The 72,089-nt window shown below is 41.0% G+C and overlaps 2 long non-coding RNA genes across 2 annotated transcripts; one reads left to right on the forward strand and one right to left on the reverse strand.

The window, feature by feature from the left end:
- The first annotated feature begins 17,225 nt into the window (after positions 1-17,225).
- LOC146767649 (uncharacterized) lies at positions 17,226-32,181 on the forward strand. The gene is made up of 4 exons (XR_014954897.1): positions 17,226-19,580; positions 21,056-21,146; positions 28,176-28,451; positions 28,845-32,181. It is a non-coding gene; the product is annotated as an uncharacterized LOC146767649 (long non-coding RNA).
- On the reverse strand, positions 23,769-44,411 carry LOC110480909 (uncharacterized). Its single transcript, XR_002467169.3, has 3 exons — positions 37,536-44,411; positions 34,711-35,114; positions 23,769-24,409 (listed from the first exon to the last, which is right to left on the reverse strand). It is a non-coding gene; the product is annotated as an uncharacterized LOC110480909 (long non-coding RNA).
- Between the last annotated feature and the right edge of the window lie 27,678 nt (positions 44,412-72,089).

Here is a 72,089-nt window from a genome sequence, read left to right on the forward strand (position 1 = left end):
GGGAAACAAGAATAGCAAAATTGTATAAATTGCATTGGCAACTAATGTTGAAAGAAGCAGAGGGCATTTTTTGCTGTCCTCATCAGGGCAACCTAGATCTTCACCAGAACACAGGTCTGGAAGAGGTCACCTGCTTTCTGAATCCAGTCACCTAGTCACTTTTTCCAGGGAAGATTTCAGACTTGACTTTTCATCTCTCTAATGACTCACACTTAGCTTTGTGTTCCCTACATTACGAACAGTCACTTAACAAGCTCTTAGTGGTCAGATCATAGATCTCAATAGTTCAAAAACACAATGGAAATATTGTTGGAAAATGTGTGTGTTGGTAACAATTTTTAATGCAAAAGTCAAAGCAGTGTCTCACAGAAAAATGTAAAGGCACCTCTTCTTCAATGAAAAACTATCTGAAGTCCTGAAAAGGTGAAGGCCTTTGTTTTAACCAACATTTTGTAATTCTAACGGTAGACCTAGATACCACTGCAAATTGGGCATATGCAAATGATTGATGTTTACATTTGCTAAAAGGAATTTTAGTCAAAGCTTTGAAACACATTAGTAGAAAATCTGTGACCTTAATTCACATTGAGTATGGTCTCTAAACCAGTTCCAATTAAAGAGGTTAAAATGTCACAGCCCCCACAGGCTAAAAATCCTTTTATCAACATTTGAAATCTCTAGGTTACTACAAACAGTAGAAAACTTCCTTCTGGCCTTTACTCTTCCCTCACTGCATCATTCCAGGCTTTGCTTGCACCTACAAGGATACCACATTTCTTGCAGACAATGGATGCAGGGAATGCAGAATTAACTGAATGCTTTCTTTGCATGTGCTTCCACTGGCTGGACCATCCCTCCAGAACCTCTGATACAGGAGACCAGGATGAAGCATGTTGGAAGGAAGTCTTTGGCAAGATCAAGGGAAGTGTTCCTGCCCCTCTACTGAGATGGAGTGAGGCCTCACCCAGAGTGCTGTGTCCAAATCTTGGCTCCTCAGGAAAAGAAAGACATTGAGCTCCTGGAGTGAGTCCTGTGGAGGGTAAGAAAGATGAGGGGCCTGGAGCATCTCTTTCTGAGGAAACACTGAGGGAGCTGGGCCTGTTCAGCCTTGAGCAGAGATGACTGAGAGGGGCTTCTTCAATGTCTGTGAGTATCTGAAGGGAGGTGTCAAGAGGATGGAGCTCGGCTCTTCTGGATGGCCAAGCAATAGGATGAGAGGCAATGGGCATAAAATGGAACACAAGAAGTTCCACCTGAACATGAGGGCACAATCCTGTGCCATGTGCTCTAGTGTGACCCTGCCTGAGCAGGGAGGCTGGATTAGCAACCCGCTGTGGCCCCTTCCAACCTCATGCATTCTGTGATTTTGTAAGCAGCCTGAGTTGGGACTCTTATGTAATTAGTGATGAGGCTCTTCAAGGAAAACATCCCGCATGTTGAAGCCTTGACAATGTTACCATTGCCCAGGCTGTGTTCACAGCCTGGCGTTCGCCTGCTAAATCTGTTCCCTTGGCTGAAAGGTAAGAAAAGGGGCACTCAGCAACTTTGCAAAACCTTGACACCATCTGTTAGACACCTCCACAGATGACAGCAGTCTTCATTTCTCAATATCTCAGGTCTATTGTTTGAGAAAATAATTATCACCTAGTGTGGGAAGGTGAGTGAACATGAGATACAATTAATTAGGAACTATTCAGTACTTGAAAAGTCTTATGAGTCCAATACTTAAAGGACAAAACATCGTTTTTAATTATAATTGCTACATCCTTTATCTCACTGACTAATTATTTCCAGGACTTCCTATTCTTGTCAAATTGTCAGCCAGACAATCCAGAAATGGCATTTTTAGAGTCATAAATCCCATGAAATCTGACATTCTGTACACATGGCCTTCCAAAGAATCAAGCCATTGGTCATTACACAGAAAAAGCAGAAGCATTTTCTTCCATGGAACAAATTACTGTTGTCAGTAACCCATTAGAAGAAGGGAGGTGGACTGGATAATTTCTGACACCAGCACTTCTTCTTTCCTTCTTTTCCTTCCTTTCCTTCCTTTCCTTCCTTTCCTTCTTTTCCTTCTTTTCCTTCTTTTCCTTCTTTTCCTTCTTTTCCTTCCTTCCTTCTTTTCCTTCCTTCCTTCTTTTCCTTCCTTCCTTCCTTCCTTCCTTCCTTCCTTCCTTCCTTCCTTCCTTCCTTCCTTCCTTCCTTCCTTCCTTCCTTCCTTCCTCCCTCTCCCTCCCTTCCTCCCTCTCCCTCCCTCCCTTCCCAGTTCCCCCTATCTTTGAATCCACAAATGAATCCCTGTCATTTCCTCATATCTTACCCTTCTGCTGCTGAAATACTGGACTGGGTGAAGCACACCATAGGATTCACAGCTCAACTACACACTGCATGGCTCAGCATCCCTGCAAAGACCTGGAACTGCATTCCCTGAGGCTGGTGATGGCTGCTGTTTTAGAAAGCAAGACTCCAGAAATTTCCCAGGCTCATCTGGAAAGGTGACTGTGCTGGGAGGAAAGCAAAAAGATGAGGTTCTGCCTTGATTTGAACAGACCTAAGCCTTGGAAAAAGGCACCACTGATCTGCAGCTGTCACGAGGGTGATGTTGCCAGGGAGCAGGAAGAAATCATTTTGCTACAGTGAGAAATGTTCATCACTTGCTGTCTGAAGAAAATGCTGAAAGATTTTGTCACAGCTACATTGCTATTTGCATAAGCAGTTCAAGCAGGTGCTGACAGGGTTGAAGGCATGGGCATGGTCATTAAGACCCTTTAACCAATTCTGTATCTTCTTGGAGGACTTTACTGTCCAGATTTTATTACAGGAAGGATGTCCAACAACCTGTTTCTTGTTTGTACTGAGACTTCCCTATGCATCTTAATCAGGTAAACATCTGTTTCCACAGGTTGTCCTTTCATGTCTCGAACGAAGCATCTGGTGAGTTTAAATCAGCCTCACACTGTATCAGAACAGAGATGGCCTCTGCTCTAGCTTTTGAGATATGCTGATGGGCAATAATTTTCCAGGTGTGGATATCAGAAACATTCAAAAAACTGAAATGGAATTTCCTACCCAGAGAGATGGAAGGCAGGGGTGGAGAGGATACCCCAGCAAACTCATTTCCTTTGACATGAATAGTGCTAGTTTAGACTGTCATTTCAGTAGATTGTCATCTACTCAGCTACATAACTACACACACCCTAGAGTGGAAACAGTCACAGAATCACAGAATCAATTAGGTTGGAAAAGACCTTTGAAATCATTGAGTCCATCCTATCACCTAGCACCACCTCGTCAGCTGGACCATGGCACTGAGTGCTACACCCAGTCTTTCCTTAAACACCTCCAGAGATGGGGACTCCACCACCTCCCCGAGCAGCCTATTCCAATGTCCAATCACCCTTTCTGTGAGGAATTTCTTCCTAATGACAAGCCTAAACATCTTTTGATTCTAAGTTTATTCAAGCAAGAAATCTCTTGACCCACAGGGTGTTGAAATAATTATTTGTCACCTAAGTTGCCTTACTTCAAATTGGAGATAGATTGGTCCTCTACCAAGCAAAATCTCCTCTCTCTACCCTGCTCTGCCCCTACTTTATTTTTTTCTTTTGTTCATTTCTCTAAGTAATTTCATGGTTTAGCGGGAAAAGAAAACCAGAGACTGAACATATTTGTGCTTTGAGAAGGGAGAGGATACTTTAAAATATGCCAGGGAAGAAGATTGGCTCTCAGCTTGCTGTGCAACTAAACACAAAATACAAAAGCTTCTACTTCAGCAACACAGCAATCTTCTTGGCAAAACAAGACAAGCAACTTGGACTCCAGAAAAGACCATATTTTGTAAAGCAAATGCAAAACACCTTCCTAATCTGATGTTTTCAGGCTGACTGTCTCCTTGCAGAGGTGCACAGCCAACATTGCTGTCTCTTTCCACTCCCTCTGCAGAAAACACCCCTACAACCTCAAGGCTGTTTCATAAAGCTCACACAGGATTTTAGAGTACAAATCCCAGTGAAAGCTGGTGGTGCTGTTGCTTCCCCAGGTGTGTAGTCATGTCCACCTTTTTCTCTGCTCACATCCTGCGTCTATACCCTGTAGACAACCTCCTGAGGGCATCAGGCCAGAGGGATTTATTGCTAGATGCCTTTCAGAAACTGCAAGCAGCCAGAAAAGCATGGAGACGCTCTTGGTCACAAGAAGCAGTGTTTTACAAGGGGTGATAGGGAATAAAAAGACTGATACAACAGAAATTAATCAAGCATGTTATTCTTTGTAGCTGCTTTTCTTGTGATAAAATAATGCAGCAAGGTTTGATATTTGTTTTGATGCACAACCCAACTTGCACTCTCATCTGTGCAGCTTTTTGCTTCATTTCTCAGGTTCAGGAGATGTATACAAGTTTTTTATCTGACTTTGAGGGTTTTGGTTAACATTTCTTAGAGGAAGAGCTTCTCCCTAGAGATGAGGTAGCACATGGCCACGGTACCTGTGGTAGCAGTGGAACATCAGTGATACGACTCTCTGAAACCACTGGCTTTAGTTTAGAGCACACTGGGCTGGGCAAACCTTCTACTGCCATCAGCCTGATCATGGTCAGATAAAGAAACTTTAAAGTCTTCCTGAGAATTAACATAACCTCAATTTCCCCCAGGCTAATTTTGGAATCATCCAGGTAGTCAAGAATGTTTTGCTCACTGTTCCTTAGGATTTAACAACCAAAAAATAATATAGCTGCTTCTCATCCTCCCCTGGGTTGCCTGGATACAAACTACCTCTATCCAGGGATTATTAAATGTTTCTATGAAATGCTGGGCAGTTGTAGTCCACATGAGTTCCACTTGGAAATTTGCTGCTTCTCTAGGAATTTATCAAAAGGCCATGTATGTCTGCTTTATTTCCATGTCTCAGGCAATTGAATAAAAGATATTACCTCTCCCTATAAAGCCTGCCTCATATGATTTGATTTTTATCGCCTTTTTTTTTTCCTTCTATCACTTATTGTCTTTTGAGGTTCGGATCAGTGAAGGCCCAGTGCCACAGAATAAACCATTATTTCTGCTCCTGTGACTCTTGCTTACACTTTTGTACTCTATAATCAACCTCAATCCTATCTTTGCTTTACTGTACCTATCCCACATCTGGTGCATCTGCAGCATTCCATGCAATGTCCTTTAAATGAACTGAAGATCAGACAAAAAGTTTAAAATTAAAATATCATTTATTGACAGACCATCAACATTCACAGAAAGCATTTGCTTGGCCTGAAGTTTATTTTTTTTAATCAGAAGTGGAAAAACAAAACAAAACACCAACACCACCCCCAAAACTCTAAACAAACAAAAAAAACCCTCAACAATCCACAAGAAATGCAACCTATTTAATTAATGAACTAGATTTTTTTCAAGTGTAACTCAAGAAAAAGCAAGAGATACTGATGTTTCCTATAGTAGAAGGAGTTCTGGCATGGTCTTTCTTCAGACAGAAATAACCTACAAAGATAAGTCTTTTGTTTCATTTTGTCACAGGATTCAATCAATACTGTTGCAAAGCAGACCGGTATGATCATATTGAGATGGCATTTGAGGCTTTTATGTCTCATCTGTGCTTGGCTTCCTTTTATTATGACCTGTCAATTTTCCTCATGTGATTAACTTACCAGCTCTTCTATTTATAGATTTTCTTAAACTTCTGAAATTAAAAGAGTTATATGAACACTAAAACAAATATCTTTCCTGTGTTCACAGGGTAGGAGGTGAGCAATTTGTTAAAAAAAAAAATATATAATGATTAATTTTCTGTAGCCACAGAGAAATTTTTTCATCTCTTCCAGCAGAAGGCCCTCCCTGGGAATTGAAAAATGTTATGCCTGCTTCATGTGACAGCAGTAGCCCTGTATTTGGCAGCAAAAAGAGAAGCATATGGCAGAAGTGATGCTGTAGCTGAGTGCACCATTCTCCGGTCACTGCTTATAGGCATTTTGAGGAGAAATGCAGTGCTAGAGGAGGAATTCAGCAATGGGTATCTACTCAGTTGTGCTTTTAAAAGTTTGTGGAAATCCATTTTTCATAGTAGAGAAAAGAGCCAGAGCTGCTCCACAATCCAGCCAGAAGCCAAGATCTCATGTTAATGGAGAAAGCTGGAAGAAAAGAGGGGAAAAGTAAGGGAGGGAAGGGAATTACATTTAAGAAAGAGAAAGAATATGCTCTTAAAGTTTCTAACTCAGAGAATGGAGAGCTTGCTAGGGAAGCAGTCCAGATGCTGAGCAGGGAATTAGAAGCTTTCCCACTCTGCACTGTGAGTGTATACTTCAAACTCAGCACCCAATGAGGAGGTGCACAAGAAATTGGGAGGGATATGGGTAAGGCAAGGGAGTTACACCCCTGAAGTTTAGGAAAGCAGACTTCCAGCTTTTTAGGGAGATAATGAGTGGGATCCCTGAAGAGACTGCCCTCAGGGACAAGGCAGTGGAACAGAGCTGTCAGATTTTTAAGGAAGTTTTCCAAAGAATGCAGGAGCTGATGATCACCAAGAACAAGAAATGAAGAGGGCAGGAGACTGGCATGGCTGAGTAGGGAAATGCTGGTCAAACTAAAGGGCAAGAAGCAACAGGTATTGAAACAAGGACAGGTAACCTGGGAAGTGTAGAGATGAAGATCAGCTGTGTGGGATGGGATGAATAAAGCCAAGGTGAAGTTGGAACTGTGTCTGGAAAGGGACACAAAGAATAAAAGGAAAGGCTTCTACAGGTATGTAATCCAGAAAAGGGAGGCCAAGGAAGGTCTGGTCTCATGAAAGGTGTCCCTGACCATAGCAAAGAGGTTGGAACTGGATAATCTTTAAGGTCCCTTCCAAAAATCTGATTTTACTAGACTGGCTTCCAAGTGATTGGTTTTTTTCATGACCTATGCTGAAAAAGCAATTTTGAACTGAAAATGACACTGCTCTTCTAGATAAATTGCCACAAACAGGAAACAGGGAGGCCCCAACTATCGTTTCATAACTACATACAGTTCATAAGTGAATTTAGCTGAGTTCTTTTAGGGAACCCCAGTTAAATTTCTTCACTCTTGGTGTCTGGTCTATTTGAAATGTCTTTGTCTCCCCCAGGAGTCTCCACCTTCCCCAGCCATCAGCCAGTGCAGATGAGGCTGTGTCATGGCAGGCATGGCAGGCAGTGGTGTGTGGCAGCTTCACATTCCTCAGGTCACCTCGAGTGACACGGAGCAGCTGATTTGAGTCCACTGGGTGCTTTACTGTAAATGTGACCAGAGTTGTCAGAAAGAGAAACTGCTGCCACCTGACCCCTTCAGAGGTTTTACATTTACAGACAGCTGGTGCCTCTTATTTAGATTCTTCATTTGCAGCTCAGCTGAACTGAGATTTGACTGTAAAACCACTGCTGAGTCAGGAAATATTTGATTTTCATCTAAGACAAATAGGTTTTTCCATTTTTTTTTTTCCCTCTGGTGAAGTTCCAATACTTTGGCATTCATTTTCTCACCATGAATTGTGGCCAACATTGCAGGGATCATCACATAGATGATTCTTACCTGCATTTTCTCTTTTATATATCAAAACATTTCACCTCAGTTCAGTTCCACAGCAAGTTTTTTCTCCTCATTTGCTGCCATGACATCTGTGATTTGTGGTTTCTTTGCATTATGCCCCAATTCTTCCCCTCTTCCCACTGTGACACTGCAGATCCCATATGGATGCCACATGGTCACAAACCTCCAACAAACTTGGTGAGCCAGCTAAGGGGTAGCAGTGGTACATCACAGGATCTATTTTTTAGCACAGGAGTCCTTCCAAAAGAAAGTGTAAGGTACAGCACTATGACACAAATGAAAGTAGAACTCATTAGACTGCAAGTTTACAGAAATCAAGATTTAACATTCTCCCTTGCTAAAATCCAAGCAGTTTACCCTCTTTCTCTTAATGCAGCCTGACAGAATCTAGAAACTTCTCTGTAAAATATTACTTTTATTTTATCTTCTAATTCTTAATATATTTTTACTGTTTTAGTTAATAAATATATTAAGGGATTACTCTTAATGGAACTTAATGAGTCTATGTCAGTGATAGTTAGCATCTTACATTACTGTTATAGCCTCATCCTCCACTCACTGTCAGCACCCCAAAGCAGAAAACAACAGCATCAGCACTTTGAGCAAGAAATAACTACTTTTATTTTCTTTTATTAAATGTTAAGAAGAACATAGAATTCAAGAGCTTTTCCTCATAGGGTATCTTCTGCATCTTCTATGTAGGTAATGTGTTTATCTCTAGCAATCTCTCAGGTATTTATTGTAATTCTGCAGTGCTAAAATATTTCTATAGGGTCAGAAATGGTAAAAAATGTAAGTGCTAGCAGGGAACTTGAGAAGGACTCACATTCATGCACATCATCTTAAAACAAAGTACATTTTCTAATAAAGCCTGTGAGGGCAGATCTCATAGCTATGGAAGATGGATGTCAAAAATAAACAGATAGTTTGTGTTGGTTTAAGGAATCTGGGCAGCACTCTCTCTGTGTAAAGTACTACTCAACAGAAAAACAGGTACACCTAGAACAATGTTATTTTTCTACCAGTGATGTGAAAGCACAGTTTTTTAGTGTGGGTTTTTTTTTAAATAAAACAATAATTTGGAGCCTATCTAGCAGCTTCAAGCTCAGACCACTCTCCATATAAAGCAGACTCTTGGCAGTTTGGGAAACAGGGAATTGCTTTCATCTTCCAGAGAACAAAAATACCTCAAGAAAAAAGGGCAAAGGTCTCAAACAGGTGCTTGGATCATTTAAAAAGCCTAGGAGAGCTGTCTGCAGAACAGTGGAAGGTAGTCTTACAAAGTACTCCTGGAGAAGAGGATAGGTAGAATACATAATGCCATTATGTTTATGTCTTGTCTGTGTTCTGTGTGTGAAATCCAACAGCAAGGAATGTGAACTAAAATGAGCAATCCCTCAGGCTGGCATCCTCTGTCAGGGAATAAACTGTTGTGCCTTTCTTTGGTGTACAGGGGAAAAGGACTAAACCTTGACAAGAAATATGGGACTCAGCCATCAGATCAGGGACTGGAAGGGTTTTCTAACACCCTTCATCTTCAACAAAGTGCTGACAGGTGTTACTCTGATGGTACAGGTGCCCCAAAGCCAGAGTTATTTGCTGTAACTGTGATTATTTTAAAAAGCTTCTTGGAGCATTTGGCAAAGACTACTGCATTTATTCACACAGTATCTCCACAAGAGGGATGTGCATTTTATTGCCTTGGAGACTGATCCTAAGCACTTCTATGCACTCATTCTCTTCACCAAAATCCTGTGCATGAGCAAACACATTTTGAGTCAGAAACCTTGCACAATGAGCATATCAACATGTAGTCCTTGATGTCTGCTTTCAGCAGCTTCAAAAGCAGTATAAAAAGAGATATGGCTGATCTCCCCTGTGTCTGTTTGGGCACAATAACTTGCAGTTTAAGATCTGATCCAACAGAATGAGATGTCCTTCATGCCTTGGGGCTGACATTTAGTTAGATGAAGAGAAGATCTGTTTGGAGGAAAAATTCCTGTAGAAAGGTAATGTGCCATTTCATTAAAAAAAAAAAAATATAGGCTAATGATCAAATTCATAATTTATATATGCAATAAGACTATTTTGGGTTTTTCTTCTTTTCCTAACCTTCTCTGTTTTGCTACATTCTCATCTGTTATTCTCAGGGAAGTTTATTTTATTTTTGTTTTTACTTAGCTGATAATAAATCTGATGGATTATTATTCATGTAGTATTAATTCAGATTACATTGTGAGTTATTTTTTCTTTCTCTGTTCCAAACACTAAGAGAAAAAAAATTTATTGGCATTTCAATTTAGCATAAGTGTTCCCTATTCTCTTGCTCTATCGTGTAAACCGAACAGCTTCCTATGGCTTGCACAGAAAAATGTGACTGTTCTGTTTTCTAGTACTATTTCTAATTATGTTTTGGATATCCATATCTGTGAAACTGAAACTGACTTTTTTTCTTCAGTCAAGTGGGGACAGCCAACCACTGCTTTTTTCTGAGTGTGAGAGAAGTTTATGCTATCAGAAGCAAATGCAAGATGTATAAACATCATGGAAAATCTACCAAGTATTTCTAGAAAATCTTCACATTTGTCCAAGCAGCTCAATAATCATGTGCATTTTAACAGAAGCTTTAATCTGGAAGAATCTCAAAGGCTTAATCTAATTGGACTTTATGTCAAGACACTACCTAAACTGGTTTTCTGTAGAAAAGTAGATATTGTCTCCCTCTGTACATGTTAGATGGCAAACATGGTTTCTTATCTCAGACCTAGGAAAACAGGAATCAGCCTTTTACATAAACATTACTTTGCATAAACGTTCAGAGATGCCTCTCTAGACAGGACCCATCTACATGACCAGCTTTTACCTCTTACATATGCTAAAATAGAAAGGCTTCCTTTCTTTCGTGAATTTTATCAAATAGTGCCAGAAGATCACGGTAGTGAACTAATTCCAACCACTTCCTTACTTCAGGAATGGCAAAAGAACCAGTCTAAATACTACCAGTCCTTTGCTTTAAGTAAACATACCTAAATACCCTGCTGTCTTGAAATTAAATCCACATTAATATTGAAATTACAGGCTTAATGTTTACTTATTTTGATGTGCTTAATTAGTATTCTGATCAAAATACAAGCTTAGATCTGAATTTAAAATGCTGACAGGATGCTGTTACTCTAGCTCAAGTTATGAAACCTTTTCTATATAGAAGAGGCACCTATGAAAGCTTTGATCCTCAGTATTCAAGGCATAGGTTCTGTATCTGACACAAAAACAATTTTTACCACCAACACAGCATATTGCATATTGCAGGAAAAAAAAAAAAAACTCTGGTAAAAATGTTAAAGGCAAGAAATGTCCAATCAGATTAACTTCTCAATGAAGAAGGGAAATTGTGCTGATAGACTGTAATGTTAAATTAAAGCTTAAAGAAATCTAGACTCCCCAACCTTGACTATCTGCATAACAGCACCTGAACTTCAGCAAGAAGAGAGGGAAAAAAGCTCCAGGTGTGAAAAATATTAAATTAAGGGTGATCAGGAACAAGTCTGAGGTGTGATCCAGCCTGTCCTTCTGGAAACTGGAGGGTGCCATAATACAGCAAATGCTTTTCACTGAATATGAATTTCAAAGAAGACCATTATATATGGGGATTCTGCTCACAGTAAAGGCTGTGTGAATCACACCAGTGTTGGGTTTAGGAGAGAGATGCCTTCTCTTCGAGTGATTTATTTTTGGGTTGGATCTATTAAGATACAACTAGATTTATTGGCATTTCCTTGGAGGTTATATATCTAGATCTCAGTGTCAATAATGCAAATAGCAAAGGACAATCTATTTTTAGCTCTTGTTGATTCATCTGCATCCTAAGATTAATTTCTCAACTCCACCAGTTACATTTGCTTTTTTCAGGGACAGAAAGAAATAGTCCTATTCTCGTTTCATTCAAGCTTCTCTGCTTATCTTTTTCTCTTCTGGAAAGTCAATAAATGACCCAAAAACCAAAGCTGTTGATAACTTCAGTGAGTAAGAAGGGAAAGAAAAGGACATCTCACAGATAAAGAAAGCAACATAGACTAAATAAATATGCTGGAGAGATGATAATTTTGTGTAGCTGTTCACTGCTCAGTTGGTGTTGTCATCCACTACATTTGTTCTATCACAGCAACCAAGCCTGTGACAGTATTTCACCAGATACTGTGAAAACACAGACTAAAAGGCAATTTCTACCCAGAGATTTGCCAAGCTGCAAAGCTTCCAGGATCTTTTCCCCCAGTGAACTCAATTTCCAACAGATGACTTGCAGAACTAAACCCTCTTGCACAGAGACCTCAGAACAGGCAATGAGTGTGGGTTTTTGCTTGTGTAGCTGTCACTGAAGGTGTCAGAAGGGAAAAATGCTCTCCACAGGAGGACATGGCCATCTAGAAATGTCATATGTTTTCATCTGCCTGGGAATTCTCCAGTCCCACTAGAGGAAGGATGGCTGGATCGACTGACTTTGTGGCAAGAAAGCAGCCTTCTCCCAGTCAACATTATGGGATGTTTTAAGGTGCTCTAGTAGGCACCAGGACCCAGGGATTTGTCTTGCCCTGCTGCTGGACACCAGCTTTGCATGGCTGGAGAGCCAGTGCTCCTTCTGTCCGAGGCTGATGGATACGGCTGTTGTTTTTCAGTTTGCAAGTTCAACCAATAGCAAGGCTGAGCATGTATTCCAGAGATCCACACAGAGACAGAGGGAACACTTACACACCCTCTTTCAAATATAAAATATCCTCAAGCCCATCCCATTATCCTCTTCTTGGCAGCTGCCAGTTTGTGACCTGAGAGTTTGGGTCTTTGTCATTGTCCCTGTTATAACCTACCACAAATGTGTGTGCCTCTGGGTGGGGCTTTTTGTCACTTCCCTGTTACTTACTGCTCCCTTTGAACAGCAAAGTTTTTTGTGTGATAATCTCAATGAATGGGACGCTGTTACAATTTAAACACCCTTACTGGTCTGAATCCAGTGGGAAGAGCCAAGAGAAGAAAGGCAAGATGCTTGCCTGCATCCAGGCACAGGCCAGCATTTATCTCTGCAAGGTCTGCTGTCCTTCCACATCACTGAGACATACACTCCAGTAAAATGCTGAAATGCCTCTCGTAGGCATCTTGCAGAATCTCTAATGTTTGGTTGTCAGAACTGTTCTGTGATTTAAGAACAGATGCAGCCAAGGCAACTTTCAGATTGTCAGGTGTGACAGAGATAAGAGCTTTCTCCATACATTTACAGCTATTTGAGGTTTGCAGTGGAATGTCAATGCCTGCATTGACAGGATGTGGGGGCTGCATCCTCATCAATCCTATTAGGCAAGAGCCAGAAGTCCCTATGGGTCTAAGGAGACAGGCTGGACATAAAGTAGGGGGTAGGGAGCTTGACATGACAGTAATTTTTTTCAATAATTCTGCTTATAAATCATCAATCAGTGGTGAAGCTTGTCCTCATTCCCTATCTTCAAGGGCAAAATCCTTGTCTCTTAAAGGATCATCTTTTGCTGCTTATTTCTCTAGGCCAAACCAATTTGCAAAATAGCAGTTTGTTGTGGTAGAAATCACAGAACCACAGAAGGGGTCAGGTTGGAAGGAACCACTGTGGGTCATCTGCTTCAGCCTTCCTGCTCAAGCAGGGTCACCCTGAAGCACATGGCACAGGATTATATCCAGAGAATTCTTGGATACCTCCAGCTATAACTCATAAAAACTAAATCTCTAAGAATTTTACAGTACCTGGTATAGGTAAGTAGCCCTTGCATGTTATTAAGCCCAACTTTGATAGTCTTATAAGCATTAGCAGTGCCATATTTTAGCAATTAACTATGCCATTATTTATATAACGAGCTATTGGTGCAGTATTACAGCTTGGTAAGAGCATTGAAATATACATCTCTATGCAGTACTGGCTATCCACATTTCACATGGATCGTGGTCTAAAAGATGCATTTCTGTTTCAAATTTTTCCACAGTGCCTGCAATGACTTCATAGCACTGTCTGTTACTTAAAACTGACTCTCACGTCTCTAACTAAACATTGAAACAACAATCAATTTTCAACTCATAACCACCAAATCACAGAATGGGTAAGGTTGGAAGGGACCACTGGAGGTCATCCAGTGCAGCCTTCCTTTTCAAGCAGGGTCCCCTAGAGCACCTTACTCAGGATTGTGCTCAAACAGCTTTTGAATATTTCCAGTGAGGGAAACTCTGCCACCTTTCTGAGCAACCTGTTCCAGTGCTCAGTCACCTGCATGATAAAGATGTTCTTCCTCATGTTCAAGTGGAACTTCCTGTGTTCCATTTTCTGCCCATTGCCCCTCATCCTATTGCTTGGGACTACTGAGCAGAGCCTGGCCCCATACTCCTGACACCTTCCTTCAGCTCTTTATAGACATTGATGAGGTCCCCTCTCAGTTACCCCTTCTCAAAGCTGAACAGGCTCAGTTCCTGCAGTTGTTCCTCATAGGAGAGGTGCTCCAGGCCTCTCACCATTTTTGATACCCTCTGTAGGGAGCGCTGGACTCCAGGATGGTTTAGGTGAATGGAGACAAGGGTCTCCAAGGCTGCTCTTGGGATATAAGGTTTATTGGGGATGGAGAAAGGTCCTGCTTCAAGCTGCCAGAAGCAGCACGTGGCAAGGCTTGAGAGGATGGGGGAGGGGAGAGGCAAAAGGATGCTCTAGGAGAGGGTGGAGGTCCTAAGAGGGGGAAGATCTAAGAGAGGAGAAGTTCCAAGAGGAGGGGAAGAAGTTCCAAGAGGAGGGGAAGTTCCAAGAGGGCATCTGGCCCCTCGGAGATCCCTTATCAGGGGGCTTCAAGGTGGGCTGGAACAAGGCTTAGGCCAATGGGGTTACAGACACTTGATGCTTCAGGGGAGGGTTACAGGTGCAGGGTGAACCATACATTTTGGGGGGTGAGATGGAACAGTCCACTTGACCCCTGGACCCATCCGTAGGCAAGGGCATTGTCTGGCTAGCAGAGAGGACTGTTCTCATCCTGGCTGTATTATTTATGAATAATTATATTTATCCATCCTTCCCAACAACCCTCTGCTGGACCTGCAGCAGGAGATTCATGGAAGAAAAGCAAAAAAAAATGGGCTTCTTTTGTATTCAGCTGCTGCATCACCCAGTGGGACTCACTAACAGCAGGTCACAAAGAAATCCTCAATGCTGCTGTCCAAGGGAAAGATCCTGGTGACAGCAATAAATGATAACTGTAACTGATAATTCAAGGAGAGAAAAACTAAATAATTATACTAATAAAGGAGATATGATCTTCTTTGATTTTTGGAATGGCCTTTAATGAGTGATATAAAATTTCCAGGTGAAACCTTGGTTCTTTTGAGTTAATATCTTTGGCACCCTGAATAGCTCTCCTCTCCTCTGTAATATAGGGAATGATAGCACTTCTCTGCCTGAGTTATCTGTTTAGTTTGCGGGCTTTTCAGAAAGGAATTCTCAACCAAAGTAATTCAACACAGCATTTGCCTGGGGCCATCAATGCTTTTGCAGTACATTTAACAGTAATAGATGCAATAAATAATGAGGTCCTAGAGGAAAATGATAGTCCAGCTAAACATCCTTAGTATTCAAGGCATCTCCAAGGGCTTCTTGAGCCCATTTGACAACAGAGGCAGGATTGGTTTCTAATCAAAGTGTTTCTCCATATGTTCCAGAAGGGTACTAGGTGAGCTTAGTGTAGCCCTAGCAACACATTCCCTTGTTTTTCCAAAACCTCACTTTTTTAACACTTAATATTAACTTCCTTTTGTCATCTATTGTGCTGTCTCTTGCCAATGTCATCCAAAAATATTTTCAATACCTCCTGTTGCTCTCCTGACTGATCTACAGTGTTTGCCCACTCTAAAGGTAAATGTAGATTAAAGGAACAGCTGGAAGTCAAACTTTTCCTTCTTTAATATTTCAGGTAGATCCATTATCTTCCAAGCTAGTAATTTGTCACTTTAATAAGTACCTGAAAAGTTAATTCATTTAATAGGAGCAACTTCTTCATTTATTAGCCAAGCAGCAATTGCAATTCAGGTGGCAAGGAGAAATTGATGAAGAATGAGCAATGCCTGAATGGTACAGTAAATGTTATTGAACTCATTTCATCTATTAGTTTGAAGATAATTAATCTGACATTGTCAGTATCTGGAGATGAACTGATCAAGCCTTGAGCTCTTTGGCCATTTTAACCTGAGGCTGGTTATGTTTGTCAATGTGGAAGGGCAATTCAAAGTTAAAATAAGAAAAGTTTGCCCATAGATTAAAACTAATTTAGGATGTTCAATATGTTGAAAAATAATCCATTAATTTGTTTCTTTCTGACACTTTTCCGTTTGAAGCAAAAAATGTAGTTTTGGTGGAAAGAAGAATCTCCCTGCATTCTCTGTTCTTTACTTAGAAAATAGAAGGTCACAGAAGAAGCCAAAATTTTAACTGGGTTTTGTACTTAAAGGAAGCTAAAAATGTTGAATTGCTCTGTGCTTAGAGGTGGAGGCAGGAGAGAGAGGAGAAAAAGAAATTGTGCATATGCAAAACTTCTGTGAGTTCAGAAAAAAACAGGGACATATTTCCTGGCATCTTCCCCTCTCCTCTGCTGAAGTTTTGGGCTGAGATCTCCCTTTCCCTAAGTCTTTAGCATTTGCAATCCAGAGGTGGCTTTTCAGAGCTCCTCTGAGGACCCTTTCCCAGGGCACACTGGCTGCACAAACACTCCTGGCTCTGTTTGGTGCCCAAAGTATTCTCTGCTCCCACCCACTGCCCCCATCCTACTCCAGCTGTGTGTTTAGCCCCTGGAGATCTCCTCCTCACAAGCAATGAGCAAAACTCAAGGCTTCACAGTCCAGGGGAACTTTTGACTTCCACAAAGGCCTTATTTGGCTCTGCTTTGATGTATGCATTTCCTGTGCTTGGCAATTTTATGCCTCTGTCTGAAATGGCAGCGAATTTTGTGTCTGGAGGTAACTAAGCTCTGTCTCCTTCAGCTTCCTCACCCACAAATATGCAAGAGCAGTTCAACTTCAGCTTGACCAACATGATGATATTCCTCAGCTTTCAGACTGGAGATTGCATACTTGTAGGACAAATACTGCAGTTGTTCAAGCACCTAAACACATTTCTTTGTGCAAATTGGTGTGCATCTGTGCACACAGGCATTCACACACACAGTGTTTCCAAGGAGAGAGTATATTAAGGTCAAGGGAGTTGGATTTTCCTTGCTCTCAAGTTTTATGGTACCTGGTATTGTTAGCTCTGTCTTTTTCAGCTGGTTGTGTTTGTTTGTTTGTGTGTTTGCTTGCTTGCTTGCTTGCTTGTTTCTACTGAGATCATATGTTTACATGACAGTCTCAGGTCTGATTAAAAAAAAAGGGAATAATGTATATTGTGTTACTTTGCAGATGTATAAAAATGCTGAAATTGTGTCTCAACAAAGAGAAGCCTATCAAAAGAGCTCATATTTACTTGTGTGTGTTTTTTCAACTTGCTTGTTTTGAAATATGCCACAAGTCTTGCATTTGCAGTGTGTTATGTTTGGAAAACAAAGGTAAGCATTGCATATTGATATCTCTCCAGCCTGTCTTGTCATGCTAACATTTGTGCAAAAAAGCTTGTCCTACAGAACCCACTCAGTGTAGGACATGACAGGTTACCTAACTGTAAGAAATAACTGCAGAAATAACTTTTTAAAATAACTTTTTAGCCAAAAAACACAAAAGCCTCCTAGTGGAGATATGTGGATTTTCAACCAGCCTTCTCTTATACAAGAAAAGGCTCTCTCTTGCCATGCCATTAAGAGGGGACACAGTTGCTCTCATGTCACTAAGAAAACTATCTTGCTCACAGAGTTTCAGCACAAGACTCATTGAGCACAAATCTGGAGCTCTCCAGATGTTTTTGAAGTTGTCACCAAATTCAAAACAAGGGAGAAAACACAGAAGAAGTAATTTTGGGGAACTGCTGTCAGACTAAAAGAGAAAGGAAATTATTAATAGTTAGCTGATTAAACAGATGGATATGAAGGAGTTAAAATGTGTTCTTTTAGCTTTCTCACATATTCCATAACAAAATTTCTTAAACATTAAATAGAAAAGAGACAAAACATATCGGGAAATGGGAATTGATGTTTAATCCATTGTCACAATATCATCTTTGAAAGTAAAACAATTTTTTTTTTTTCCTGGTGGAAATAGTCCAAAAAGAGAAAGGACAGAAAGTACATTATCAGCCACTCTGTCCCTGATCATTAGCTATAATTACAGGCAAAGGAGGGAGATACACTTGCAATGAATTGCATTGTGGTAAGTAGAGTTTTAATAATTGCTTCCTTAAATTGAGTTTTTATAATTGATTTCTCCTATAAGATCAGATATTGTAGGATCTTTAAAACTGCCAGATTTTAAACAATGTCTATTACAGTTTTTACTGAGCAAAAGCTGATGAATGGAAAATTAACTGTTTTCTCCTCCAGAGTCCTTGGCATTCTCTTGTTTGTGTATTAATGCCTTGGACAGCTGGATCCAGTTGTGTTAAATTCTAAAAGAACATTTCTGCATAGATCTATTGAATGGACAGCAACAACAACTCATTCCCAAAGGTCAAATGTTTAACAGATTATTCTTCTCATTTGGAAAGGAAGATGTAAGAAAAATTCCCTAATCTTTGGCCCTGGATTTTAGGAAATAGATACCTGTGTTATTTGCCATATCTTTAGAAAGATAAAAACACATTAAGGACAATTCTGGTTTTCAGATTTTTCATTGTCTCTACCTGGGACTATAAGCTTTCTTTTCCATGCGAGATGATATACACTTCTGGTAAATTGCTGATTTTCTGCTTGGGGCTCTTGTTAAATTAATGCTTCCATTCAAGAAATAGCAACTAAAGTGTCAACCCACAGGCACTTATAGCTATTTGATTTTCTATTTGTATTTCTTGCTTCAGATGTGTCATAGGGTGAGCTGGTGGGACCTATTATGTGTGTAGACCTTGCTAACATGTGCTGGGGAATTCTAGGTCTTCTGTTGTGCTAGCAAGTGTCCTAGAAGGAACACAGAAGATTTGATCTGTCTGTGTTTAGAGTGGAAAACACCTTGTTTCCTTTGTCTAAGGTAGATTCTTGCAGAAAAAAAACCTTTTGCCTATGTGCATTAGTTTAGGCTATTAACATAATTAGACAAAATGTACTCATGTCTCCCTAAAAACTGGGACTGTGACACACCATCCTCTCTGTTAAAACCCTGTACAGCTTTTGCTGGGGTCCTCTTTGCTCCATTGATCAGGAATCTCCTATCAGTTGTTTGGCCATTCCTTCCTACAGACCCATTTGCGTGCAGTAATTACTTCAAACCAAGGAAAAAGCACCTCCTTTGAATGGCCTAATATGGGAAAAGATGTGAAAGTGATTTGCTTCTCACTGCTGACTGTGACTTCAGCTCTTGCCTCCCAGAGTGCAAGCATCTGGCAGAGTTAACCTGTCACAGTATCCCTCAAAAGAAATGAAGGCATTTTGAATTTACAATCTTGAGGCAGGCCATGGCTTCATTCTGTCTAGGGCCTGAACTCATCTGAGCTTTTCTGCTCTCTCTGAAGATGGATGGATTTAATCAGCAGACAGTGATTGTAGTGTGAAATCAATCCTTCTGGACTAAGCAGTGAAATTTGGCATTTGATACAGACACAGTGGAGAAAAAAAAAAACATTTCTGAAATACAAAAGTGAATACTGAAATGCCAGCCAAAACATTAGACCTTCCTAAGCCCTCCTCAGACCCACTGAAAGGTAGAGTTTAACTAAGTGCCATAGGGCACCCACATAGATGACAGAAAATATCCTTGTATTGCATTATAAAATGGGCCTTCAGGTCTAAGCAATTGTTTATGGTTTGCCAGGGGTAAGCAAGTGAAAGACAGAAGTGTTAGACAGGAGAAGACTGGGCTGAGAACACAATGGAAAAGGAATTCCCTGCAACCCTTCAGGTGTGTATTCTGGTATATTTTGCCTGCTGGTTATGCCATCACAGTTGGTCCTTTGTTCCTCTTGAAATTACATTCTTCCCATCCACAGCAGTACCTCTGGATGCAACCCTGCAATAGCCCCACCTTGCTCTGTACATGTGTGGGAAATCCCATGTATTAAATGGTTAAAATCTGGTCATCTTATACTGTGTATATCACTTTACATCATATGCTACTGTAAAAAAAGCTGCAGGTTACAGTGCAAAATAGGGTTTCTGCTATTTTCCATGTGAGGAAACTTTTAGTACATTAAGTACATTTAATAGTATCAAAATTTCTTAATGCTTACAAGCGTTTAATACAGAAAAATTAATGCTAACAAGCTCCCCAAGGTGAAATGTATCGTATCTTATCTTCAGCTGAAGAGATTCCTAAATTTCATCACACTGCTAGAGAGCTTTAATTCCCTATTGATTTCACCTTTAGTTCTGCAAGGCAGTGCTCAAAGCTGGGCAGTTTATTTTACTAAATCTGTCTGAGCATTGAAATAACTTCATGACAGTTTTCACAAAGTTGTAGAAATCAGGGATGGAAAAGGTTAGCCTGAAATCAGCATTCATAAAGAGTGTTTGAAAAACAGGGATGTTGCCTTTTCATCTTCTGAATTTTCATGGACAGAAAAAGTTTCCTCTTTCAAACAGGACATTTTTTTGAACAAGCCTGAAGAATGAAAGATCAAGACCTAACCTGGTCAGTAAAGTGTTCTTTGCATTATTCAAAGAGAAATTAAGGCAAAAAATCTCTTGGGCAACTTCAGAAGCTGAATTTTCCATCCATTTTTTGGAAAGGGCAAAATTTCTGAAGAGGCCTTTTCTATGTGAAAATTTTCATATAGCTCCAGCCTAAAGCCACAGAGTATTTAATTGCTGTTCTGTGACTGGATTGTTATTTAATGAATGGATCTGATCCTTAACTCAACTAGTACAAGCTTAAAGTTTGCTTTGCTCTGTGTCATGGTTTAAGCCCAGCCAGCAACCGAGGACCACAGAGCTGTTTGCTCTGTCCTCCTCCCCCTGCACTGGGACACGGGAGAAAATTAAAAGATAAAAGTGGAAAAACTTTTGTATTGAGATAAAGACATTTTAGTGGGTACAGCAAAAGCCATGCATGCAAGCAAAGACAAGGAATGCATTTACTGCTTTCATGGACAGGGAAGCCATGTGTTTTCAGCACAAATGAACACACAGACCCATACCAGCTACTTTGAAGAGCATTAATGCTATCCCAGCCAAAACTTCACACCCTTACAGATTCTTTCCTGAAGAAAGTTCAATTTACCTCGCCTCCTGGTGCCTCCCAACCAACATGAGCCAAGGGAAACACTTGAGACCTGACTCTGGCCTAGTTTACTTTATTTTTACACTGAAATAAATTCCTGGTTTTCAATAAGCTACATGACAGCTGGAACCAAACTTTGATTCTGCATCTTTCCCCAGGGAGGCTGAAGTTTCTCTGAAAGAGTCCCAAAAATCAAGATGTCAAGTTTACCAGAGATGCCATGAAAGCTGAGCGCGTGCTTCAGATCATGTAAGACACATTATTTGATTTAAACAATTTAAATGTTCTCTCAGCAAAAACCAATACATTCTCAAACCTTGAGCTACATTCCAAGGTGGGAAAGTGAGAATGAAGAAACAAATTTCCTTTGACAATAATTTGCTAAGTACCAAGGAACATTTCTAGCACTGTGTCATCAAACACGTATTTGTGTATGCACGTAAGTGAGTATTTCCTTAGGTAGTTTGCATCCTGTTTTACATTAATGGCTTGTTCATGGCAAGAATAATTAATTATGAAAATATGGCCATTTTCCTTATAAAATTAAAAATATATTCATTTTTAACAAACAAGGCTGATGAGGCACTTGTAGACCTGAATAGGAGCTTTTTGTGGTCGATTTAGATTCCTAGACTACATTATTAATAATGCAGAATGATTCCAAGTGTCAGTGATGTTTATACCAAGATAAGATTTGAAACAAAATTTAAAAAAAAAAAAAACAAAAGGACATTGAATTTACTTATAAATTGCTTACAAATCTGCTGCATTTGGAAAAGTTCTTCAGATGAGGTTTTAGAGTGACAGAGTGATCCTGTACTCAGTTTCCATGGAAAATGCAATATGTATTCCTGTTCTTTGAGGAAAAATCAAACATATCTTCATATAGACATCTTAACACTTTATCAACTTTTATCTCTTTATTTCAGTCTTTACCAGAACTCTTTCGTTACTAGAAGACTTCTTCCATTGTATGGTGAGCCCAGCAATCATTTCATCTTGTATAACATTGTGCAGCATATCTCAAGATAGGTAGTTCTGTAAATGAATGGATACTATAAAAAATAGCAACAGGTTTACAGAAAATGCTGATATAGTTTGAACCTTCTGAATATTTTTCTGCAGAGATATATCTTCACTATGATACAGACAATACACAGTTGTATGCACTTTGTCCCCTTTTTTCCCTCAGGGGAAAAAACTCTTCATGCAAAGTCCTGTACTGTAATCCATAAAATATGTCCGTTGTCTACAGGCAGAATTCATGTATAATTTCCATGCTACCTTCTACATCAGTAGAGGGGCTTTAGTGTCACTGAATTTGGTAGTGGATAGCAATGCCTGCTTTTGATTTAGGGTCACTCTTAAACCCCCTCCCTGCTGCATCCTGCTTGTTATTTTTCTGTAATTATAAACACAGATTTTAGGGAGCATCTGGTCCTCAGCATCCCTTAAGAAAATCCTGCTCTCAATGATGTTGAGTGGGTTGAAATTTTTACTGCAATTCATGTGCATCACAATCAATTTCTTCTTTAAACCTCAGCCTTGGAGGCTGGGCTAGTCACAAAGGGATGGAATTCAGGTTGAGTTTGTGTCTTTTCTTGGAGGAGCTATAACATCTGTGTGCATTCAAGTAGCTGCCTGTAATTAGGCAGGGGCAGAGGGAAAGACTGTGGGGGATAAAGCACACCTTTCCCCACCAGACTGGAAATCTACCTGGATTATCCATTTCCTCATTTAGAAATGAGAACATTCTTCCATTCCGTAGAAGCCTAATGGGTGCTAAACCTGCTGTGTCATGCAGCCTACTGTGATGCAAAGTGCCTGTGTCCTGCATGTATGTGTCTTTTTTAACAAAAAACGTCATAATTTCTGTCTTCACTGAATTTGTGCTTTGCCTACCTTTAGAAAACCTCATCCACTTGTTCTTTCTTTCAGGTGGCCTACAGGCAACATTCACTATAAAGTCACATTTACATATCTTCTCTTTAATCCTATCCCATAAGTTCTCTGTTGGCTCCTCATCCATCTCCAGGCAGAACTCCAGGCTCTCCAGCTGATTCCTCACCTCTCACACCAAGCTCACATGACACATCTCACTTCTCACTCCTCATCTCACACATCACAACTCACACCCAGCTCTTCTTTCTCTCTCCATGTTCCTTATCAAGCTTCCACCCTGTGGGACAGTGGGTGGCCAGGTTCTTCCACATGCCAGCACAGTCACCAGTGTACCCACGGTACTGAGCAGCTGTAAGGCATGTGATATCATGGCCCCACTCACAATCAGGGTAATTTAACACTGCCTAAAGCAGGATTATTTAATTGACTCTCATGTGACCAAAGCTTGGAGCAACTTCAGATTACACCATCAAGAATGTCATCTTCCAGGTCAATTTTAAAAATTAACTGCAAGCAGAAAGAGTCATATATTGTTCATGCTGAGCACTTTGTAATAACATGCTACAAATCTGTTCATTAGTGCAACATCCCTGCCTGGAAAGGGACACAGATGGCCCACCCTGAGAAGCAAGATTGGGTACAGCTTTCTGCATCTCACAAAACATGTCAGGATTTGAACAAAGAGCAATTATTTTGGGCTCTGTTTGCAATCCCTACCGTTTTCTAGGAGCAATGCTAATCCCTGGTTGTTATCTACATTCCATTGCTACCTTACTTAAGCAGCTGGCTTGAGATGTTACTCAATGGTTTGAGTAATTTTGGTTATCTAAAGAGAAAACAATATTGGTATAATTTCACCCTCTGTGAGACAAAACATAAAGAATCATAATTTTCTCAGAGTGTGGAAACATCTTTCAAACCCTTCAAACCACTGTCCCACCAGGCAATGCTAAATTTTCCATGAAATACTGCTGCAGAAGTTGTCTTTATTCACTGCTCTACATCAACAAAATAAACTCCAAACCCAGCATTCCATGAAACACAAGTAAACCCAAAGAAAGCATAATGAGAACTGAAAATCCACTAAAAATTAAACAACATTAATTGTCACTATTTGTTTCACCCACAGAAAAAAATATAATTCCATGTTGCTTTCAGCAAGGATCATTAACAGGACTGATTGAGACAAAGTGAAGAAAGGATTGTCATATATGGCATTTGAGAAATTACCTTCCCTCTTTGTAAATACATATTTGATAGAAGTACTTATAGAGAATGGGATTAATATTAAAATTACAATTACATCCTGATACACCCTTTTATAAGAGTCTGCATTGATCAGGTGCTAGGTGCTGTTTGATGGATTTTGTTTATGGCTCTGAGTTTCACTGAAATATATTCTTGTCCTTGATTGTGAGATGATTCTTCTTTGGAGTGCTCTTTGGAGGAAGCAGTCAGCAGTGCGTGCACTGACAGTCCTTGAAGTCCATGGGCAACCTCACCTGTTCATCCGCACCCTGAGTTCTGCATGGACACACTGGCTTCATGCTGGACCTGCCTCATCACCACAAATTTATTTCCTAGTTTGGATTCTGTTTCCTTTACATAAGCTTAAAAAAGAAAACAACAACCAAAGAAAACAGAAAGAACTTTAGGAAAAAACAGAGCAGTCTTAGGTTTTCAAAATCATGGTTAAAAGTTGCTAGGCAAAATTCAGACAAACAGATACAACTCACATATTCCTCTTTGTATTTTTACAGAGAAGGGAATACCATGTGTATTTTTAGGGTAAGTTGTATCAAAATCATCACTTTTGGGCAGTTTTCCTTCAGTAAACAGATTGTAATATGATGTACCCATCTTATGGTTTTTAGATCGCCTATAAATGTCTGTCAGATTAAAGACAGCAAAGCTCAAACATGTCAAACAACATTAAGAGAACAGAATCAGAAAGCTGTCTCCAAGATTCTTCATTGTTCTTTTGACAATGCATATAATAACACGAGAAAGCAACCCTTTGAAGTAGTTTTAAAAAGTAAACTGCTGTTAATAAAGTTGGTTTGTTCAGCACACCACAATGAAAACCACTGTCACCATGAGCTGTCTGCTGGGGCATTTGTCTCAGACTATTTGTTTTTATTCTCTGCAATGACAGAGTAGCCTGCTGTGGGAAGAACAGAGCCAAAAGCACTGTTCATACATAGGATTTGCCAGTGAGGATGCACTGTGAGTGGGAAGCTCACAAGAGTCTGACTGCTGTCTGTGAGACGACCTACTTCTGGGACCTAATCCTCAGCAGTCTCTGCTGGATTCTGGGCTGGTTCAGCCTTTATCTTCAACTGGTGAATGTGGGTGCTCAGCTGTGCCTCAGAATAGGGCCCCTCAGCTTGGTTTAATCCTTAAAAGCATAATTCAATGCATGTAATTCCATTCTCTCTATATGACTAAGGCAACTGTAATAATGGCAGATAGAGATTCCCATGTCATGTTTTCTTCCTTAAATACCTTGCAGTGATCACCATGGAAAGATCTGCTGGTAGGGTCTCTACCATTTAATATCAATTTAAGAGCATTGATATACTCCATAAAGACAGATTCAATTAATCCCACAGCTCAGAATGCAAATCCATTTGAGCAAGCTTGCACTTGGAATTTATCCCCCTACATACAAGAGAACATTGTTTCAGTTACACAGAAGGTACAAGCAGGTAATACAGAAGGAATATTGCTATGCATTCTTCATAATCTTCAGACCTTTCACCTCCTTGCATGTGACAAAGTGCCTTTTGTTGCTTTCTCTGTACCTGTTACTTGCATTAATGAGGTCCCCTTGATAGATGTCACTTCACCTCTTTTGAAACCCAGCTCTGGATAGTGTAAGGCTGAGCAAATTGTAATAGCCTGTAATGATGATAAATGATATTTACTGGCCATTCCAAATTCTCTGTTAAACTTTACTAAATTCCTGCACCCTCTCTCCCACCCTGCCCCCAGTCACTAGCTAAGTCTTTTGGGGTTTTAATTATCAGAACATTGGTGCTGGGTTGTCTCCATTGAGTAAAATTTTATAGGGATACCTGCTGTGAGGACAAAAAGGAGGATTTTTCTTCTCTAAATTCATATCTTGTGCTTGGGTCTGAGTAGGGTTCACTGGGTGATGCACTGTTCAAGGGAAGGGAACAGGACATGTTTTTTTCTGTGCACATCTCCGCTAATCTGGGAAGAGATTTAACTAAAACAACCTACCCAGCATCACCCTGGCTATTGCATGGCCATCCCCTTCCATCAAAATGACACAGGTGGATGAAATATAAGAGCCCAAAGCTTTCACCTCTTCCCTGGTCCCATGCAGGTTTCTGCCTCTATGCAAGAGAAAAGATTACACGTAAGATGTAAACCAAAGTTTTGTTCTCTCGTCATTAGACAGTGCACTGTGACCAAGAGGTATTTCAAGGTACTGCAACCTCCATGGAAACAGCATCACAAAAAATATTTTTAGCTCTTAATTACAGTAGCAGAAAAGAAGATGGAAAATAAAAAAGTAAAAAGGTGAAAAGATCCATAATGCAAAAAAGTAGTCAAAAGGATTTTGACCTTTCCTCATTTTCTTTTTCCTTTTTCTTTACATGTGGAGAGATTTTGTACAGTTCACTCTTATCTCACTTTGATTAATTCACTTCACTGGCATCCTTTAAGGCAGCATCAAAGATCACTCCAGTTCTCTTTTAAATGGAAAGCAAACAAGGGGTGGTCTGGAACATCACACAAGTGGCTGTTGTCTGAAGCTAGTGGCACCACAAATTTTCATAGCCTCATAGGATGGATATCCTGAGTCACAGTGGACCTGCAAGGATCATCAAGGCTATCTCCTGACTCTGAACATGACAACCCAAAAAAATCACACCTTGTGTCCAAGAGTATTTGGAAATTCTGGAAATATTATTATGTTTCTGGGAGTTCAATGACAATACACTATTATTTGCTTCATTATTTTCAAGATGTAAGAAAAATGTTTGGATAGCATTCACATAATTTAAAAGTATGCAGTAATCTAAATGGCTTGGCTCCAATAGCATGTAATTTTCACTGAAAAGTATTACATTAGCATTGCATTGTGGTAGTCTCCAAATTAAGAGAAAACAAGCAAGATTATTTGTTTCTACTTTAATTCCTGGTCCACGTTTTTCATTCTGCAGCTTTGTTGATCAATTAGTAGAGAGAAACCAACAATTAACCTTGAAGATTATGCATATATATACAAGGTTTGAAAGATTTTTATTCATTCTCAAAAGCAGTTCAGAATTAAAGGAGGTATTTTATTTTGTCATTCTTGCATACCCACAAATGATCGGGTTCTTTACCACATGACTACCTCTTAAAATGTCTTCCAGATATTAAAAATTATTTTACAAAACACCCATTTATCAAAACACCCATTTTTTGCTTTAAATTTAATTAGACATGAGATTCAGAGGAAGTTACACATTGTTCCTTGCAGGTATTGAGTCAGGATTTGGACTATAAGATTGTGCTGCCTATCCTCAAGCTCTGTCCAGAAGCTCTCACAGCTCCAGCTCTTCCTGGTCCCTATACACAAACTGTGAACCCTTTCTAAATTCTTGGTTTTTGCTTCCACCACAGACACTACCCACTGCTTTAGCTCTTGCACAGATATTTGATTACCTCAACTGACTCCCTACAGGCATAATTTGTGAAAGAAAGCTAAATATAAGTAAGCCCTCTGGAGAATTTGAAGCTAGCCAGTATTCAGAAAAGGAATTTGGGATCACATCAGAAAATATATCATGGACCAAACAGCTTTCTGGAATTGTGTTAGGGAAAAGAGGCACATTGATATTAAAAAAAAAATGTGGAACAAAACCAATATTCAGAGAAAACAGCCACAGCTCTTTGCCTCTGGTGTTCCTCATCCATATAATGTGTCCAACTAATGTTTATGACTTTGGACTAAAGAGCAGTTAAATGCAATTTATTTGTTGCTCCAAGGACATTTAGAGCATGATGAGGCTCAATTTGTCTGGTCTCTGGCTACAATTCTTCACTCACACTGACACCATTAGTTTATTATGGCCCAAGATATTTACTGCTTGCTCCATATTTCCAGTTAAGATGCATTTATGGCCATTGTATTACAGTTTTCTGGGACTGATATTCATAACTTAGATAATTTCCAGAATGTGCTCTAAACACATTACAACATTGACTTGAAGAGCTTGCATAGTGCATGTGCTGTGCCTAATTTTTTCTATCACATGTAAATAACAGTCACATTCCTGAAATCAATTTGAATTCAAACATGCACAGTGCCTTTTCTATTCAGTCCAATTTCTCACTCCCCTTTATCTTCCATTGTAGGCACGGCAGTGGAAAATATGAATAACACCTTTGTTTGTTGGCTGATACAGAATGGAGGCATATTTCCCTGCAGAAGATTTATGATCCATAAGCCCATTACATTTGGATTGCAGCTAGAAGATTAGTTGGAGATTTGTCTCATTCAGAAAGCATCGACAATGGTGATTCATCTCAATAATTTCACTGAAGGATCTCAGCAATGTTTTGAGCCACAAGCAGGTGCTCAATTGCCATTCATTAAGAAAGTCATATGAATGAAGACATTGCAATAAAAATGTAAGCATTCTTATTTATTTTGGGTGAGAGAAAAATGTGCATGCGAGAGGCATTGCTTTGTTTACTTGTGGAGTTAGAACTTTGCTGGGAAAGAAACCTTTAAGGCTGCAAAAATCTGTTAATTTATCACATATCAGACCTTCTTGTTTCTGTGCTTATAATGGGAAATGAATTAATCTTCTACATTCTGACTCATTAAAAACCCTGAGAGGACTTGAATATGACCTTTAATATATGGGAATGTCTAAATTCAGTAGGCTTTGTCTCAAACTGTCAAAAGGGGAGCCTACACTTGAGTTAATAACTATATTTAATCTCCTCAATATGTGACCTGAGACACAGAACTTGTATAATTTCAGCACAAAATTATGGAGTTCCTTCTTCTTCCCCCAGCTTTCAATGGAATATCCCTGTGGTCAACTAAAGTGAGGTGTTCTGGCTGTGTCCCCTCCCAAATCCTCAGCCATCTCAGCCTACTCACTGGTGGGATGCTGTGAGAGGCAGAAAAGACCTTGATGCTGTGTAAATGCTGCTCAGAAATAATGAAAGCATCACTGTGCTATCAACACTGTTTCCAGCACCAATCCAAAACAGCCCCAGAGTAGCTACTGTGAAGAAAACCAACAACCAAGACCAGCACCACCAGCAGACACAGGAGTGATGACATTGGATCTGCTCTTACGTCTTACACAGAGCTGGGCACCATGATGATTCATGGCCATAATATATTACTTGAATTCTCTGGAATGTGCATTCTGAGGAAAGGATTTTCAGTTTAGTTCTGTGTGTCTTTATGCCTCACCCATCTTTTAATTTGTTATGCATTTTCTTTGTGAAAGTCGGCGTAGGTATTCCCTGCTAAAGTATAACATTGGGTATTTCACAGAAGGCTCCTTCTTTGGAAATTTATTTAACTTTCCCTGGAAATTAAGTATCTGACAATTGCATCACTCATTTATCAACACAACAATTCCTTTAAAAACCACTTTATGTAGTTTACTCACAAAGTTTGTTCCACAGACTTTCTTCCTCACTTATTTTCCCCAAATTGTCCAGCCGTGCAGTTAATTACCCTCTCCTGAGAACAGACCTCACATTACCTATAATGCCTAGAATCTTATTTTTGATCCTCTGAGCAGCTCTTAGACACCTCTCTTCTGGGCATCCTCAGGACCCAGGATTGTGTGCCTGGTCCTTGTGACCACAAACTCTTCCATGGCTCACAGCTCTCCAGCGGTATGTGAATATGTAGGATCTTCTGCTCTGGGTTCCCTTCACAGGAATATTTGGATGCAGGATGCTTTTGTAGCTGAGTTTTAAGAGGTTTTCACAACAAAAGACAATATATGCCTTCATATAAGTAAATTGCCTTCAATTATCTTTTGCTCACCACATGTGAACTCAGTGTCAAACTCAGCAGAATTACAAAGCCAGAAGAAGTCAGGAGGGAAGAGAAAACATGCAGCCATTTATTTGTTCTTCCTGCTACACTCAATGCTTTGTCTCTCACAGCTTGGCCCAGTGGACAGACCAATTAGAATTTCTGGACTTTGGGTTAACAAGATGTCTGCTAAACATCTCAAGTCATAGGATGTGCAGAACCACCTGAGGAAGGAACAGCATGACCACTCAGATCCAAAATGTAAATGAAATTATTAAAGGGACCGAAGAGAGATCCCAGAGCCATCATATATGTTGTAAGGCTTCAGATACATTGCACCATTTCTTCTCTGGCTTAAACGGTGGAACAGATGGCTTGTTGGCAGCCTAATGACAACTCTCCATGCTTCCAGCAGCTCTGCCCAGAAAGAGCTGAATAATACCCTCTTTGACTCTGAAGAGAGCACTTAAAAGTACGTGCATGTATCTAAGTCTAACTCATATTCCTATGATTGTTGGTTGTCCTGCTTGTTTGCCATGCATTGTGCTGTAATTAGCACTGGAGAATAGAGCTCTAAAGAGTTCTATAAATCTTGCTGAAGTGAGTCATTTCCCTTGTGTAAATGTCACCTTTTGGAAAGAAAACTGCAAAGTCTTCTGGCAGTACATCTTTACAGTATTAAGACAATAAATTATTTGTCATAAAACAAGCACTCTTCCATGTAATGAAAGTCAATAGTGATTTTATTGACCGTAGGGAATAACAAAGTCAACTGGAACTGAGAACCTTCTAAATGTCATGGTTGGTTGTTTATCTTCAGGCAGATTATTTTAATCTTCATGAGAACTAATGGGAGGCTACATAACTTCATAGTAGCAGCAGAGGTTTAACCATACTCTCAATTTTCTGCTTTCAAAACAACATGCCAGCTATGAGGAGTGGATCTGCAAAGCTGAGAGCTCAAGTTGGTTTCCAAAAACAGTTCAAAAGCTTTGATGTTTTACATGAAAAATGTTTTTTTGTCACTCATGTCTCTTGTGTATATTTAACAGCACTGTTTTGGGTGCAAAGACCAAGCATAATGTCTTCAGCTGTTAGTAATCTCTGTGACTCAGTAGAGAAATGTGCATGTGGCCACAGAAGGAAGGACAACCATTCCTTATAGCACAAAGTTTCATGGGCACATACTGCTATGGGCAGGAAAATATGCATTTCACAGACGTACAGCTACCAATTCAAATTTTTCTCAGAGGTCTGTTCTCTACAATAAACTCGTGTATCCACTGGAATTAAGCCAGGAATCCCTGAGCAAAGCCATGCCCTGACACTGGGAGCACAAACAGTTTTGATGGAACACTTGCAGCAGTGCACTGGGTCCAGTGACCTCCCAGAAGCCACTGCCTTCAACTGGGTTAGGGATGCTTAACTACTGGCAGGGCAGGTCCCTTGTCATTAGACTGTCACACTCACCACTGCCAAGGCCAGAAAAATTAACAACTCCTGGTCAGTACCCAGGACAATTTGCAGGATCTCACAGTTCATGGCATAATACAGCATTTTGGAGATTTCTGCAGGAATTTACAGCATTCTCCCCATTCAGAGGCAAAAGATGTGTCTAAATGGAAGTCAGAAATATGACAGAAGGAAACGCAGATTTATTTCAATCAAAGGAGAAGTTTAGATTAACAAAGTTGTGAGGGATAGTTTCCCTTGGCCAATTTAATCCCTCAGAGGGATTAGCAAAACAGTTAAAAAGGGACACTGAGGAGGGAAAACATGTGACTGTGCACAGGGTGAGCTCTGCAGCAGGAGAGAATGGGCAAGACAAGAAATTGGATCAGGATTCTGCAGGAATGGGGTCAAAAAATGGAAATTGAAAATTACTATTTTATACCTATGCAGATTTGTAAATAAGGATGAAAATAAGAGCACTTTTTTTTTTTTTAAATTCTCAATCCTACACATGCACTTTTTAAGACACCAGGCACAAAATACAGAGTGTACTGCTCTCTGAAATGCTTTGAATATAAGCATAAGATAAAGACCCTGTTGATGGAGATGTTACCACCTCTCTGGGCCACATCCCGCATCTGTGCCACTCTCTTGCAGAAGAGTGATTTCTTCCTGGCCCATCTGTTTCCTATGTTGCAGAGGCACCTGTTGGCTTCCCCGTGATGAGCATTGCTCTGGCTGTGTCGTGTCCTTTTGAAGTGGCAGATGCAGTTAACTTTCCTTTCTACCAGCATTCTCTTTGCCAGATGGAATAAAGCCTACTCCTCTGTGGTTTCCTTGTCCAAAATATGACCCAGATTGGAGTGTACAGTTGGTTTTTACCACTGTGAGTGTACACTGCTGGCTCGTGTTCCACTTGGTTTTCACTGGAACCCGAGTCTCTGCAGAACTGCTTCCCAGCTAGCTCCCAGCCTATCCTGGTTCTGTTCCAAATGGAGGCTGCATTTTTCTCTGCTGAATTTCATTAAGTTTATGCTGCCAATTCACATGCCTGGAATCTAAACAGCTGTGAAGTGAGGGTGTGAAGCCTTGATAGATTCCCCATCACATTTGCACTGATTCCAATCAAAACTCCTACCAAGCTGATTCCTATCTATCAGAAGAGGGGGTTTCAGCTGTTAATATTCTCCTAATATATAATCACATATGATTGTGCCATTGTGTTTTCAAAAGGCTGCAGGACAACAGGCTGGAGCCAGAAAATTGCTGATAGAGGTATGAGCCATAAAAATTGCAGTAAAAAGGATAAGACAGAAAAGCGATGAAGTAAAAACCTAAAGCAACAGCTCTGCCCAGTCTTTAAGAATAACAATGCAAAATCTTCACAGAGTAGTTCAAGCAAGACAGAGAGTGGAGAATTGTCTTTCAAGAGTCAGTGTTGGCCAAGAAATAACTCCCTCACATGCAGCAAGAGAGCAGGAAACCCACTTCAGTGCTGAGGGTACCCAGCAAGCCTGACAAAAGGCAAGAGGTGATTGTACATATGCCCCATTCAGCCCCTTGTCCATGCACTCTTGTCTATGTCCTTTCCTACTCCATTATTCTCAACCTGGTTTATACATCAGATGTCCTTCTCTGGATAAATCCATAAGCCTCTCCTTTGCACACTGCAATTGAGACTGTGAAATGTAGTCCTTCAAACACTTGGCATTTGAATTTTTCTCTTTTTTTGAGCTAGGAAAAATGTACATTTTTAAATAGGCCATTGAATTTCTTTACAACTCAGCTCATTTGACAGTCTTCTTATTTTTCTCTGTGTATTTCAATAGGAAAAGATGATTTCAGAATCAGCTGGCATATTTTATTTTCAAATATGAAAATGTGCCTTGTGGAATTGAATATGATTACAAATGGAGCACCTAAATATTTGATTGTGGAGACACCTCTCCCTTGACCCCCCTTTCTGCCTCCTCCATATCACTCCCGTTTTCTCCTGTTCCAGTTCATTAAAATTCATTTTTCATTCAGGAATTCCAGTATTTCACTACAAAACTTTTTATCTTTCTCTTTATTGTCATTTCCTTTGAAACTTCCTCCTCCTATGATATTACCAGTCTCCGGCTCAGCCACCTTCTCTCTGCTTCTTTCAGATTTCTCCATTTTCCTTATTCACATTCAAATGTTCACAATTTCTGATTGCCTTAATTAAATACCCTGCTTGAGCAGGGTATTTAAGTAGAGTCCAGATGCTTCTTGCTTTTTAAAGAAAATTTGCAACAGATCTGGTGGAACCTGTTTACAAATTAACTCCTATTCTTGCTTTTGCAACAATTATGTCTTGTTTACTTGCTTTAAAACATCCATATTGCACTGCTCTGAAAAGAACAATATGATCAAATGAGAACAGCTTGAGTTTACAGAGTCTTTTCCTACACGATATCATGCCATGAGCTGTCAGATAGAAAATCAAGGAAGAGTTTCAAGAAGTCAAATTTTGAAACTTTTAGTAGCATTCCTCACTTAAATCTAGACAGTCAGTTTCTCTGATGGTTTATTGCTGAAGGACATACATTATTTCAGTCAAATAATGGCTATAAACAAAGACGTCCAGGAATTCAGTAGACCTACTACTTTTGTCTCCATCTGTTGAACAATCTGCGCTCTGCCCATTGAAAATAAAACAAGAAATTGTGTGACGAGACAGGAAAACTGCTTAAGAAAAAAAGGAAGTATTTTTGTTTTCCCTCTGAAAGATTTCATTTAGAAATTTGACTGAACTGGTATTTATTATTAAAAATTAATACACACTTAGAAACAGATTTTTGATCAAGTAGAACATTCTGCATCAGCATGTATGTTATGGCATCTAGTTGAAAAGAAATGCATTTATAGGAAAATACTTGACTTTTCAATCTGAATACTGAACCAGCTATATTCACTGCTCTGCAGAATGGTGAACACTTAAGACATTTGCTATTTTTCAGCAGGAAGAGAAGACTATAACAGTGTTATCTGAAATGGTTGTCTTGATTTCACATTTTGTAAAGTTATGGGAATTTCCACATCAAATTGTCTCCTTCTCAAAATCACACGTATCTATCTTTGCATATGTTTCAGCTCATTTAACCGAGATCAGCTTTCTAACCTAAGATAAAAAATTCTTGCCAGAAAAGCTAATGATTCACCCTGCTGACAAATTCCATAGATTTTGGCCATAGATCCCTTTGCTCAGAGAGAGCTAAACCCATCCACAGCTATACAGAAAGAAATAAGAGAGTATGTGAAAAAGCTCCAATTGTTATATGCTAAATTCTATTTAAAGCTTTACTAAAATCAGTTCTCAATGCTATACACACTTCTGGATTAGCTCCTAACTAGTAATATTCACATTTTAGTATTTTAAATAATGAATTTATACTTGCTTACCAGGAGGGACAGTAGTTTTCCTTTTAAATTTAAAATAAATCAATATTTTAAGCTTTCTGAAAAATTTCTTGAAAATCCTTTAATTGCAGCCACATTCTTGACTTGCCACAATTCTGCAAGAGTGCTTACTTGAATGTTCACATTGTATTATCTATTAACTTAGCTCAAAATTCCCCCTTGATTTGTTGCTTTGGGCTCATATTAGGCAACTCAGATGGAGAACATCCTCATTGCTGTTGACAACATGCTCAGACTTGACAGACAATGCCTCTTTTTTTACCACAGAGAAGGATTTTACGCCTTAAAATTTTGGATACTGGCAAAAGCCGGATGACAAATGTCCAGTGGCTGGAGATCAGTTTACAATGGACTTCTGAGGGACTTGGGACACTGGTCTGATGTATCTGAAAAAAAAGACAGAGCAAACCAGACAGTAGAAGGTACTGCTGACCTTAGGGTGTCCTGCATAGCAAGGTGTGCCTTCACAGGATTCTCTGTCCCCGCAATGCAGGACCAGTAAAAACCAATGAGATAATTCCTATACAGAATTATTTCCAGTGCCAGCACAGCCCAGGTATGGACATGAGTGACTCTAGTCATGCCTACCTTTGTTACTGATTGGTGTAAAATTCTCTCTCTTGGCTCTGAGAGACAGTCAATAAAATAAAAGATCCCATTCCCGGTGAGGGATGGTCGAACCTCGCAGATGGGCTGCAGGTGTGAGTTAGTTGTGAGATTATAATGAACAAAGTTCTCCTGAGGAAAGTGATTTCATCACCACGTGCTGGTTCAGCAGCAGGACATTTCCTCTCTCCCTTGGCTGACAGATGCTATGTGGTTTATCACCCACCTAGGAACATCAAGTTCCCATTCCTGCAGGGATTGTCACAGAGTCTGGCTACGGTGTCTTCATTCCATCCCACCCTCCATTTCATCCCTCTTAGCATGTGCTTAAGGTGTAGGTTGAGTTGTGTGGGAACCTGCTATGACTTGGATTCCATGCATGCCAAGCATATTTCACCACAGAATTCCCATGCTGGGTTAACTTCTGATAGAATGTGACAATAATTTTAGCCTCAGGATTTTTCCCAGTTTTCTCTAATTTTAGCCCCATTCTTTTTTCTGACACATCCTTTCCCTGGGGCACATCAAGAGCCCTGCTCAGCTTAGTGTCACTGGCAAACATGTTGCTGGTGTGCTCCATCCCACTCTGTCATCAATGAAGATACTGAACAAGAATGGTTCCAGAACAGGTCCCTGAAGGACACTGATCTCCACAGAGCTTCTAACTGCATCTTTTTGGATGCTACCATCCAGCTAATTCCTTGTTTATTGATTAGTCCATCCATCAAGTCCATATGTCCTCAAATTAGCAAGAAGGATATTACACAGGATCATGTCAGAGGCCTTACAGAAGCCAAGGCTGATGACATCAGGTGCTCTTCCCTCATCCTCCAAAACAGTCATACAAGGCCATTGCGTTGTTCAGGCACAATTTGAGCTTTGTGCAGGCCTGTTGGCTCTCTAATGCCAATCCCTATCATAAATATGCCCCGAGAAAGCTTTCAGGAAGATCTTTTCTGTGATCTTACACGGGACAGAGTGAGACTGACTGAGGATGTTTTCAGCAAGAAGACAAGTCTAGCAATAAGAAAAGAAAATGAACAGCAGCTACCATATCAGTGACAGAGGGTACAAGAAAGAGGTGAACAATTCACATGGAAACCCCCCAACAATGCAAATACCCAACCACTCCCTCCACCTTGCTATACCAACCAATTGCAAGAGAGTTGTTGAGCAAATCCCTTCATTCTGTAAATGGAAATATTACAGGAGCAAGGAAGGATAGGAAGTGTCCCTCCATCCTTTCTCATTGAACTGTTTCATAAAAGTCCTGTTTCTATATACATTTAAACAGGCTGGTTGCTTTTCAGAGGTTGAAAACATTCTCTAATCAGGCAGAAATCTGACTGAGATTAAATACTCGCCCGATTCTGTAGGCCTGGCAGAGTTCAGTTTGTCAAACTGCTAGAGAAAGCATTTCAGAGATAAAATCATGACCTTTGTGTGCAATGAAAATCAGAGATATTGGCTTAATTGAAAGACATTTCAAACCTCTTGCATTTGAAAGGCTTTAAATATTTAAAGTATCTTCCAATTACTTCATCTTCTTTGTCTACATTATGGATTCTCAGCTGCTGGGCTCCACATGGGGCCCTTTATCTCAAATTGAAAGTCACAGCTTCTGATTTAAACTTTGATAAGTAGCTATCACTACAGCTTATGCTGTATGTAAAGCAAGTCTGCCTATGGCCTATTTGATAGAGAAAACAAGAAGCAAGATTTCTCTGGACACCAGCAAAAATGACAACTAAACTGAAAAACTACTGAGAGTTGAGTTGAAACCATAAAAAAAAGTGGAAGATCCCACTTCTTTCACCAAGCCAGTCTCATAATTTTTTTTTTTTTCCCATCTTGTGACTGGGTTCTGTGTCTGCATGGCAATAGGAGTTCAGAATTCCTTCTCCCCAGGAATAAAAATTTTACTTGATTTGCACATGGGCAAGTGCCATGGGTAAATCTGATAGTAAAGCAGTGTGGGTGGAAGGGACTGAAAGAAGAAAACTGAATGCAGGGAAGAATAAGAGTACATAGGAAAAATCTTTATCTGCATTCTGCTTGACATACATGTTAGGCAATCAGTGAGGCAGTGGCATGATCCTAGTTGCCTCCCAAGGACACAGAATTTGTCTGTTATGATGAGGAACTGGAGCTTATTTACCTTTGATGAAGATTTGGAAGAAATCCCCCAACTGGGAGCTTACCTGGACACCACAGGATGTCTTGGTTTTTCCTCAGAAGCAGCTGGTCAAGTCTCAAAAAGAGCCATACCAAAATCCTGAGCCTGAGTTGTGCTGTCAGCCCCTGCCAAGGCGTGTTTACATATAGAAGATGAATTTTCACCAGTCCCCTGAAGTTGTGCCCAGCACACATTCTCAGAATGGTCCAAACTTTACCAGCCCAGCCAGAGCTTTTGCCTGACCTTCCTTCCCCAGAACAAACATCAACAATGAGCTGCTTTCCTCAGGCTAGGTGGAGGAGTGGGCTGGTCTTGGTGCATTGCACACCTCAGGCTCACAGGGTAAGAGGAAAGAACAGCGTTTTCTCCTGAGGGAAACACTTGGCTTGGCTGCTCCTGCTGCTATCACTGTGCACTGTGAATATCACCACCTGCTACTCCGACAGTGTCCAACAGCTATAGCTACAAATGTTATTATTGGCTATAAAATTATCCAGCCCATTTTTCAATGTGTCTGCAGTGTTTGACTCTCTGAACTGCTGTGGTAATGAATTCCATAGACTGACTTCACACCACATGAAGAAGTACGTCCTGTAATTTTTTTAAATGCACTGGCCATTAGCTTAATCCAGTGACCCCTTTATTCTCTTATAATGTGAGATAGCAGTTTTAACTATATCCTTCATAATTAAATATGTTAGTTAAATCTCCTCTACCTCACTTGCTGTCACTACTAGATATTCACTTTTTTAGGAAAAGAGTTTTCAAGAAAGGAAAAGTGACGGAGAGGAGCAGCTCTGCCAACTGCTACATGCCACCTAAAATGCAAGATATACATAATGCTAGGAACCTTGGCTTCTCCCTGAGACTTCTGAACCCACGCAAGGACCACACAGTCAGAGGAGATGGGAAGCTGAAATTTAAGACAGATTTTGACTTTGCTATATTTAACAGCACAGCTTCTGCTAGCCAGGAGATGTCAGAAGCCCAGTTTCCTCACTCACTCCTTGGCTCCTGGGCAGGAGTGCAGTGTAACTCCAGCACTGCAGGGAGCAGTGATGCTGGTGAATATGTCACACTTTCCAAAGTAGGATGGGAAACCCACCAACTCTGAATGTTGCTACAGTGACACCTGTCAACATCAACTCTTCCCGGTGAATTCCTCAGCAAAACCATCTGGATGTAAGGCCACCAGCCAGGGCTGGTAGTCATGGGATTGCTTGGACTGACACCTGAAGTAATTCTGCTTTTTTTATTGTGATTTTAAAACACATCTATAAGCCTGACAGTTGGTATCTGTCTCCAGTGGTCTCCAATCAAGTTAGATCAGTGCAAATTCAAAGGAGACCCTGTGTTTGAGGAGCCCAAGGATGGTAGAAGGTGTGTCTCACTGAGGAGTCCTGTAGATTTTATCTGAGATGTCAGCTGGATGCAAGGCTGGCAGCTGGCACTGTTTGCTAGCAGAAGCTGCTGTTGGCTTGTCTGCCTACACACAGCTTGCTTACATGATACGGTGCTGGGGCTTGGGACCCTGTAAATTGACTTTGACAAGCCACAGACATTACAAGGAGTAGCCAAAAATGACAGGTTTTGACTTCTTTCCCACGAGTCCAAGCAATCTTGGGTTGGATGTGTTATGGCTTCTAGAGTAGCATCATTATCCAGTCTTCACAGCTCATTGCCTCCTGCTCAGTCTGCTGCAGTTGGCCTGTTTCAGAGCTACTGTGCTGAACAAAAAGGGGTTTATTTGGATGGAGCATGGAAAAGCAGAGTCCAGCTCCGACTGCCACTTCTGTAAACTTCCTGAGACAACTGCTCTGTCCCCACCACTTACAGAAAAATAGTTTATACGTGTTCTCCTTGCCCCCTTCCCTTTCTCCACAGCCTACTGGCTGCTGCTGGGGATATGAGTGTGGCCCTTTGTGCTTGGAGAGAAATGAATAGCAGCAATATACAAAGAAAAGAAAGAAAGAGAAAGAATGCATAAGAGTATAAAGGACTGGAGAGATATCACCACTGGTGGATCCTGCAATGGGTCTTGATTGTTGCAATTTCAGTGTCCATGCTTTGAAATAATGATCACAGTCTTGATCCATTGTGGGTGAGGGAAGCCCATGAAACACAAAATTCAGTGGGTAAATATATGGTTTAGGTTCAGCTGGAAACACCCAGGTGCCCCCCCTGAGGGGGTGAATTTTACACTGTGTGATGCAACACCGTGGATCATGCACAAACCCTTGGTGGAAGGCCCCAGAAATTAGTCTGGAGGCTCTTTGGGGTCCTTGATGGTTTATGATGCCTTCTAAGACATTACAGCAGTTTGGCCCCTGTGTAGCTGAGCCAGCTGTGTCTTATCAGAGGGAATTGGCATGAGAGAAGACATCACCCCACTTCTGCAGGATCTGCTTCTTATCAGCTTTTTCTCTTATAAGGCCAGAAAACATCTTGTTTAATACATCAGTCCCAGATTATCAGGGAAAAAATCAATTACAGGGCTCAGCTCATTTATCCAAACAAAAATCAGTTTGCTGTGGTCATCCTCTGGAGTGGGTGCACACACCCTGTCTAATATGGATCAGCAGATTTAGCACCACACACCAAAAGCTCTCCCTGTTCCCTTCATTTAGGGGGTGCAAACTTGGCCTCAGCAAAGAACCCATTGCTTTTGAAGATGGGCAATTTTTTGGGTCATTCATCATTGACTTTTCCATCTATCACACCATACATAAACACTTGTTTTCTCAGCCATGATCTCCCTTTCTCCCATTTTCTCCCTCTCCTTTGAGGCTGGATCCCTACCACAGAGGTTCTAAACATTGCCTGTTTTGCCTGGTGACAGTTCACCTCTCTGCTCCACTGTCCCCTCAGGAGAAGGTCGTGATAGGAAGAAAACACAGACAAGGCTCCTGTGTAATTGCATGACAAGGGAGTCTGCAAGCACACCTTCGCTTCCTTTGGGCTATCCCATCAGACTGGAACCAAAACATTTACCTGTTCTTCTTTCTCCAAAGGTGTGCATGGCTCAGGGTCCAAGAGATTTCTGTCCCCTCTGGGAGGATGATGTATCACAGTGGTTACAAAAAGGGCACAACATCTCCCACAGCACAGCTTTCACTCCTTCCTGCATGCAGGGCTGCTTCATGTGGTTTCTGTGCCTTCCCCAGGAACTTGTCAAAAACATGAGGATGATCTCCATGCAGGATGTTTGGGATTATCTGACTGTTCCTTGTCCTCCAGCCCAATGTACAGTCTCATATATCAAGATGTCATTGTCAGCAGTTTAATAAAGTTTTTCCCAAGGTCCCAGAGAGTCCAGAGGAGAAGAAGGGATTTTTCAGTCTCTCAAAGCTGTTACTGCACTCAATAGTACAGATAAAAATTTTGTGCAAGCAGTTCATCTCAGTAGACTGAGACCATCAGAGAATAGGATAAATCGCCCCCAAATACATCTTGACCTGAAGACTTTAAGAGTAGAAATACAATTGTTGCAATTGGCAAGACTGGATCAGAAATGCTCTCTTTAAACTTTCTCATTTTTAAAAATAAAATTTACTGGATTAAATATCTTTATAATTGATTCATAAGAGGATTTTGTGGTTTATTTGTTTTTCATAATAGGGTATCTCCAAGATTTGGGAACAAGGAATTGTAGCTGTTAAATAACCATACTATTTTTCTTATGAAAAGATGCTTTCAGGCTTTCTAATATGCAATTCTGTAAAACAATATGTCCCTCTACAATTTCATTTGTGAGGATAGTCTCAATAAATTCTCATTACTTGTGGGCCTCAGAGTTTCCAGGATTGGGCCATTAAAGACTAATTAGAACTAGCATCCAATAATGGCTTTGTATTTTAACCTAAAGCTTTGTTAGGGCCTACAACAAAATGGAACTTCAATTATATGCATAACTAATGAAGAGAACGTTGCTCTTTCTTATGTAAATATCACTCAGTCTGGAGGGACTGCTTGCAATATTGTCTGTTGATTAATTCATCAGGATTAAATCTAAGAAGGAATTTCTGGATTTATACTGCTCCCATGCACCCAAGCACACTTCAGAGGAGCAAGTCACGCATGTAATGGCTACTCAATTAATTAGTATGTTTTGAAAGCAAAAGATTCCCCTTGCACCCACCAGTGACAAGACATACTGCTTGTGATCAGCAGCCATCAACTGCTGCAAAAATTTAGCCTTAGGTTTTTATTTAGTCACACTCCAGGTATTTGCCAGAAAAACAGCTGCAATGCATTTATTGCCTTCACATGTGGCATCACTGCACCCATGTGCTGGCTCTGAGCTCCTCATTGAGGACAGTTTGAGACAAATAATATAATGAAGTGAAATTTATTTTTCCAAACAAATTAAAATCCCATCAACTATAAATTTAGGATGTCAAATGGGTTGGTCAACTATGCAACTGACTTAAAAATACTGAAAGTTTTAGAGGGGTAACCCAAAATGAAGCACTGACAGCCCCTGACAAAGTCATAGCTTTGTGGAAAGACAGGAATGCTGAGGGGTGCCAAGACTACTTGTGACAGATGCCATCCCCTCCCCACAGGATGGCTCTGATTTGTCACAGAGGGGTCAGAAGAGCAGCCCCATGCTGAACTGTGCCCTCTTGATGACAAGAGTCATGGTAGCCCATGTCACTATTCCTGAAGCAGGTTGCAGCATCAGGGATGCTGTGAATGGGTTAAAATAAGTAAACCATCCAAAAATCTAAGCCAGAGTGCCAATAGGTTTCACAAGGAGAACCAGTTGATGAAATAAACAAAAAGCAATTAAGAAAAGCAAATTGACATATTTGGGTTGGATCCACAGAAGAGCAGGGAGGGATATAACTTTGTATTTGGAGACTTTGTGCAACAGCTTGCCTGTTCCCCATTTGTTTAAAAGCAGAACAGCAGAGGTGTCATCTGTTGGTCAATAATCAGGGAAAAAAGCTACAGGGAAAAGAGTCTTAAGCACTGAGAGTTGTCTCTGTAAACACAATGTTTGTTTTGTATTTATGCTATGCTTCAGGGCTCCTGCTTATTTCTGCACAGTCCAGGAAGAATTTGCTGTGTGCATCCATCTTTGTCCTTTCCTCTGTGTATAACTTGGTTTCCATTTTCCTTCTTCCCTAGGACAACTGAGAATTTGCCAGAGTGAGCTAGGGTAAGATGCAGAGCACTGTACTGATGCTACTCACAGATAAATTCTTCATTGTCCCATAGTAGGTCTTGCTCAGGGTTAAGCAATCTGAATTGTTTGGAGACCAGACAGGAATTCTCCCCTAGACTAGACTGGATTCCCCAATATTTGCTGTTTCTTGAACCCACCCATATGTTTCTCCACATGAAACTCACACCACTTTGGGTTTCTTCTATTTCAAGGCAGTGCAGCTGAAGGAAGCCATTGTCATCTGAGACTCACTAAACCTTTATAGCTGTGTCAGATGGAGCCTGAAAGCTGAATGAAAAGGTGTAGAGGAGTGAGTAACCCAGCCTCAGTCTCTCTAGCACCACTGCAGTCCTGCATCACCACCAGCAGGATGTACTGTCTTCACAGAGTGACTCCAAATTGTTTGTAAAGGTCATTTCCCTCCTCACCTCTGGATAGAAAAGATTATACTGATATTAATGTGAAAATACTGAACAGTCACTCCCCCAGCTCTCATCAAATGACTTAAAGCTCATTAATTTACACAGCTAATTCAGCGAGTTCAAAGAAAAGAAGATTCCAGGAAGTATCACATTCTGTCATTAATATATTTAAGTGATATTAGCTTCTCCACTGATAAAGCTGGGATTGAATTTCCATGAAAAGTACTGTTTTGTTCCCTTCTGCTATATACCATCTGCATTTTACTGAGCTAATCTCACCTTAATCTTTTGTACAAAATGTTCTGTAACACCTCTACAGAGAAGTGCCCAATCTGGCTGGAAAAGGCAGACCACAGAAACTTCCTAGGAATTATTATTGTGTACATTATATGAGGGGAGGAGTTGTATCTTTTGTACTCATCTTTCTCAAGATTTTCCAAAGAAAGTCTTAATGTTGAGAGTTCTCTTTTTAAGATGCATGCTTAAAATAAGAGCTCAAACTGGCTTATGCCAAGCCATTTTATCAAGCCAGTTGTGATGAAAATAAAAGAGAAGGGATGATGCTGCTAGGGGGAGATCAACAGCAACCAGTCACTATTCCTTTGAGGAAAGTTACATTTTGTCCAAAAAGTGTTTTTGTTGAGTAGAGCAGCAAACAATATACAAGCATGCAAAACTGCATGCGTGGGACTTTTTAACCAGCACCTAATCCCATCTTTACAGCACTGTAAAGGAAGTGATCTGAATAATGAGTGGTGAGCAGTCTGATTGAGTACCATGAGACCAGACATATTTTGGATTTGAATGCTTGCTCCTGTATGACTGTGTACATGCTTAGGTCCCATAGATAGGGACACAAAATCTTGTTTTCATTCAGTTCAGCCAGTATCAGACGTTAATTGCATCCTTCCCTGAGCAGGAAAATTTGTCATGCTTGCAGTGGTTTATAGCACAAATTTGCCATTACTTAATCAAATCTGAGAGAATGATGCAGCATTTCTCCAGGCAATTCATTGCGATGCGCTCTGTCCTCCAGCAGTTTGCATACTTTCATAATCCAAGAGCTTCTGCATGTCTTTGCTATTCCCCAAATGGGATGGTAGTTTGCCTCTGAAGTCAGTCTGAGATTCTCACAGTCCCTGATGAGATTAGCTGTCTTTAACCCTGTGAAAAATAAGTTTATATGTCAGCAGTCATAGGTCAAGAATATACCAACCTTCAGAGGAAGCAGAATTGGTTTCCTCATCACAGGACAGTAGGTGGGAATAGAGGAAAGAAGTGAAGAGCACAAAGGAAGAGGTAGGACAGGGAAGGGAAGGGAAGGGAAGGGAAGGGAAGGGAAGGGAAGGGAAGGGAAGGGAAGGGAAGGGAAGGGAAGGGAAGGGAAGGGAAGGGAAGGGGAAGGGGAAGGGGAAGGGGAAGGGGAAGGGGAAGGGGAAGGGGAAGGGGAAGGGGAAGGGGAAGGGGAAGGGGAAGGGGAAGGGGAAGGGGAAGGGGAAGGGGAAGGGGAAGGGGAAGGGGAAGGGGAAGGGGAAGGGGAAGGGGAAGGGGAAGGGGAAGGGGAAGGGGAAGGGGAAGGGGAAGGGGAAGGGGAAGGGGAAGGGGAAGGGACAAACACAAAATACTAAATTTTGCCAGTTTCTAGAAAGAACCTGCCTTCTTGGAAATTACCACAAAACAGATTTATAGGGGAGCCATTGTATTGTCTATGAAATTATAATGAGAGTTTGAAGAGGTGCAATCTGGTAAGATAAGGGTAGATAAGGGGAAAACTTATCTGTGGGATATCACAGATAAGGGACAAATCTGGTAAATTGAGCTGTTGGATGTGTCAGTGTTTGAGAAACACTGGAGGAACATTTTTTATGGATAGAAAAAAACAATGAAAAGGATTTAAGATTACAGGATACAGACAACAGAAGCTGTTACTTCATATAGTCATTATTGATTGAGCTTTGAGAAGGAGCAGCTTCAAAGCAGAAAAGTTGCTGCTTGCTTTGAGTTTTGAACACCTCCCTTCCCAAACAAGTCCTGCATTTCAGAAAAGCAGGAAAGTAAAATAAATCTGTTGAAACAATCTTCTTGAGAAAGTGTTACTGCTCCATTCAATCAAGGCAGATGAAGATGAAAATTAGAGAACAAAAACATTGCTTTCAATGGAAAAGAGAAATCATTATCACCATATGTGACAGGAAGGATTCATTAACCAGCAAGTATATTTCAGGAAATTATGAAGAAGCGGACATCATAGGGCTGTGGGCAAGCCCTTCATATTGCTTTTCTTTTAAATGATCCTAAAGATAATTAAATTATCCTGTTATTCTATTTTAATCAAATTGTGCTATAATTGCTTTCAGGGAATCATTTTTCTAAGGGATTCTGAGCACTGTTGCAGAATCACAGAATTGTTTCAGTTGGAAGAGACCTCTGAGATCACCTTTGATCACCATCTTGTCAACTAAACCACATTTCTTGAACACCTCCAAAGATTATGACTCCACCACCTCCCTGAGCAGTCCATTTCAATATTCAACAACCCCTTCTTCAAAGCAAATCCTCCTGATGTGCAATCTGAACCTCCCCTGGCACAGCCTGAGGCCATGTCCTCTCATCCTGTCGCTGGTCAGCTGGGAGAAGACACCAACCCCCACCTGGCTACAACCTCCTTTCAGAGAGTTGCGGAGGTCCCCCAACAGTATCAAAGATTTTGCTGAAGTCCAGGTAGACACATCCACAGCCTTTCCTCCCACTGGATGGGCCATTTGGTCATAGAAGGTCAGGTTGGTGAGGCAGGGACTGCCCTTCCTAAACTTTCCTAAACTTTCCTAGCCCTGCTGGCTAAGGCTGATCCCTGGTTGTCCTGTATGTGCCATGTGATCACACTCAAGATGGTTGGTTCTATTACTTTAAATAAAGCACAGAAACCAAATGAAGGCAGCTACATTGGAGCAGCAATGGAAAAGGAAAGAAAATAGTTTGCACTGAGAGGACTAGCTCAATCTACTCACAGAATACCTTGGCTTTCTTTTTTCATCAGAATCCCCTGTAGAAACTACAGCCAAGACCCAGCAGGGCCACAGTTGAGGTCAAAGTCTGCCTCAAACCTGAGTGAATGAAATTCCAAGTCCGAGGATGAGTCAGGGTCACTGGATAAGAAAGATATTAGAAAACTACAGGGGTTTTCTGATGAAAATGTTTTTGTGAATTTCTGATTAAATATAGGCCTGGCTGTATCCAACTATTTTTTTTCCCTAACAGCAGGCTCCCAGGGTGCCCAGTGCTTCTTTATTCAGTTTGAGAAGGTTAGTGAATACAGGACATTTATGATCCTGTGTTCCCAAGCTTATTTTCAGTTCAGAAGCTAACCAAAATTTTCTGAATGTTGCACCACCATAATTACCTTTCTCTCCTGCTGAAAGAAAAACAAGAAAAACACAAACAAACAAACAATTTTGATCTGAAATGAACCAAAGCTTTTCAGATATCAGCATTTCTTGCACAAGGATAATTTTAACTTTCAGCCAGTGTTGGTCTTTCTGCTCTTCTCTTTTTTCCTACCTGCCTTTTTCCAGGACACCATGTTTAATGCTTTACCGAAGTGCTGGTCTGTCTCAGTTCTTATGTCATAAATGTTAGTAACCCCATGAAAGAAAATTACCAGCTCAATCTGAGCCATCTACTCCACTACAAGCCTGTTCTGATGCATCCTATCAGACTTGCACTTCCAGGTCTCTGGTGATATGCTCCTCCAAAAGCCTTAAAGGCCATTATGGTCATATTTAGGTGTTTACCACTTTCAAGGGTGTTCTCACTCCTTCTTTTTAAAATTAAATATCTTTTAAGTTATTCTCCAGGTCAAGCTGGGAAATTTGTTAAATATCTTTGCTTCTGAGTTGGCAGTTTCACGAGAGACATGTTCAGGACTTGCAGAGTTTATCAGCTCATCTTTCACCTTCAGCTAATATTCAACAAACTCCCTAAGTCAAATTCTCTTCTCCAAGAGGGACATTTCATTTCTGTCTATACACTGCCATTTTGAATCTCTGCTTTATTTCTAGATAATCATAAAAAACCTGAGACAAAACACCAGGCCAACCTAAATTTACATCCCATCTGTGTTCAGCATCACTCCATTGTTCTTTTGTTTCACAGGGACAAACCTTTGAGTACTAGCATCAACTTTTTATCAAAATCTAGCATATCTTGATTCTTGGCAATCCTTCTTTTACCCCTATATATCCTGGTGTTTCCACTGTGTACTATTCCTCAGCTTTTTGTCTTACTCTCTGTGCTGCTCTCTCCTGCTATGTCTCAAACTGTTGGTGACATGAATTCCCGCTCCCAAACTTCGACCTCCTTGGGCTTAATCTTCCTTTTAAATAAAACCAGATTAGCCCACAATTTTATGTTTCAGTGGTTTTATTTTGTTTTGGTTTGGTTTTTTGGGTTTTTTTGTGATCAACATCTATTTTCTTTTTTTTATTTTAACATATTCACTCCCTCCACATACAGCAATGAAATGCCTCCACTTCTCATCCTTTCATTGTGGACTTGACAATGGAATCGATGAGCTGTCACATCCAGGATTATTTGTGCCCTTCCACTGCTGGTAGCAGTTGTTCTCCAGACTATTGCAAATCACTTCAGATGATTTGTAGATATTATCCTGACTTTACACACAGCCCTAATGCCACATCTGACTTATGTTTTGCAGAACAGCCAGACACAGAATCTTGTAAAACTGAGACAAATAATATATTTAAATAAGATTTAAAAAAAAAAAACAACACACACACACAACAGTTAAAACAGATAAACCAGTCAAATCAACTGAAGCTCTGCCAACATTTAACACTATAATTCTAAAGGTAACAATACAGTACTTATTTACAGTCTCATGGTATCTCTTGGTAGGTAAAGCAAGAAGTAATTAAGCAATAAAAACTTACAAAAGGACACATTAATTTTCAACTTAATTCTATCCAAGTAATTAATTTTTTCCCTACTAATCTTTGTTAACATCCAATACGAAATAATATTTGTCCTTTAATTTTTGCAGTCACTTAAATATAAGTTTCAATTTCTCTTCAATTGAAAATTATTTTGGGGTTTGGCTTTCCATTTAAATTAGAAACATCATAAAGGCACTTGTTTTATTTCCTCTGGTCACACAGTTTATAAATATTTTTGGCTGTTTTGAACTGCATAATAGTTACAAGAAAGGCAAGTTGATTATTTCCAAATTCAAAGGAAAATTTCTTTTAAAATTCTAAATTTAATACACTGCCATGAACAACAGTTATGTTTATTTTCAGCACAGTAACAATCTTCTTCAATTTCCCAGATCATGTTATTGTATTCCCAGATCGTATTACTGCTTGCCAGTACTTCCACAAAAAAAAAAAAAAAAAAAAAAAAAAACAGCCAGGGGGACACTGTGGTGTTTCAACATGAATATTCCTGTACCATCAGAAATAATCTCAGTGTATGCAGTAAATCATAATGACAGTGTGACTGTCAAATCTTTACACATTTATTATATGTGCTTCAGTGCAGGGATATTTGACAAAAGAAAGTTGATGGTGGAACAGGAATTTAAACCTTTCCAGAGATCCCTGAAGAAATACAGGGTCCCACTACTCCTAATAGTTCTGTCCCAGAGAGATGAATGTTCCCTGGAGAGGGTCTTCACATCCACATTGTCCATCTTGAGCTGATCACACCTAGGGTAGATGCTCCTGCCTTAATAGGTTCTGTTAATTTTGGGGCAGTGTAAAGTTTATATTAAAAAATAACTTTTTTCTTTGCCTTTTTTATCTGGTTTTGCTCCAGAAACAAACAAAATTAATAAAAATTTCTAGTGTTAAAACCATTAAAATAATGAAATCAGAGGTCTCTTAAAGAAGCATAGAAGGTTATGGGTTGGAAGGGACCCTCAGAAACATCCATGTCCAAACCCTCTGCCCTGGAAAGGGACACCTGCCACTGGTCCAGGTTGCTCAATGTCCCATCCAACCCAGCCTTGAACACTTCCAGAGATGGAACCTCCCTGGGCATCCTCATGCAACCTGTCCTAGTATCTCACCACCCTCACAGCAAAGAAAATATTTTCTCCTTAATAGCTCACCTAAATATCCCCTCTGTCAGCTTGTAGCCATTCCTGCTTGTTCTATCCCTACAGTCCCTGACAATCCCTCCCCTATTTCCCTGTAGCCACCTTCCTGTTAATAAATTAAGTATATCTTGGATAATATGTTAAATGTATGTTATCCTCATAACCTTATTAAATCTGTCTAATTTTTGTCAGCATAACCTTGTAAATATAACTGAAATTGAAATAGGGCCTCACAATTATGAAAGTTTTCCTTGCTACACACAGTTACAAAAAGCTGATATTGCCAGTCATTGTTACAAAAGTAAAAATCAGATTCACTGTAAGGGAAGACTTAAACAGCATGTTCATTGTTGGATGGGGTTTCAGAACATAAAGAAACCCAACACATATTTTTCCAGAACATGGATTTGACCAGGAACAATGTTGAGAAGTTGAAAAGTCTTTTTAGCTTAGCAGTACATGTGGATCCTACATCATGCAAATCAGTGCCACATAATGCATTTCTCCACCAGGCAGACATAGCCTGGGGTTACACCTTAGCAAAGTATCTACTAATTTCTTTTAAGACACAAGGATAAAGCCAAAAGCATTGGCTGCACTAATATTTCCACATAACAGCACAGACATAAGGCTCATATATGTCAAACACATCACAGCCTTGACAATGGAAGCAGTGCATGGCTACCTCAGACTGTCTCTAACTTTCAGTAGAAGTGCTCAGCCTGATCCCAAGCCTGACATTCTTGCTTCCTTCTCACATTCCTTTGATGAAACAATTGAAGATAGAGCACAGATTGGTCAGGAAAGAGTGGCCTCCTCAAGAGAAATGATGAGTGAAGAAAAACAGACTGACAAAACCAGTATTTTTTTAATAGAAATTACCATTAAGGTGGAGGTATCAAAGGTTCATCACATACAATCATATCCAGTCTTAACCTGAATGCTGGAGTCCATTTTGAGTTTGTATCTTCCCATATCCACAAGTCCTAAGCCTTCCTAACACTCTATCCAAACTACCTTTGTGTTTGACAGTCCTTCAGCCTGACATGAGGAAGGAGCTGCACTCAGAGAGACCAATCAGGTCAGGAGCACCTTGAAGACAGAATGAAGCTCTTGGTATGCAGATACCCAAATTTAAACCTCAGCTTCAATGCTTCACAGGTCAACCAGGACAAAATGCCTTCACAGGCTCCGTAAAACACCCACAATTTTACGTGCCAAACCTCAAAAGGGGTTGGAGATAAGGACTGCACCTTCTGGGTTAGCCATGTGACCAAGGACAATGCAGAGAAGGAATGAGGAAGGTTAAGTATTGACTTCTGTGAGGTCTTAAGAAGATCTAAGTTCCTTAGTAAAAGAGTTAAAGCTGTTTTGTGGATGCAATTACCTTCTCGTCATGCTGTTGGGGTTTTGCCGTTTCTTCTTTTATATGTTCTCTGTATTCTTCAACACGCAGATTTGTTACTCTGTCACCTATTGCATTAGTAGCTAGTTTTCTCTGTACTTTTCCATGGTCTTTCCCTGAGGAGAAAGAAAAAACATATTCCAGAGGTCCAAGCCCCAGGGGGTACAAGGCCCTGTGCTATCTTGGTTCTTCCAGGGAACCAAGGCCAAGAACAACTCTTTGAGATGCATTTAATTAACAAAATACAGCTAGTGCTGAAGGCGGGGGGGGCTCCTGGGAGAGATTGCACCACCACTTCTCCTCCTAATTATCACTTTTTATCAATTTTGCTAATTTCCCAAAACCTATAAAAATATACTCACCCCTGGTGGGTGGTGGACTTTCGTGGACATCTTTCCATAACTGCCTCTGGAGGGTTTCAAATAAAGATTCCCTTTTATATTACCTCCTTACTAAAATAATCTGTAGTTTCATTTCCAGGTTGGGAAAAAGGCAACACTGGAATATTTGAAATCTTGCCCAACATTTTAGGGCAAACCTTTATGGTTTCCAAACCTGTTATGGTGTCCATGGGATGCAGAGAGTCAAGCAATGAGGTTTCTTCTCTCTAATCCTATTTTCTTTTTTTAAACACTTTCACTGATTTACTGTAGAAATGTGTAGGCCTAAAAATTTAAAAAAAAAAAAAACTAAAAGGAAAAATTTATTCTTGCTGCTGACAGAAATTTAAAAGTTATAATTACGCGCACGTCCCCAGATATACTGAAGCATCATAAAACATTTTTTCCCAGTTAAAAAAGATTCCCCGAGTGTAAAAATATGATTTCTGGTTGTGTTTCAAGTTAATCCTATCTAGCTTCAGGGCTCAATGTATAAGCTATGACAGTGCTGCATGTTTAGGACAGCATAATTAAAAGTGTAATAAATCTAAAAGATAATATTATTTCAAGCCAGTTATGTTCTACAGAAATTCTGTAGTGATGTCAATGAAGTAATACTTTAACCCTTCCAGAACTCTCTTCTCTGTTATCCATTGCTACCATTATTTTCTCTGAGGTGCCCTGGCTTAAGGGCAAAGCAATAACCCCCCTCAAGCACTTGAGATGCTGCAGGGGTGGGAAGGGGGCCATGGCCCACTCAGGGTTCTAGATGCCCATCTAGGAACAAGTCAAACAAGGCATGAAGGACTCAGAGACAAAGTTCCATCAGGATACCCAGGAGTGTCCAGCTGCCCCATGGGCTTTATAGGTTTTCTTGCTCACCACTAAGGCTGACTGGAAGGGTTGGATGTGTATTTTCAAACACTAGCCCTACCGCAAGCTGTTATAGAAACCATTTTCCAATGCAAACATGGGGAATTAAAGCTAAAAAAAAATATATAAAGATGTCAAAATTAGGGAGTGTTCCTGAAATAGGGGGACGGAGCAAATAGCTCACAAGTAGAGCATTTTTCCCAAATGCAACCATCTAACCACAAATAGTGTGAAGACCCATGGCCTCTTGAATGTATTTTTTAATACATTCTAATGCACCAAATTCTCTGATTTTAATGGTGATGGAGCTTTAATTGGTTTTAACTGTCTATATTGGTTTATAAAATAAATAGCATTTGAACATATATTACTTGTCTCAATTTTAGAAACCTCCATGAAACTGTGCAGAACTTCATATGTAGATAGATGAGTCAGAAATTGCTTTTTTTAGTAGCTTTGCCCAGTTCTCTTTGTCCCTCATCCTCTTTTAAATGTAGTTTGAAGCATGTTTGAAAGAACTAATGAGCAATGTAACCAGAGATCACTTGTCAGCATGCAAAGAAATTACTGCAAAAATAAACATTGTGCTTTCAGATGATACAGTATGGTATTAACTCTGTCATTTTGCCAGCTATTATTAAACTCTGTTCCCAGAAAGGCCTAATAAAGTCTAACTCTGCTACTGCTGCCTTTCATTTTCTTCAATGATAGAAATGTGACTTCCCCTCACTTTGTTGTTAAATCTTACACAAATTTTGCTGGTCTCATTAATTCAGCACTAAACTGAATTCCCTCCCCTTCCTGTTGATCAGAAGATTTCTGTTTGGAGTTCTGTGGTGATGAGAGAAGAGAAATAGCTGCAGGATATCTGAAGCATTGAACTACTTCTTGGCTTGTTCAGGAAAGGCAAACAGATAAAGTTTGCACTGTCTTTGAAATACTGGTCCCAAATTTACCCTGTAAAATATTAGATTTGTCTCAGTAAAGGTAGTTATAGGTAAGCCACTGAAATACTTTTTACTATGTTGTAATGTCTTCAGGGTTATTAAGAGTCTACAAAATATAAACAGACAGACTCGATAAAGTGATAATTACCTATTAAAATTTTAACACAGTTTAGTACCTTAAAAATATGATCTAGATAATCCACTTATGCAAGTAAGATTAGAAGGATGGAATAAATGAGTTTGGATAGTGCACTGATTTCTAAACATGGATGCTTCAGATAGTGAGGAAGCATCTGGGCTGGATAATTTTTAAAAAGATATGTCTTCTGTATTGCCCTAGATCATAGTAGCTGCTCCTAACAGGAGAGCTGTTCCTGCCCTGTCCACAAAGAGAACAAACAAACAAAAAAAAAATGGTATCCAACAAATTTTAAATCAACAAATTTTCTCTGAAGCATCAGGCATCTGCTGTTCCACAGCATTTGTTCATTGCCTGAATGAACAAGCAGATGAGAAAGATAGGTGGAGAGCTGCTGAACTCATTGTGTGTCTCTGCATACCTCATGGGTCAAACTCTCAATTCTATCTATCTATCTATCTATCTATCTATCTATCTACCTTTACTGATCCTTTACCTATGAGTATTTCTGTGAGGTTGCCTCTGGAAAGCACAGACTTTGAGGCTTTGCTTTATATTTGATGAGTCATATTTCCTCTTCACTTTACCAGATGAGCTGACCTTGTCTACAGAACACGACACAAAAAGAGCCCTGAGCTTCATTTTTCATGCCTTGATGGAGCAGAAAGCATCACAATAAACACCTACTTTGAACAGGATACATCCTGGTAGATAATTTAGTCAGGTATTTGTAAAGTCTAATCCAGACAGATGGAGTGGAACAGAACAGCAATTTGAGCTCTTACTGCTGCTTTTATTTCATTTCAAGTACCTACCTAATAATGATACATAAATTGCAACTGGCCTTCAAAATGGAGAAATGTTGACTTAGCAACAGAAAAAATTCAGGGAATTAAGTAGATAGTTATAATGGAATTTGTGGTGTTGATCTGCCACTTTATGCTGTAAAAAATGCTATCCAAGGGCAGCTTTCACGTCAGCAAACTGCAGCTGTCTAGAGTAAGCATTTAACCTAAGTCTGAGCAACATCTTAAAGAAACAGTTTACAATCATTTGCCCTCACCAGGAGGGCCAAAGGGCCCTGCACATAGAGCTTGCACGTTGTCCTGGGTTGTAAGATAAGCTTGTATTCTATTTGCCATCTGTTGAAAGTTGAGCAAGTTTGTTATCTTTTCCAAGAACCGGTTTTGCTCCTAAGAGGTAATGGTTTGCTAATGGGCCATTGACTGATTCAATGCAGGGCTGGTAACGTAACACCATCCTATTGTGAGATGTTCCACCCAGAGGGGGAAGCCAAGCACTCTTTTATTGGATATAAGGGGGTACCTTTATGGGGACAGGGCAGCTCTTTACTTTGGGGGATTGCCAGAGAAGCAGCTCTCTTCGGCGGCACTCGCAGCGAAGCAGCCGGAGCGCGCTGAGGCGACGGCGGCAGAGCTCGGAGGCAACCCCGGCGCAGAGGAAGACCGGCCCCACTGCCACCAGATCTTCAGAGGAAAACTATACCCTTCTAAAGATCACCACTACAGCTGCAGTTCATCAGCCACTGCAAGGGGAGCTATCGTCCCAGCAGGACTGATACTGGCACCCCAAATCCTCAGGTTGTGGACTTTTTCACTGGTTTTGTTTGTACCAATTGCATTTGCCTTTTTAAATTGTTGTCTAGTTGTCTCCTAGTAAAGAATTGTTACTCCCATTCCCATATCTTTGCCTGAGAGCCTTTTAATTTAAAACTCCTAGTAATTCGGAGGGAGGGGGTTTACCTTCTCCATTGCACAGGAGGCTTTAGCCCTCCTTCACAGACTCCTGTCTTGTCGAACCAAGACACACGTTTTCTACATTCCTCTCAGAGTGAGACCACATTCCTCTCAAAAACCCTCAGTGCCTAGACAGAATCTGCTGCCAGGACACACTGTTGACTCAACACTGTTGAGTCAACTTGTCATCAACCCAGACCCATAGATCTCTTTCTGCTGGGCTGCTCTCCAGCCTGTTATCCCCCACTTTGTACATATAACCAGTATTACCCCATCCCACGTGAAGAATCCAGCACTTGGTCTGTTAAATTTCCTACAGCGGTGATTGCCCAGCTCTGTAGTCTATCTAGAGCTCTCTGCCCTCAAGGGAGTCCTCCTGGTTTAGTATTACCAGCAAACTTATTCAGTGTGCATTCTATTCCTGCATCCAGATCATTTATAAAAACAGTATAAATTATAGGAGCATTATCCAACTTGACAGTGACTGTTTTGGCATCAAAAACAAAGCATAATATATTAGTAGCACAAGCCAGCAATACATGTGCATTTTTGATGCAAATAGAAACACATGCTTACTAGAACTGCATATGAAAATTTTTATTCCTTTTGAAAAAGAGTTTAGGTCCTAAACTGGGGTCTACAAGAGTAGGTAGCAGGAATTAGCTTTGGGTAATAAACAGGTACTACCACAACTCCTGGTTTGCTGCTGATTTATTTTATAGCATTACTCTGAACCATATTACTTCACTAGATCATGAATTACAAATGTCACAATGCAATTCCAAGAACTGAGGAAGAACATCTGTTCTCCAGCACGTAACTACAGCTCCTGGAGCTACAGTCTGGAAGAAGTTCTAATACTGGATTGCAGAGAGCTTCTTCCTCTGAGCACTGCCCAGCACAGAGCATTGAAGTATAAATTTGTGCTGACATTAAAGAACATTTGTGGAAACAAGCCTACATAATGCCCTTGCATTCTTCTGAAGCAGATGCCCCAAATAATTTCCAGTGAGATTGCATCCCAAGAGACCATGTTACCACAGTTAGAACTGTTTGGGAAAGGAGGGAGGATAGTGAAAAAACACAAATAATGGCATTTCCTTTTTTTTTTTTTTTTTTTTTAATGATTTGAGTGTCTCTTTTAAGAGACACTTTTAAGTGTCCCTTTTTTATGGGTTGGAAATCTCCACTATCAAACAAGCAAAGCCACGAAATACTAAAAACTTTGTCAAAAGTTTTGGTTTTGAAGTGCCTTCACACCATGATAATTTTTCTGTCCCAGAATCAATCTGATATACGTGTGCCCTCCTGGCTATTTTTAAGTTTATGCTATAAGGAAAATTTTTTGTGCTCTTTTCTATTAAGTTTTCTATTCTTAATGTATTTTATCTGAAATAATTAGAGTGGATATTAAGAAGAAATTCTTTATTGTGAGTCTGGTGAGGTACTGGAACAGGCTGCACAGTTGCTGGCGCTCCATCCCTGGAAGGGTTCAAAGCAGGATTGGATGCAACTCTAAGCACTGCGGTCTAGTGAAAAGTGTCCCTGCCCATGGCAGAGGGCTTGAAACTGGACCATCTTTAAGGCCTCTTCCAACCCAAATTATTCTGTGATTCTCTGATTAAAAAGCAGTAAGATTTTGCAGAGCTAAGATCTGGGTTTAGGTTTCTTCTCCAAGACAAGTTGTGTGTCCTACTCTAAATGAATACGCTTTGTATATAGAAGAAGAAAAGTTGAATCACTGCTGACATATTTATTTGATGGTTAGGTTAAGAAAACTCCTAAACCCAGACTTTTTGAATCCTATATAAAGATGTTTACAAGCAACCACACTCTGGGAGCAATGCACTGATTTCCCATCCTAAGGAGGTGATGACCAGAGTCAGGTGGAAGAGTTTGTGTTGGATTTAATTATTGCTTTTCAGAAGTCATGTCCTACACAGTGAACCTGTAACCTCCTGGAGATACAGGAACAACAATGGGAAGAGGATGACCTGCACAAAGGTTGCTGTTTGCTCCCATTTTTTCACTTTGAACCAATGTGCTACCTATGACAAGACATATTAAAGGAGTATTTTAAGCAGTATATGTTATGTAAATAAAATCCATTTTCAAATGCATTTTCCTCACTCGTTGTTACAATTTTTATCTATTGCAGTTAAGAAATGCAGTCTTTAACTCTTCCATGGAAACACACATTGGCTAAGTTCATGCTACAGAAAAGAGAAAAATCTGCTTTGTGAATCCTAAGAAATATTTGCAGTTTTGCAGCCTCCTAAAAAAAATATTTTTTAAAATGTGTGGGTTTTTAAACTTAAATTGTTTACACATTGTTTACATTTTGACTGCAGTTACTCTGAATGATAAAAGACATGCAAAAAAAAAAATCCATGTATGCATTATATATTCATTCAGGGGAATGGGGGAACTGTTCCCTCATCACATGAATGCTACACTTAATTATTCAGTTAATTCAAACATTTATCAGAAATTCAATCCCCAATCCCTCTTTTCTAATAGCAATAATGTCAAGAGTGAAGCCATCAATTGGCTGGATGCCTTCCTCCAGCATTTCAAAGAAGCATGCATTTCCCACTGACCTATCCTCCTGTCTGCCCTGGAGCTGGGCTTTCAAAGCTTCTCAAATCTGGAAATGTGGATCGACATCAGTGGGAGTAACCAGGGCTGCAGAGTTCTGAAGTCACACCCAACGTGGAATTTCTCATCTGGGCTGGAGGGAGCAAAAAGCAGCATTAGTCTGCAACTCTCACCCACCAACTGCCAAACATCTCCTGCATGTTGATGAGCATCAGCTGCAAGTACTGCTTCTACTATGTCCTCAAAAGGACAAGTCATAAAATTTTCTATAATTCCATGCTGTCTACCAAAAGTAGATTTAAACAGGCAGCATTCATGTTCTGATCCTCAAATACATTTGCTTCAATAAACAGACTACTAAAAAAAAACCTTTTATTGGTTCTGGATCCATTAGGAATTAAATAATATTTCAAAATTCCCATAAATTCTTAAATGAGGTCTTTGTTTTCTAACATTGTGTTTGACTTCATATCTTGCTCTTGCATGCATACAATTTTTTAATGAAACTCTCTCTGCAAGAATTTGTGGCTGGATTCCAAAAGCTCTGACAGAAGGCATTTTACTCTTTGATCAAACACCAATAGGAGATAAATAACCCAGAGATCAACATGTGCTGTGTCAAACATCATTCCCTGTAATTAACTTATGGTACAAGATTACCAACCTCAACAATATCCTACAACATTTTATTTCTCCCCTACCACCCTGACAGAACAAAAATTAGGTGAGAAAACAGCATGCTGTCAGATCCCAGTGTATAGCATGTGCTGTCACACTCTGTCTTTTTTAATATGCACTGCATTCCCATCTGCAACCAAAAACAAGAAATTCATGTCTTGGTTGTCTCTGGGGAAAAAAAAAAAGTTCAAGTGCCCGATAGAGACAAGAAGCAGGGGTACTGTAGAAGAACACCCATATTATCTGTAGTCTCTCATAAAATACTTGCCAGTACATTCACTCTGTAATTATATATTAGCTGCTAATCATTAACTTTCTTATTCAGAAAGGTTATTAGCAAAACAAGCAGTAGATAAAACGAGTGATAGCAAGGAGATAAAACAAGTGATTTAGGCTAACCACATTTTACAAGTGACCAACAATCAAAGCGAGCAGTTCATGGACAACCATCTCAGTTACAAAATGAGCCACAACTTGTTTCTTTCTTAATGTCTGCGAGAGCAGCCACATTCATAGACAAATGTGCACGGATGTAAAGTCTCAAATAGCTGTTCGGCATCACCTGCTTGATCTCCTAGGCTAGAGCAATTCAGGAGAAGCTCCTTGGAACATTTCCCCAGGGCCACACCAGGTGCTGTAACAGGCGTGCAGCCCAGCACATGGACAGGGCTGGAGGCAGGTCTGATTCCAGATGAGGTCCTCTGTTAGACAGGCTGGCAGTCAGCCAATTCCCTAAAAGCACTGCATGAGACCCCACATCCTCCCTAAATATTGTGCTGAGTTTCCTTAGAATCATGCTGATCCAAATCCTTTGCAGTTCCCTGCCTTGTAACCTTGCAGTCTAAACTTCAGAGACTTGCTCAGGACCCAGCCTGCACAATAAAACAGCTCTAGTCTCTCTTATGCACCAAATCTCCCCTATTTCTCTCCTATTTCCTGGTCCCTATCCCACTGTAGAGTTTTATACATATATACGTGTACGTCTCATTATTCTTCTTATTCCCCAGGGCCCACTAAATAATTTGTAGTTCAAGTTTACGCTCTTCCTTCAGATATGTGGAGAGGTTTCCTTTCCCTCAGCCGACACATACATAATATATATTTTATCTTTCTTCAAGGAGGGCAATCCATTCCAGTTCTTAACATTTTTGGGTGCTCTCTGAACTGCAGGACATTTGTCTGTATCACTCAAGAATTTAGACATTCAAGAGCAGACAATGTATCCTTGCTGGATTAAATGGTTAAATTGTCACACCTACAGTTTAGACACCTGCCATTTACTGCAGTTAAACTTCTCATTTGTTAGGATTATAATCACTGGAATAGCCCATCAAGAATTTACTTGTTGCTACTGAAAATACCAGAACACTGTTAGTCAGGCAGTCCAGCAAACAAATGTATATACTGGGATTTTATTTTTTAATCTATAATGCAAACAAAAAGCATTGACTACTCAGCATTTGTGGGTAAGACTTTCTATATGCCTGCACATGTAAGAAACAGAAACAAAAGGGGTGCAGTGTGAATGCTGGTAAGAATGAAGACAGGAATGTTTTGCTTTATCAGTGGCAGGTAGCAGTAATGGTGCAGACAAGGATGCAAAAACCAGGTGAGATTTGCAGTTGGTAATCATGGGGCCTAATTTTGCCAGGAGAGGGCCCAGTTTCAGTAATGGCAACACTCCCAAGACCCTAAGAGTCTCCTGCACACCCACATCTGACTCCAAATCCCTCTGCTGTCTCCCTACAGTCCTCTCAGACCCTTGAAAGATCTATCACATAAACTTTTAGAGTAAGTACAAGGTGCTCTCAAATTAGGACCAGAACTCTGTGTGTATATACATAGAAAATTATAGTCCTTGAGCCAGGGGCTATTTGCCATTTGCTCAGAGAAAACAAGACATAAATGATGGGCAAGGGACTGGGTATGCCAGGAAGGACAGAGAAATGACATAAATGACCTGGTAACAACCACCTCTTGTTCAGGAAGCGCAGCCCACACACCACTGCTCAGTGGAGTTTTTTGACTACTTTGGAACCTGGTCCTTGCACTGTCAGTAGTCCATGATGTGAATTGCAGGGAATCTGAGCAATCAAACCTGTCAGTGAGCTCACCTGTCTGTTCTTCAGCTGGGAAGTGAGTGATCGATCAGCTCAAGGGAAAGCCCCATTCTTCAACAAATAAGTGAGATTTCTCTATATCCAGAGACAACCCAGGCCTCTCACTCCTCCCATACCTTGGGTTGTAGCTATCTGTACATTAGCTTTTATGTGTTTGGCTCTTTTTCAAGTGTTTGCTTTTTTTGTTTGTTTTACATAAACTTTCTTCAAAATATTTTCTTTCCTGCTTGCTGTTTTCCATCCTGCAGTTTCTCTTTCTTGCCTGATTTTCTGCTCTGTCCCAAACCCAGCTGCTTTTGCCAGGAGACCTTTGCTTTCCTTCCATACCATGAAACTAGGCCTGAAAGGAAGGACAGAGCTACACAGCTTCAGGGTTGAGAAAGAACTGAGGAATGTGCTTTTGGGGCACTTTTATTCAAGTAGGTAGACAGGAATTAGGTTTACTTGGCTGATATTGTACCTCTTCTCCTATGCTTGGTCTTGGAGATGTAATTCCTTGCATGGACACACATATACAAATTTGAGATAGAAAACCAAAGCACTAAGATGGTAAACAATTCATTTGTGGTCCTAGAAATAGGACCACAATCCAAAGCTGGATGCAGGCTCGTGTGTTAAAGTCCTTTTTATCCACACACCGAAGATGGATAAGGAACATGCTGGGCTTTACTGCCATCCTGTGGAGATTCGCCTCTCTCGGCTTTCCCAGCAGCCGAGCACCCCTGCAGCCAGGAGCGTTCTAGACAGGCAAGGGGCGCGAATCCTGTCCTCGCTCCCTGACATCTCCTCTGCTTTTAAAAGAGATTGCTCTGAGGCTCAGAATAGTGCAGCCTGCAAGAAGGCTGGCTGAGGTATCCAAACCCCCCATCAGCGAGGGAAGTGTCCTGCCACCATTCCAGGGGAGGAAAACGGGAAGGGGAAGGGGAAAGGGAAGGGGAAAGGGAAGGGGAAGGGGAAGGGGAAGGGGAAGGGGAAGGGGAAGGGGAAGGGAAGGGAAGGGAAGGGAAGGGAAGGGAAGGGAAGGGAAGGGAATAAAATTTCATAAATTGGAATGGAATGGAATGGAATGGAATGGAATGGAATGGAATGGAATGGAATGGAATGGAATTTCATAAATTGGAATGGAATGGAATGGAATGGAATGGAATGGAATGGAATGGAATGGAATGGAATGGAATGGAATGGAATGGAATGGAATGGAATGGAATTTCATAAATTGGAATGGAATGGAATGGAATGGAATGGAATGGAATGGAATGGAATGGAATTTCATAAATTGGAATGGAATGGAATGGAATGGAATGGAATGGAATGGAATGGAATGGAATGGAATGGAATGGAATGGAATGGAATGGAATGGAATGGAATTTCATAAAATGGAATGGAATGGAATGGAATGGAATGGAATGGAATGGAATGGAATGGAATGGAATGGAATGGAATGTGATAAAATAGAATTAAATTAAATTAATTGGAATAAAAAGAAATCAAGTGGAATGGAATGGAATGGAATGGAATGGAATGGAATGGAATGGAATGGAATGGAATGGAATGTCATAGAATGCAATGGAATGGTGTGGAATTTAATGCAATACAATACAATGGAAAAGAATGGATGGGAATAAAATCCACAGAGTGGAACACGTTTTATTCTCAGTGTAAATTGTGGGGTTTTGATCCCAGTCTTTGTACCAAGATAAACTTACAGAAATTACACCCATGTTGCTAAATTAAGAAAATCAAATTCCTTAAATAGTGTGAGCAACACCATGAATTCAAAATGTAAGAGGAGGTCAAGGCCTACAGTTTCACTTATTCACGTCCAACAATGAAGGGATAGTTCTGCAGTCAAACCATCTCATTGCAGAGGGTGGGGAAATCCTTTCTAGATACAGTTCTACTCCTCTCCTGCTCATTTGAGAAGATGAATTTTTTCATCATTTTAATGCAGAATTCCCCTGGGGTAAGATGTGTCTGTAAAAAAGAACGCAATTCTTAGAAATACTGAAGTTGCCTTTCTTTCAGGACTGTGACCTTTCAGACTCTGTGTCATAGTTTAGAATAAGAAGAAATCTAGAGAAGAAATATAAAGTTTTTTTGTGTAACTGACAGTTTGTTGAATCACTGAGAAATTAGACACGTTTCTGTGAAACACATATATTAAAGACAAAAAAAATTGAAAACTGTTTCTTTCTTTTCTGGAAGAGTGGCAGGTTCTTTGACCCTGGTCTGTCTCAGCCAGGCTGGGCTGGATGGTTTTGCTATGGGTCAGGCTCTTTCTCCCCTCCCTGGGCTGCTTGCTGACTCTTCTTATGGGTTCTGCTTTGGCCGGGTGTCTTGGTTTGACAAGACAGGAGTCTGTGAAGGAGGGAAAAAGCCTCCTGTGAAATGGAGAAGTTAAACCCCCTCCCTCTGAATTACCAGAATTTTTAAATTAAAAGGTTCTCAGGCAAAGATATGGGAATGGGAGTAACAATTCTTTACTAGGAGAAACTAAATAACAATTTAAAAAGGCAAATGCAATTGGTACAAACAAAACTAGTGATAAAGTCCACAACCTGACACCCTGAGGAGTCAGGGTGTTGGTAGCAGTCCAGTTGAAATGACAGCTGCTCCTCTTGCAGTGGCTGATGAGTTGCAGCTGCAGTGGTGATCTTTAGAAGGGTATAGTTTTCTCTGAAGATCTGGTGGCAGTTGGGCTGGTCTTCCTCTGCGCCGGGGCCGCCTCCGAGCTCTGCCGCCGCTGCCTCACCGTGCTCCAGCTGCTTGTCTGGGAGTCTCGCCGAAGGAGCTGCTTCTCTGGGAAATCCCGCAAAGAGAGAGCTGCTCTGTCTCCCAAAAGGTACCACTTTATACAATAAAAGAGTGCTTGGCTTCCCCCTCTGGGTGGAGCATCTCACAATGGGATGGTGTTACGTTACCAGCCCTGCAAGTGAGTCAGTCTATGGCCCATTAACAAACCATTACCTCTTTGGAGTAAACCATTGTTCTTGGGAGAGATAACAAACCTGCCCAACCTCCAACAGATGGCAAATAGAATACAAGCTTATCTTACAAACCAGGACATTATCCACCCCTTATTCTATTTCCATCTGCACACAATGAAATTTTACACCCAGTTCTCACTTAAGACCAAGTTTCCCTGTGGTACACAGCGGGTCTCCCCATCTTTCTGCATTACTCACCAAGTGTAACCAGGTCCTTGAGCAAAGACAATCCCACGAATGGGTTGGTCTTTGCCTGAGGTGGGATTAATCTAAACAGTTTTCCCTAAAATACCTTTCATATGTACTACAGGGACCTTATCTCTATCTACTGTGTGTAAGGGTTCTGACTGGGCAGGGCCAGCTCGATTGACAGACCCTCAGGTGTTGACCATCCAGGTTGCTTTTGCCAGGTTAATTTCCCAGTTTCTAAATGTTCCCCCACCAAGTGCCTTTAGGGTAGTCTTAAGGAGTCTGTTGCACCGTTTAACTTTGCCGGCAGCTGGAGCATGATAGGGAATATGATATATCCATTCGATACCATGTTCTCTGGCCCAGGTGTTGATAAGGCTGTTCTTGAAATGGGTGCCGTTGTCAGACTCAATTCTCTCAGGGGTGCCGTGTCTCCACAGGACTTGCTTTTCCAAGCCTAAGATGGTGTTCCATCTGGGCAGTGGCATGAGGTACAGGGAAAGTCTCCAGCCATCCAGTTGTGGCTTCCACCATGGTCAGCACGTAGCGCTTGCCTTGGCGTGTCTGGGGCAGTGTGATGTAGTCAATCTGCCAGACCTCCCCATACTTGTACTTGGACCACCGCCCACCATACCATAGGGGCTTCACTCTCTTGGCCTGTTTGATGGCAGCACACGTCTCACAGTCATGGATAACCTGGGAAACACTGTCCATGGTTAGATCCACCCCTCGGTCTCGTGCCCACTTGTAGGTGGCATCTCTGCCCTGATGACCTGAGGCATCATGAGCCCATCGAGCCAGGAACAACTCCCCCTTATGGTGCCAATCTAAGTCTATCTTTGACACTTCTATTTTTGCTGCCTGATCTACCTGCTCGTTGTTTCGGTGCTCCTCATTAGCCTGACTTTTGGGGACATGGGCGTCTACATGACGGACTTTTACTGTTAGCTTTTCCACCCGAGAGGCAACATCTTTCCATATATCAGCAGCCCAGATTGGCTTTCCTCTACGTTGCCAGTTGGCCTTCCTCCACCTTCCCAGCCAGCCCCACAGAGCATTGGCTACCATCCATGAATCAGTATAAAGGTAGAGCTTTGGCCACTTCTCCCTTTCAGCAATCTCCAGAGCCAGCTGAACGGCCTTGAGTTCAGCGAGTTGGCTCGATCCAACTTCTCCTTCGGTAGCTTGTGCAACTTGGCGTGTGGGGCTCCATACGGCTGCTTTCCACTTCCGGTTCATCCCTACGATGCGACAGGAACCGTCAGTGAAAAGAGCGTAGCAGGTCTCCTCTGCTGGTAGTTGGTTGTATGGTGGAGCTTCTTCAGCCCTTGTCACTTGTTCCTGTTCCTCATCATCAATGTGACCAAAGTTTTCACCTTCTGGCCAGTTCGTAATTATCTCCAAAATCCCAGGGCGATTCAGGTTTCCAATACGGGCGCGCTGAGTGATGAGGGCAATCCATTTGCTCCATGTGGCATCAGTGGCATGGTGGGTAGAGGGAACCTTTCCTTTAAACATCCACCCCAGTTGGGGTGCCAGGAGGAGTTGTGCTTCTGTGCCAATTACTTCTGAGGTGGCTTGAACTCCTTCAAAGGCAGCCAAGATTTCCTTCTCTGTGGGAGTGTAGTTGGCTTCAGACCCTCTGTAACTTCGGCTCCAGAATCCCAGTGGTTGGCCTCAAGTCTCTCCAGGCACTTTCTGCCAAAGGCTCCAGGACAGCCCATGGTTCCCGACTGCAGAGTAGAGCACATTCTTGACCTCTGGTCCCGTCCTGACCGGTCCAAGGGCTACAGCATGAGCGATCTCCTGCTTGATCTGGGTGAAGGCTTGTTGCTGCTCAGGGCCCCAGTGGAAATCATTCTTCTTTCGGGTAACCAGATAAAGAGGGCTCACAATCTGGCTATACTCCGGAATGTGCATTCTCCAGAAACCTATGGCACCCAGGAAAGCTTGTGTTTCCTTTTTGCTGGTTGGTGGGGACATAGCTGTGATCTTGTTGATGACCTCAGTGGGAATCTGGCGCTGTCCGTCTTGCCATTTCACTCCCAGGAACTGGATCTCTCGGGCAGGTCCCTTGACTTTGCTCTTCTTGATGGCAAAGCCAGCTTCTAGTAGTATCTGGATGATCCTCTCACCTTTCTCAAACACTTCTGCCGCTGTGCTCCCCCACACAATGATGTCATCAATGTATTGCAGGTGTTCTGGAGCCTCACCCTTTTCTAGTGCAGCCTGGATCAGTCCATGGCAGATGGTGGGGCTGTGTTTCCACCCCTGGGGCAGTTGGTTCCAGGTGTACTGCACGCCCCTCCAGGTGAAAGTGAACTGAGGCCTGCATTCTGCTGCCAGAGGAATGGAGAAAAACGCATTATCAATATCAATGGTGGCATACCACTTTGCTGCCTTGGACTCCAGCTTGTACTGGAGTTCCAGCATATCCGGTACAGCAGTGCTCAGCGGTGGAGTCACTTCATTTAAGCCACGATAGTCCACAGTCAATCTCCATTCTTTGTCAGATTTGCGCACAGGCCAGATGGGGCTGTTGAAGGGTGAGTGGGTTTTGGTGACCACCCCTTGGCTTTCCAGCTCCCGAATCATTTTGTGGATGGGGATTACGGCATCTCGATCCATCCGATACTGCCGGTGGTGCTCTGTCGAGGTCGCAATTGGCACGCGTTGTTCTTCCACCCTTAGGAGTCCTACTGCAGAAGGTTTTTCTGACAGTCCAGGCAAGGTGTTCAATTGCTTAATGTCTTCTGCCTCTACAGCGGCTATTCCAAAAGCCCACCTGAGTCCCCTTGGGTCTTTGTAATATCCGTTCCGGAGGAAGTCTATGCCTAGGATACACGGAGCATCTGGGCCAGTCACTATAGGATGTTTCTTCCACTCCTTCCCAGACAGGCTCACCTCGGCTTCCACCAGAGTCAATTGTTGTGATCCCCCTGTCACACCAGCAATGGAAACAGGCTCTGCCCCCACATGTCCCGATGGTATCAGAGTACACTGTGCACCAGTATCAACTAAAGCATCATATCTTTGTGGCTCTGATGTGCCAGGCCATCGGATCCACACTGTCCAGAAGATCCAGTTTTCCCATGCCTCTCCCTGGCTAGAGACAGGGCCCCTCTAACACTGGTTATCATTCCTTTCCTGGGCATACATACTAGAGGTCTCTTCAAGGGGGTCTGACAGATCGTATCCACAAGCTTGGTCACAGGAGGTTGAGGCTACCTTCACTTTGGTGGAACTCCCCCGGTTAGAGTTTCCCTCCTTGAGTTGACGGACCCGTGCTGCCAGGACAGAAGTGGGTTTCCCATCCCACCTCCCCATGTCTTCCCCATGGTCACGCAGGAAGAACCACAGATTAGCCCTTGCGTTGTACCCTCTCTCTCTAGCTGGGGATTGTTGGGCGCTGATTCTGGGGCCTGTGACTCTCACGGGTGCTGCATTAATCTTCCTTATCTCCTCCCTCATCTCCTCTTTAAACTCCTTAATCACAGCTGAGATATGAGCTTGCATTGGGCCATTAATCATACTCTCATAATTCTTAAGTTTGTTGGCAACAGAGCCCACTGTCTCTCGGTTAGCATCAGCATCGATTGTTGCAATGAAAGTGGTGTATTGAGATGGCCCAAGATTTGCTAGACTCCACAGCATTTGTCCTGTACACCTGACCTTGTTGGGGTCATTATTGTGTCGTCCATCCCTCCCAAAGAGTACCTCCAATACTGCCACTTCCCTCAGCTGTTGGATCCCTTCCTCGAGGGTCTTCCAGCACATTCTATGATGGTGCTCCTGCATTCTCTCCCTGTGGACAAACCTCTCCCTGACACTCATTAAGAGCCGCTCCCAGAGAGAAAGGGGACCCTGGTTCCCTTACAAAAATCTGATTTATAACCGAGTCCTGGGTCAAGGGTCCCAAGTTCCTTGCCTCACCACCGTCTAGCTGCACGCCTGTACCCATAAGATCCCAAACCCAGAGTAACCAAGTAGTATAAGCCTCACGCCCTCGTCGCACAATGTCTTTATGCAGATTACGAAGACTTTCGTATGTCAGGGACTTGGTGATGATAGCAATCTCTGGCTCCCCTGTGGGTTGTGAGGTTCCTCCATTCCTGTCCCTATCTGCAGGGTGCTCTGCTTTCACCTTAGACTTCCTTGTTTCTACCGGGGCAACTGCTGCTGACCGTGACTGCCTTTGTGGTTCAGCTGGAACCTGGACAGTTGTAACATCTGTGGGTTCCACAGCTGTACTATTAGACTGTCCCTCCTCAAGGCAAAGGGCCGGTTTCTCACCAGCTGGGGAAATGCACTCCTTCAGCATCTCTCGTATCTCCTTAACCAGAACCCTCACCCAATCTGGGTGGTTCATTTCTGAGGTGGGCTGTGGGGCAGGGTCAGGCTCTGGAGCAGCAGCATCTTGAGTCTCTGGTGTAGGTGTGAGGGTAGTTATCCAGGTTAATCTTCCCTTATCTCTGAGTGCTAAATATAACAGGCCTATCAGCAACACCACCCATTGTATGGTATCATTAGCACTTAGAAAGGATCTTAACCCTTTGAGAACTGGTGAAGCAGACCCAAAAAGATGGTTAAAAGGTTGGGAGAAAGTTTCCCCAGGTGCTATTTCCTCGCAGTATGTACCGTTATTAAAGTAACCCCAAAAACATACAGTTAGTGTGTGATAGCTATGAATCCATGTACCTGCCTTCCAGAGGAAATTAAAGATCCATGAATTCCTCACCCAATTAACCCAGAAGCCAAACTTGATAACAGACACAGTAGCCTTAGTTATAGGACCCATTTTTAGATAAGGGTCTGCAAATGGGAAAAGTATAGCTACGATCACATGCCACCCAAAACAAGGTAAACTAGACCACATGGTGATGCTTAAAGATGTTTCTACACACAACAAAAAACCAAATTACTTAAGAACTGTTAATCCTTTTTCCCTCTCAATGCCCTCGAGCCCCACGTTGCGCGTCAAAATCTGTCTTGTTTTGGCAAGACAGGAGTCTGTGAAGGAGGGCAGAAGCCTCCTGTGTAATGGAGAAGGTAAACCCCCTCCCTCTGAATTACCAGAATTTTTAAATTAAAAGGCTCTCAGGCAAAGATATGGGAATGGGAGTAACAATTCTTTACTAGGAGAAACTAAATAACAATTTAAAAAGGCAAATGCAATCGGTACAAACAAAACTAGTGATAAAGTCCACAACCTGACACCCTGAGGAGTCCGGGTGTTGGTCGCAGTCCAGTTGAAATGACAGCTGCTCCTCTTGCAGTGGCTGATGAAGTGCAGCTGAAGTGGTGATCTTTAGAAGGGTATAGTTTTCTCTGAAGATCTGGTGGCAGTTGGGCTGGTCTTCCTCTGCGCCGGGGCCGCCTCCAAGCTCCGCCGCCGCCGCCTCACCGTGCTCCAGCCGCTTGTCTGGGAGTCTCGCCGAAGGAGCTGCTTCTCTCGGAATTCCGCAGAGAGCTGCTCTGTCTCCCAAAAGGTACCACTTTATACAATAAAAGAGTGCTTGGCTTCCCCCTCTGGGTGGAGCATCTCACAATGGGATGGTGTTACGTTACCAGACCTGCAGTGAGTCAGTTAATGGCCCATTAACAAACGATTACCTCTTCGGAGCAAACCATTGTTCTTGGAAGAGATAACAAACCTGCCCAACCTCCAACAGATGGCAAATAGAATACAAGCTTATTTTACAAACCAGGAGACCGGGTCAGGCTTGAGTAGTTGTGGGGCAGGAAGGTGGGGGAGGCTGTAGAGCTTTGGCTAGAGTAAAACTGTAGAGTAAATCTGCCTGTAGCTGTAAAAATCTTGCCATCCGGACTACTCTTTTTAGCACAGCTGAGACTAGAGACTCCTATAACTTGTGTAGAAAACTGAAGACTAACTATGAAGCTGATCTTGACTCATTCTAACTACAGTTTTCTGTTATAAGTTGTCGGCAGGTTAGGTAAACCTCAAGCATTATGTTAATCTTTTCAGTGCTCCATTCCTCCCTCAAGTTTAAAAAAAAAAAAAAAAAAACCAAACATGTTCTTACAAACATATAAAAAACCAGCATAAAGGCATCAAGATCAGCAAAGAAAGAGTGAAAGAGTTTAGTCCCAGATGGGAAGGGTAAGGAGATGCCTCATTTTTAGAACTAAAATCCTCTTCTAAGCTATAGAAAAAAGACTCTTTTTTCCTTATAACTCATGAAGCTATAAGGAGATGAAAGTATTCAAATTAATATCAAGAAAAAGCCTCCATGCTAAAATAAACAAATGTTAAAATAGCTGTAATCCCATGAGAAATTTAAACAGAGAGAGTAGTCCAGTGCTTCCCAGAGATAAAAACAATTTTAGAAATAGATAATAAGAACTTTTGCCTTTGAACAGCTCATCTTTAAAACAATACCCTGTAAGTCGACATAACCCATTGGCAAACTGTGAGACAGCTTGTAGAAATAAGAAAGACTTCACAATAGCAGAGCTCCCCGGGCAGCTGTTATTCGTGACAAAATTAAGAACCACATGAAAACTGTTCTTTCCTCCTATAGAAGAGTCTCCATAACCTTAACAAGAGGCATTTCTCTCCCTCAGTAAACTAAAAAAAAAAAAAAAAATACTATTTTAAAAGCAGTAAACTAACTAAAACATTTAAGTTTAGTTTCTTTACATTGTCAGTAAGAAAGAAAAAGTTATAAAGGTGTTCTGAAGTTTGTTTTAATTCTTACTTTTTTCCTTCTAGTTACTTTTAATAAAATTTTATTTTTACCCTTTTAAAGTTTTGAACCTGCTTTACCTTTCTCCTAAACCTATCTCACAAAAAAAAGTTAATGTATTAGTGATTAACCAACACCAAACTCACCACATTCTTTAGTACATTAACCAAAAAGAGCTCAAAATTTAAAAAATCTTAAATTAGTGGACCAAAACCACTACATCCTGAAAATCTCTTTTCTGGGACTGATTCTGCAAGATGTTTTCTCAAAATGCAGGACATTTGTTGCACAAAGATGTTAATAAATTTGTAATTAATTTCTGCATGAGCAACCAATTACTTTATGCTTGAAAGCCCAATTACTTCACCTTTCCTACTCTTTTTCCCTAACATTTTCTGTCCTTTATCCCCTAATAAATAACACAGAGAATAGATATTTTCAGCTCCCCGAAGCTGATGAACAAAGCTTAGAGACTAACTAGAAAAAAAAGATATAAGAATGTAAAGGTATGTACACAAGATGATAAATGTAGCTGGAACCAGAGGAGAAACAGATAAAGAGGACTACAGTGGGGGGTTTTTGGCAAGTTATGTAACAAGAAGCAACTGCACATGCCCAAAGAAAAAGTTTAAGGAGGTTCAGAAAACAAGCTGGCAAGGAGAGGTAAAGGCCAGCAAAACCTATCCACTTTTGGATGTAAACTGTACCACCAACACTGAGAATATCCACTTTCCTTGGCAGGTATGTGTAGGATCACATCCTTTCACTCTCACAGTGCCAAGATCCTAAACTGAATCCCTCAACGAACTGCTCCCACTCTGAAGGTGCCAGGACCAAAACAAAACAAAACAAAACAAAACAAAACAAACAACAACAAAAAAAACCTAACACCTGATGTATTTAAACCGTCTCACTGTCCCCGTTCAGCTCCACCAGATGACGCTGTGTACTTGCAAGTACTTGCAAAAGACTTAAATGTACCATTTTCTCTGTAACCAAGCCTAAGTGCAGATCCAAGGTTGAGAACGTTTAGATCTTACTGACAAATAAAATGGGCCAGGACAAAAGGCTTTTCCTGACTTTGACCTTCTATTTGCAGCCCTTAATTTGTACCTCACTCGGGTGCCTGGTGAGAAAGCTGTGGAAGGCTCCCCATGTAAGTCACGCCCCTTGAACTACATCACCAAAACTGGTGCTATGCACTTTCCTGCTCACGTCTAAGCACCATAACCTCGTTGTCTCTTGCAGACCCAAGATCCAACATAGTGGAGCATTTCCACTTGAGCCAAACTGGGCTATCACCTGCAAAACTGAATAGTTGGAGGATTGTTTCCACACAAAATGTGCCAGGATAGAAAGCTGTTGCAGGCCTTTTCCTCCCCTGGACACTCTTGCATTTTCACCACCAAGACAGGGGATAGGAGTTCGCCTTGACAAAACAAAAAGACTGCCATAATTTTCAGGATCCTACTCCCAAAATTCAAAAAAATTTAGCTGTCATGGTCTTTCAGAGATCGTTTTTGAGGTGGTATTCAAATTTTGGAGGAGGGCTTCTGGCAGTGGTGACAGGACAGAAGGAAAAAACCTAGCCCAGTGTGGGTAGTGCAGATATGTGCTGCCCAGGGGAGGTAACAACCAGCACCAGCTTTCTTTCCTGTCACATTTAGTACAGGAGGAATCTCTAGTGCATTCTGTTCTGGAGATGGTATCCAAATCTGGGATATGAGCACCTGAAAGTAGGTGAGAGTACCATGGGAAGAAAACCATCTAACCCCACTGTTGGTGGTGCAGATGATGTCCTGCCTGGGAAGGCAAGGCCAGCAAAAGTCTATCTCAGCATTCTTTTTGTGAGAGGAATCCCTAGACATATTCAGATTTGGAGGTGGTATCCAGTTTTCTGGAGCGAGCTCTGAAAATGATGTCAGTACATTTGTTACATTAAATAGAGACCAAGAGTGAGGACACCTGCTCCAGTGGTTTCATGGCCACACTGGATAAGCTCATGTAGATCAAAAAGCATTGCTTTCAATTCAATTAAAGCTATTCTAGGATAGCTTGCATCAGTTCAATTGCATGAACAAGTAGTCAATGT

This window comes from Lonchura striata, chromosome 4 (assembly GCF_050655825.1).
Source record: "Lonchura striata isolate lonStrDom1 chromosome 4, ASM5065582v1, whole genome shotgun sequence".
In the NCBI taxonomy this organism is placed as follows: domain Eukaryota; kingdom Metazoa; phylum Chordata; class Aves; order Passeriformes; family Estrildidae; genus Lonchura; species Lonchura striata.